Genomic DNA, 68,313 nt, shown 5'->3' on the forward strand with positions numbered 1-68,313 from the left:
GCACGTGTTGGTCACAAACCCTGGGATGGTTAAACAACGGTGGAAACAAACTGATAAGAAGTGAAAAAGTACTGGGGATGAGTTATGTGGGTGCCAGACAGAAAAGGAGTAACTAGTCACCCTTGAAAGAAAGAAATAACAAAGCAGGCTGTAAGGAATGAAAATAAGATGTGTGCAATAGGTTGCGCTTCGAGGCATAGGCTGCTTTTTACTGACAATGTTCATAAGTGTTCGTAAGTGTTTTTAAACCAATCAGCAAATAGTAAATGTAAAAATGGCTTCTGCACTCCAATGAAACTAAGGCACGTACAGGCTTTGCAAACTGTATAAACTTGTGAGTTGCTACAATAAATAGACATTTGCTTGTGTCAAGCTGCGTCCCGTCTTCCAATTGCAGCAAGCATGACAAAAGTTCCTGGAAGGATGCTGCAGACCCTTAATGGCTGGCCTGACTCAAGAGTCAATGCCTGCAAACATTTCATTGCAGTTAATAATTTTTAAAATCGATCTATTGCCTAGATGCTGGTGCTTGTTCACACAAAAACAAGAAGGGCAGGCACATTCGTTAATGACTGCAGTTGATAGGGGCACTATGGCTTTTCCTCTAGTGAAATGTTTCCCTGATGCCAGAAGGGGGGGTGGTTTGCAAGCCATGGAGCTCTCCTTCAGGAAGCCTCTGTCTACTTCTCCATGCTGGTCCACACCTTGCCCCCCAGGCCCCCAGCCCGCACTGCCCCGCCCCGCTGGTTTCAGGTGAGGTCTTCCGTCTTTGCCGCCATCCCGTGAACCTGCACTCGATAAATACAGGTGTACTCTGGGTTTCCCCAGTTGCTCTTCACAAGCAGTTTGATATATGAAAACGCTCTGGGAAACGGCGCGTCCTGTGAAGAGGGGGGAGAAGGAGAAGAAATGGGGGTGTTAAGAGCAGCAATGCAGTCAACCTATCTCCCCCTGCCAGCCCTGCTCCTGCTCCGGAAGGAGCTCCTGAAAGGTGGGGGAGGGGGGTCAGCTGTGGAAATCAGAGGCTCACTGCTGGAGAAGCTGGGGACATGGAAAGGGCATGGCACCTGGCATCCTCTGCATGCCATTCCTGCCGGGGTTCAGTCTCCCTTCCTCCTGCCCCTGCCCTCTGCTTCTCACCCTGTGCTGACTGAGAAGCGGCAGAGGGACATCTACACGTGGGGCAGCTGCTGTGCAGCCCCACCAAGCTCCCGCTGCCCGTGCTGCCTGCCTTCCTCCTGGCGCCACATGTGCAGCTGGCTCTGCGCAAGGCAGTGGGTGCAGCCAGGGGTCTCTCAGGACTCATGTTCCCAGCGGCCTGACTCTGTCCTTGCTATCCTTTTGCTACCACCGCTGTGTGCCACTCGGCCCTCCCAACCCTGCCACGGCTCCTCCTCTCTCAGCAGTGCCCCTCTGCCCAGGGAGAAAGCATTCACGCTGTTCCTGCCATGGACTTGCAGGCAAAAGCATTTTGCCCCCTAGCATCTTGCCCTTGCAGGAGGATCGTACCTTCAGAAGAAAGGTCTGACTGGCCTCTTTTGCCACATCGTATGTGAACATCCCAAGGAGAGTTTCCTCTTCTCCATCCGCATCCACTCCCTCAAGGGCAAAGCACAAGGAGAGCAGCTCAGACACACACCGACAAAGAGGGGAGGGCATGCCCTGGATCAGGCCTGTTAGCTGCCACCCTCTCCTGGGCTTCCAGCAGTAGTCTGGCACTGGTTAAGGTTGAGCACCCTGCGTGCCTTGAGTTTTGGTCAAGAAGCCTGAGGTGCTTGGCCAGAACTCGCCTTAAGAGGGATGAAACCTCTCGAGCCCTTGAAGTGTCCTGCTGGAGAGCTGTAGCACTCAGGAGAGAGCAGGGCATAAACCTTCGTGTTTCGGGTGCCCGAAAGCAAGCAAGACCCTCTCACAGCTTTCACCCAGGGCCAGATCCCCATCAGAAGGGCCCAGCAGAGACTTACAAAGACAGCCATGTCTCTGGGTGCGCTGATGACTGTCCCAGATGGAGAGGCTTCCTCAATAATGTGCTGCACGGTGATGCCAGTCAGATGGACTCGTGCTGGCAGCCTGATCACCACCTGGCCCTGATGCCCTTGTAAAGGCCAACAGTTTCCTGGGGACACATCCGGCTGCAAGCAGAACATGAGACCAGTGAGGGGTGCGTGTTGGGCCAAGACAGCTGCCTGTGTGGCAGGAAGCGCAGGCGCCGGTGTGTCTGTGGGGTCTATTCCAGCACCACAGTGAGCCACGTGGGAGGAAATGGAGAGAAGCAGGAGGCCTTCTTCCCTGCCCTGCAAAGGGAGCTTCCGTGGGGTGGAGCAGAGGAGAATATGGCCGATGAAACCATACTGGTCAGGGGCTGTCAGAAGCATGGCTCTGCAGGGCACTCCCGCCTCCTGCCCCCAAAAGGTCGCTGTTAGGGATGAGTGTGGAAAGGGGATCACTGGGGGGAAGGTCACTCAGCCAGCTGTGGCAGAGGCCTGTGTGCAGGACATGGCAGTTCAGGGTCGTTCAGATCCGTTCCCCTCCTGAGGGGAACCGCTGATTTCTAGCAAGCCCGGCCCCGCCTTAGAGCTTTGGCTTCAGCAACCTGACCCACACTGCCGGCTTGAGCAGTACCACTGGACTGAGGGGAGAGCCCCCAAGCTCGGTCCCCAGCTTCACAGGAAGGAAGGAAACCTTCCATGACGATTCTAGTACGATACCTGCAAAATCGTGTCAGGAGGTTGGAAAGAGAAAAGGAGCGCTAAAACCCTGCAGCCCCAATTCTCTTGGCAGTGGTAGGTCTTGGAAGTTCTCCGCATGTCGATGGTGGCACCTGTAAGGAGGGGAGAGCAGATGACTGCCAGAGGCCACCAACCAGGAGGCCCTGGTGCTCAGGCATTATTTCTGATGTCTCCAGCCCAGCCCACGTCGGTCAGTCCTGTCCCCATCCACAGGCTGTCAGGGGTGCCCAGCTGCGCAGGGCTAGGATGGCGTCCGTGTACCTGGCGACTTCCTCTCACAGCACCAAGAGGAGAAGGTCTGAGGGTTCTGGGAGACAGCAGGAGCCCCTGTGAATGGCAGCAGCCCAAAGCTGAGGGCCTGCTGCATGAGCAACAAAGGATGGACCAGCCACTCCCTTGCCAAATGCACCCGAGAGGAAGAGACCCTCTCCATCAGCGCAGGAACACGGCTGGGGCTAGCGCCAGAGGCACCCTTGCCGAGCCCGACAGCAAGGCTGTGAGGAACTCTCAGAGCCACCCTGCCACAGCCTTGCCCTTGGGACCCCATGGAACATCCAAGCTCCCTCACTTTGGAGAGCAGTGCCTGAAGCACAGGCTCCTTTGGGGAGCACTGCAGAGAAGCACAGGGCAAAGAGACTGCGCTGCTTGTGTCCATACCAGAGCTTTTCAGGGACCAGTCAGAAATCACAGTGGTCCAACGCTCCAAAGCTGTCTTGCGTGCTGCCTCCTGAACTTCCTGGGGATGCAGTAAACAAACACAGAAGGACCACATCAGCAGGCAGTTCAGCGTGGCTACCCGCACCCGCAGAGGCAAAGGCTCAGTGTCCGAAATGCAAGGCAAGCCTTGTCCACAGAGCTGCAAGACTCTGCTGCTGACATGAGCTGCGAGGACCAAGGAGCAGCACCTGTGGCCGCGGCCAGGGCCATGGCCCAAGGTGTGCTGACGAGGGTCCCCAGCCTCCACGCTCTTCAGGTCAGCCGGGAGACAGGCTCAGGCCCTGCCAGTGATGACTGGCCCTGTGAGCAAGCTTGGGCCTCACCACTGCCTCAGGGGCCCGGCCAGAGCAGCCAGAGGCACCGGCCTGCCAAGGGAATGCTATCAGCAGTACGCTGCTGCCACAAGCAGCCCGCTTAAACAACACGCCAAGGAGTGCAATCTCTGGGGTGTTCTGCCCTGCCAAGCCTCCTTCCCACAACAGCAGGATCACCTGTGAGCTCCTGAGCTCCTCCCTCAGTGAAGCCACCTCGTCCATCAGAGACTGCGTGTTTTGGGTTTGCTCTGCCAGCGCAGCATCCAAGGACCTGCAGGAACAGGAAAGCAGAGCTTGTCAGAGAGCCACCCCTCCCCTGCAAAGGCGGGAGGGAGGTTGGGAGCCCTGACTCTTAGGAAGATGAGTGCAGGTAGCACGAGGTCAGCTGACATGTCTGCACAGACCCAGTTCCAGCTCAGGCAGCGTGTCTTACCACAGGGTCTTCAGGCGTGCTGCAGACACACACGTCAGCTCCTGAAAGGGAAAAACCGCTCCGTTAGAGTGTCCACTAGGAGAGCTGCCATGGCTTCCCAGGAGAGGCTTCCCTAGGAAGGCACAGCACCAGTTGCTGCTTCTTTGGGTCCCTCCGCCTGGAAGCAGGAGAGCCCGTGATTTGGAGAGCCACGGTCAGCATCACTCCCTTGCAGGAGGCGCCTGTCCCGCACGAGTCACCGACCTCTATCAGTCCCTTTGCCTGCCTTGTCCATGCTGGCAGCAGGGTCGCGCAGTAAACACCAGCTGCAATTCACATCACCGAGAGACAGTTATTTTACTGGGGTTGCTAGTGATCCCTGCAGTCACCTTGTCTCCTCCCTCTTGCCATGGCGGTAGGCCAGCGGCTTGTCTGAGGAGGTGGGGAACGTGGGGTGCAGGGAGAGGGTGCTGCTCTTATGGGGCCCCATCAGCCCACGCAGGGGGGGACTGCACAGCCGTGACCTTCAGGTGTGCTCGGTGCCCCCAAGCTGTTCCCCATTTCCCCTCACTGCTTCAGTGAGCACCAAGACCAGGCTGCATGCGTGTTATCAGCATCATTCTCATCCTAACTCCCAAACACAGCCCCACACCGGCTACTAGACAGAAAACGAACTCTATCCCTGCTGAAACCGGGACCCTGTCCCAAAAGGAAAACAGGCCAGCTGAAAGCTGGCACCCAGCATGGCCAGGCTGTCCTGTTCAGATGTTTGCTCATGAAAACTCACCAAGAACCACTGGGAGCAAAAAGAGGACTTTCAAGAGCCTCTTCTTCTGTAGAGCCGTCTTTTGCCTGAAAAAGAGGGAGTCCTGTGGCTCTCAATGATCCAGGTCTTGGGCAAAGCCCTTCACAGGTGGATTTCCCTTCTTAGGCCAGAAAGCCACCGTTTTGGAAGCCTGCTGCAGACAGAGCGCTGACAAAGCAGCACCCAGGAGGAACACCTTTTCTGTGCGCACCATTTGATGCTGCCATCAGATCTTCCCCAGAGGAAAGGCTCCAAGGAGCTTGTCTCAGAGCCCTCCCAGGCTTGCACGCTCTCCTTGCAGAGCCAGGGAAAATCCTTCTGCTGGGGAAGCTTGGCTCTGCACACGAGTGCCTGGCTACACGGCAGTTTATGCTACCAAAGCCAAAGTTAGAGCTCTGGGAAATATGTGGGAGTGGGACTGCCAAGGGGCTTTGCTCTTGGCTCTATCCTGAGAACGACCACAGCATGAGCAGCACCTGAGCTTCGGCACCTGAGTGGGAGCCCCAGGCTGCTGGCTGAGGGACACCCTCTGCTCTCCTCCTGGCTTGCCTCCGCCCTTGGGCATCCCATTTCAACCCTTCCCATCCACAGCAGAAACATGTAGTACGTACACGAGGAAGATGCACGTGCTCAGCGTAAAACTCCACAGGGAAACAGGGGCAAACGACCAGTGGCTGAAGACCATCCCTGGGCAAAGAAACCAGAGAAGAGTTAGGCCTGTCTCCTGGGGTGTCTTCTCTCGGGTGTTTCAGCTCCCTGCGGAGAGGTGGGGGCCAAGCCCTAGCACTCCCTCCTGGAGCCAAAAGCAGGGCAGCCTGCACTTCTGATGCTTGGGGCCTTTGACCAGAGCTCTGGCACTGAGCAGCTCTCCAAGTTCCCCCCGGAGGACCTCACGGTTAACAGCAGTGCTGAGCTTACGTGCAAATTCCGTGGCCTTGATGAGCCACTGGGCAGCCCCTTGAGCAGCTGACCCAGCCGCTGACGCTGAGTTCAGCAGTGTTACATCCACGCACAGGTTCCTGTGGACAGGAAGAGACAAAAAGGCCAGTTGCCCGCTGTCCCCTTGCTGCCAGAGTCGAGGCAGTAGACAGAGTGGAGGCCCTTGCCAGATGACGGCCCTATCCCAGCACCAGCGAGAGAGGGCAGCACAGCTGGGCTGCTTCCAGGAGTGCCCCATTCCATTACAGGCCTGCGGTGGGAGAGGAGGAAGCAAGCTGGCAGCAGCAGTCCGCTGCCTCGGGAAGCCTGCGCCAGCAGTACAGCAGCAGTGCAGCCCAGTCCGCACTCTGTCACTCACAGGGCTGAGCTCTGAGCCCTGCCACACAAGGCTCTTGCTTCCCCAGAAGGCTGCACACTGGCTTTTGGCTGGGGGAACGAGCCAGGCTTTCAGCCGAGACCCATCCCCACAGAAGGGGGGTAGTTTGCAAGCCATGGGGCTCTCCTTGTCTACTTCTCCATGCTGCTCCACACCCCACTGGCCACGACAGGCCACATCCATGCTACCACCCTACCCTGATGCCCCGGGAAGGAGCAGCCCACTTCATACCTGTTCATCTGGCAGTGGGTTGGCTCTGCTGCCTGCGCTGCAGGCTGCTGGTCGGCCTCATCCCACCAAGACTGGTGGGAGGCCTTTCCAGGTTTTCTCTTGGGGGCCTTTCTCCTTGCCATCTCTGGGCAAAGGCAGGCTCCCCCTGGGCTCAGTTCTTCCCGCTCAGCCCCAGCAGTATGCCTACTCAGGCAAAAAGAGCTCTGGCAGCAGCCCCACGCTGACCGCAGCAGGAGCACGCCTGTCCAGGGCAAGAGTCACACGGCAACTGTGGGATCCTTGCCTGCGCACAGGCCTGTGTGCACAGCTAGCTCTGACCTCACAATGGCAGCTCTGACATCACACCGTGGCTCCCCAGGGCTGAGCAGGGTCAGGAGACACTGTGGGATCCTTGCCTGCGCTCAGGCCTGTGTGCACAGCTAGCTCTGACCTCACAATGGCAGCTTTGATATCACACCGTGGCTCCCCAGGGCTGAGCAGGGTCAGGAGACACTGTGGGCTCCCCTGGGTGGACACAGATGCTGCCCTCCTGGGCAGTGGGAACCCATGCCTTTGGGCCCCTGGAACCCTGCTGTGCTCCCCTACTGGGGAGCTGCTGGGCCTGCCCAGCTCTCCTGGGCATCGCTGGGAAGCCAGTATGGGTGCTGGAAAGGGGGCTTTGCTCTCACCCCATAGGACTGCTGCTTCCAGCAGTGGCTCTCCTCTCCCTAATGGGTCATACGCCAGAAAGAAAAACCCGGGAGGCCAGACGTGCTGTCAGGGGCCCAGCAGTACGTTTGGTTTACAAGGACCATTACTCTTCCTCGCCCTTGCTGCTTGTACCTTGACTTTGCTAGGGGTGGAGGGAGGTGCTTTAAGATCTGGTCGTGTTTCTCATCACCCCACTCTGGTGTCACTGGGGGTGCAGGGCAGGGCCGTGAACTAGAGAGTTTCCTTTCCTTTATTCTGCGAGTCTGTTTTGCCCATGCTGCTGATTGCGGAATGATCTCTCCCTGTCCTTATCTCAGTTCCTGAGCCTCTCAATATATATATACATTTTCTCCCAGGTTCTGCTGAAAAGGAGAGTGACAGAGCAGCTTCGGTGGGCGTCTGGCCTCCAGCCAGGCCTAACCCAGCACACTTTGCTAGTTTGAGAGAGAAGTGTGCTCCTTTTTTGTCTTGCAGTGGCGTGGAGGGCCAGGAGGGTCCCTGCACAGGGCCACAGGCAGCGCGGAGGGAAGCACGGCCTGTGCCAGTGTCCCAGCATGGCAGCAGGGTGACACAGGGTGTCTGGAGCAGAGCCCTGGCGTTTGTCACAGTGTGGGGCGCAGGGTTGTGGATAATGAGCCTGGGACCTTTGCCCCTTTTTGGGGCGGACTGTTTCCCCCTCCTTTACCAAAAACTAATGTGTGGGTTCCATTCCGTTAGCCAATTTGACAGGGCAAGATAGTTTATGTCTTTCTACTGCTTCTCCCAATAACCCTTTCTCTACATGCCTTGTTGGACTGCCACTAGATAGATGGCCGATACCTGAAAGCCTTGCAGAGGTTTTTCCTGCCCTGTCCCCAGATTTGACAGATGCCTGGGATACTTGGGTTCCCTTTCTCCCACAGGCTACCCTAGAACCACAAGAGATTGAGCCTCTCGGGTCAGCCAAAATGGATTTTTCTGTTCGGTTTAATTACACAGGAAAAAAGCAATCCAGGGCCTGGGATGTTTCTCTGGCCCACCCTGCCTTTCGAAATGCCAGTACCTGGTGTAACTCTACAGCAACAAATTTGTCGGGATCCAGCGAGGCTCCCTTTTTATTACCATCCAGGATATGTTTTATTTGTGGGGATAGGGCTTGGCCCAGTATCCCCTCACACATAAGAGGGGGGTCCGTGTAGCTTAGGTCAGCTTTCTGTTCTGACCCCTAACACCTCTGTGATTTTCCAACGTCACCTTTCCCACTGTGTGAGGCGTGGTGTACACGCTGACAGCCCCGACTGTGATGATCAAGTAGAATTTTGGTCCTTCAGTCAGCGCTTTGCGGCCTCTCTTTTGTTGCCAGGAGCTGGAAAAGCACTAGCTACTTTAGATAAGCTTGCTTGTTGGCTTGCAAAACAAAGCAATGCTACTAGCAGGGCACTGTCTGGCCTTTTATTAGACATGGATAGTGTTCGTCATGCTACAGTACAAAATAGAGCTGCTACAGATTGCTTGCTTTGAGCACAAGGCCGTGGTTGTGAGGATTTGGAGGGTATGTGTTGTATGAATCTCTCAGATCATTCTGAGTCTATTCACGCCAGCATTCAACAGCTTAAGGATGCAGCCTCGAAACTCCGGCAAGACGATGCATGGGATTGGTTGGACAACATTTTTGGAAGATGGGGATTATGCGGATGGTTGAGGAGTTTGGTAAAAACTTTTGTTTATGCCTTGGCTGTTTCTATTCCTCTGTTGCTCCTTTTACCTTGTCTGTCCCAATGTATGCAACGTTTGATAGATCGGTCTATGAAGAAGGTTCTTTTTGTGCACCAGGAAGGGGGACATGTGAGGAAGGGGTCACAGGACTCTGTCAGGACTTTAGACACTGTGCAGCTGTATCTAGAAGGAGACGTGCTGGCACGTGTTGGTCACAAACCCTGGGATGGTTAAACAACGGTGGAAACGAACTGATAAGAAGTGAAAAAGTACTGGGGATGAGTTTTGTGGGTGCCAGACAGAAAAGGAGTAACTAGTCACCCTTGAAAGAAAGAAAGAACAAAGCAGGCTGTAAGGAATGAAAATAAGATGTGTGCAATAGGTTGCGCTTCGAGGCATAGGCTGCTTTTTACTGACAATGTTCATAAGTGTTCGTAAGTGTTTTTAAACCAATCAGCAAATAGTAAATGTAAAAATGGCTTCTGCACTCCAATGAAACTAAGGCACGTACAGGCTTTGCAAACTGTATAAACTTGTGAGTTGCTACAATAAATAGACATTTGCTTGTGTCAAGCTGCGTCCCGTCTTCCAATTGCAGCAAGCATGACAAAAGTTCCTGGAAGGATGCTGCAGACCCTTAATGGCTGGCCTGACTCAAGAGTCAATGCCTGCAAACATTTCATTGCAGTTAATAATTTTTAAAATCGATCTATTGCCTAGATGCTGGTGCTTGTTCACACAAAAACAAGAAGGGCAAGCACATTCGTTAATGACTGCAGTTGATAGGGGCACTATGGCTTTTCCTCTAGTGAAATGTTTCCCTGATGCCAGAAGGGGGGGTGGTTTGCAAGCCATGGAGCTCTCCTTCAGGAAGCCTCTGTCTACTTCTCCATGCTGCTCCACACCTTGCCCCCCAGGCCCCCAGCCCGCACTGCCCCGCCCCGCTGGTTTCAGGTGAGGTCTTCCGTCTTTGCCGCCATCCCGTGAACCTGCACTCGATAAATACAGGTGTACTCTGGGTTTCCCCAGTTGCTCTTCACAAGCAGTTTGATATATGAAAACGCTCTGGGAAACGGCGCGTCCTGTGAAGAGGGGGGAGAAGGAGAAGAAATGGGGGTGTTAAGAGCAGCAATGCAGTCAACCTATCTCCCCCTGCCAGCCCTGCTCCTGCTCCGGAAGGAGCTCCTGAAAGGTGGGGGAGGGGGGTCAGCTGTGGAAATCAGAGGCTCACTGCTGGAGAAGCTGGGGACATGGAAAGGGCATGGCACCTGGCATCCTCTGCATGCCATTCCTGCCGGGGTTCAGTCTCCCTTCCTCCTGCCCCTGCCCTCTGCTTCTCACCCTGTGCTGACTGAGAAGCGGCAGAGGGACATCTACACGTGGGGCAGCTGCTGTGCAGCCCCACCAAGCTCCCGCTGCCCGTGCTGCCTGCCTTCCTCCTGGCGCCACATGTGCAGCTGGCTCTGCGCAAGGCAGTGGGTGCAGCCAGGGGTCTCTCAGGACTCATGTTCCCAGCGGCCTGACTCTGTCCTTGCTATCCTTTTGCTACCACCGCTGTGTGCCACTCGGCCCTCCCAACCCTGCCACGGCTCCTCCTCTCTCAGCAGTGCCCCTCTGCCCAGGGAGAAAGCATTCACGCTGTTCCTGCCATGGACTTGCAGGCAAAAGCATTTTGCCCCCTAGCATCTTGCCCTTGCAGGAGGATCGTACCTTCAGAAGAAAGGTCTGACTGGCCTCTTTTGCCACATCGTATGTGAACATCCCAAGGAGAGTTTCCTCTTCTCCATCCGCATCCACTCCCTCAAGGGCAAAGCACAAGGAGAGCAGCTCAGACACACACCGACAAAGAGGGGAGGGCATGCCCTGGATCAGGCCTGTTAGCTGCCACCCTCTCCTGGGCTTCCAGCAGTAGTCTGGCACTGGTTAAGGTTGAGCACCCTGCGTGCCTTGAGTTTTGGTCAAGAAGCCTGAGGTGCTTGGCCAGAACTCGCCTTAAGAGGGATGAAACCTCTCGAGCCCTTGAAGTGTCCTGCTGGAGAGCTGTAGCACTCAGGAGAGAGCAGGGCATAAACCTTCGTGTTTCGGGTGCCCGAAAGCAAGCAAGACCCTCTCACAGCTTTCACCCAGGGCCAGATCCCCATCAGAAGGGCCCAGCAGAGACTTACAAAGACAGCCATGTCTCTGGGTGCGCTGATGACTGTCCCAGATGGAGAGGCTTCCTCAATAATGTGCTGCACGGTGATGCCAGTCAGATGGACTCGTGCTGGCAGCCTGATCACCACCTGGCCCTGATGCCCTTGTAAAGGCCAACAGTTTCCTGGGGACACATCCGGCTGCAAGCAGAACATGAGACCAGTGAGGGGTGCGTGTTGGGCCAAGACAGCTGCCTGTGTGGCAGGAAGCGCAGGCGCCGGTGTGTCTGTGGGGTCTATTCCAGCACCACAGTGAGCCACGTGGGAGGAAATGGAGAGAAGCAGGAGGCCTTCTTCCCTGCCCTGCAAAGGGAGCTTCCGTGGGGTGGAGCAGAGGAGAATATGGCCGATGAAACCATACTGGTCAGGGGCTGTCAGAAGCATGGCTCTGCAGGGCACTCCCGCCTCCTGCCCCCAAAAGGTCGCTGTTAGGGATGAGTGTGGAAAGGGGATCACTGGGGAGAAGGTCACTCAGCCAGCTGTGGCAGAGGCCCGTGTGCAGGACATGGCAGTTCAGGGTCGTTCAGATCCGTTCCCCTCCTGAGGGGAACCGCTGATTTCTAGCAAGCCCGGCCCCGCCTTAGAGCTTTGGCTTCAGCAACCTGACCCACACTGCCGGCTTGAGCAGTACCACTGGACTGAGGGGAGAGCCCCCAAGCTCGGTCCCCAGCTTCACAGGAAGGAAGGAAACCTTCCATGACGATTCTAGTACGATACCTGCAAAATCGTGTCAGGAGGTTGGAAAGAGAAAAGGAGCGCTAAAACCCTGCAGCCCCAATTCTCTTGGCAGTGGTAGGTCTTGGAAGTTCTCCGCATGTCGATGGTGGCACCTGTAAGGAGGGGAGAGCAGATGACTGCCAGAGGCCACCAACCAGGAGGCCCTGGTGCTCAGGCATTATTTCTGATGTCTCCAGCCCAGCCCACGTCGGTCAGTCCTGTCCCCATCCACAGGCTGTCAGGGGTGCCCAGCTGCACAGGGCTAGGATGGCGTCCGTGTACCTGGCGACTTCCTCTCACAGCACCAAGAGGAGAAGGTCTGAGGGTTCTGGGAGACAGCAGGAGCCCCTGTGAATGGCAGCAGCCCAAAGCTGAGGGCCTGCTGCATGAGCAACAAAGGATGGACCAGCCACTCCCTTGCCAAATGCACCCGAGAGGAAGAGACCCTCTCCATCAGCGCAGGAACACGGCTGGGGCTAGCGCCAGAGGCACCCTTGCCGAGCCCGACAGCAAGGCTGTGAGGAACTCTCAGAGCCGCCCTGCCACAGCCTTGCCCTTGGGACCCCATGGAACATCCAAGCTCCCTCACTTTGGAGAGCAGTGCCTGAAGCACAGGCTCCTTTGGGGAGCACTGCAGAGAAGCACAGGGCAAAGAGACTGCGCTGCTTGTGTCCATACCAGAGCTTTTCAGGGACCAGTCAGAAATCACAGTGGTCCAACGCTCCAAAGCCATCTTGCGTGCTGCCTCCTGAACTTCCTGGGGATGCAGTAAACAAACACAGAAGGACCACATCAGCAGGCAGTTCAGCGTGGCTACCCGCACCCGCAGAGGCAAAGGCTCAGTGTCCGAAATGCAAGGCAAGCCTTGTCCACAGAGCTGCAAGACTCTGCTGCTGACATGAGCTGCGAGGACCAAGGAGCAGCACCTGTGGCCGTGGCCAGGGCCATGGCCCGAGGTGTGCTGACGAGGGTCCCCAGCCTCCACGCTCTTCAGGTCAGCCGGGAGACAGGCTCAGGCCCTGCCAGTGATGACTGGCCCTGTGAGCAAGCTTGGGCCTCACCACTGCCTCAGGGGCCCGGCCAGAGCAGCCAGAGGCACCGGCCTGCCAAGGGAATGCTATCAGCAGTACGCTGCTGCCACAAGCAGCCCGCTTAAACAACACGCCAAGGAGTGCAATCTCTGGGGTGTTCTGCCCTGCCAAGCCTCCTTCCCACAACAGCAGGATCACCTGTGAGCTCCTGAGCTCCTCCCTCAGTGAAGCCACCTCGTCCATTAGAGACTGCGTGTTTTGGGTTTGCTCTGCCAGCGCAGCATCCAAGGACCTGCAGGAACAGGAAAGCAGAGCTTGTCAGAGAGCCACCCCTCCCCTGCAAAGGCGGGAGGGAGGTTGGGAGCCCTGACTCTTAGGAAGATGAGTGCAGGTAGCACGAGGTCAGCTGACATGTCTGCACAGACCCAGTTCCAGCTCAGGCAGCGTGTCTTACCACAGGGTCTTCAGGCGTGCTGCAGACACACACGTCAGCTCCTGAAAGGGAAAAACCGCTCCGTTAGAGTGTCCACTAGGAGAGCTGCCGTGGCTTCCCAGGAGAGGCTTCCCTAGGAAGGCACAGCACCAGTTGCTGCTTCTTTGGGTCCCTCCGCCTGGAAGCAGGAGAGCCCGTGATTTGGAGAGCCACGGTCAGCATCACTCCCTTGCAGGAGGCGCCTGTCCCGCACGAGTCACCGACCTCTATCAGTCCCTTTGCCTGCCTTGTCCATGCTGGCAGCAGGGTCGCGCAGTAAACACCAGCTGCAATTCACATCACCGAGAGACAGTTATTTTACTGGGGTTGCTAGTGATCCCTGCAGTCACCTTGTCTCCTCCCTCTTGCCATGGCGGTAGGCCAGCGGCTTGTCTGAGGAGGTGGGGAACGTGGGGTGCAGGGAGAGGGTGCTGCTCTTATGGGGCCCCATCAGCCCACGCAGGGGGGGACTGCACAGCCGTGACCTTCAGGTGTGCTCGGTGCCCCCAAGCTGTTCCCCATTTCCCCTCACTGCTTCAGTGAGCACCAAGACCAGGCTGCATGCGTGTTATCAACATCATTCTCATCCTAACTCCCAAACACAGCCCCACACCGGCTACTAGACAGAAAACGAACTCTATCCCTGCTGAAACCGGGACCCTGTCCCAAAAGGAAAACAGGCCAGCTGAAAGCTGGCACCCAGCATGGCCAGGCTGTCCTGTTCAGATGTTTGCTCATGAAAACTCACCAAGAACCACTGGGAGCAAAAAGAGGACTTTCAAGAGCCTCTTCTTCTGTAGAGCCGTCTTTTGCCTGAAAAAGAGGGAGTCCTGTGGCTCTCAATGATCCAGGTCTTGGGCAAAGCCCTTCACAGGTGGATTTCCCTTCTTAGGCCAGAAAGCCACCGTTTTGGAAGCCTGCTGCAGACAGAGCGCTGACAAAGCAGCACCCAGGAGGAACACCTTTTCTGTGCGCACCATTTGATGCTGCCATCAGATCTTCCCCAGAGGAAAGGCTCCAAGGAGCTCGTCTCAGAGCCCTCCCAGGCTTGCACGCTCTCCTTGCAGAGCCAGGGAAAATCCTTCTGCTGGGGAAGCTTGGCTCTGCACACGAGTGCCTGGCTACACGGCAGTTTATGCTACCAAAGCCAAAGTTAGAGCTCTGGGAAATATGTGGGAGTGAGACTGCCAAGGGGCTTTGCTCTTGGCTCTATCCTGAGAACGACCACAGCATGAGCAGCACCTGAGCTTCGGCACCTGAGTGGGAGCCCCAGGCTGCTGGCTGAGGGACACCCTCTGCTCTCCTCCTGGCTTGCCTCCGCCCTTGGGCATCCCATTTCAACCCTTCCCATCCACAGCAGAAACATGTAGTACGTACACGAGGAAGATGCACGTGCTCAGCGTAAAACTCCACAGGGAAACAGGGGTAAACGACCAGTGGCTGAAGACCATCCCTGAGCAGAGAAACCAGAGAAGAGTTAGGCCTGTCTCCTGGGGTGTCTTCTCTCGGGTGTTTCAGCTCCCTGCGGAGAGGTGGGGGCCAAGCCCTAGCACTCCCTCCTGGAGCCAAAAGCAGGGCAGCCTGCACTTCTGATGCTTGGGGCCTTTGACCAGAGCTCTGGCACTGAGCAGCTCTCCAAGTTCCCCCCGGAGGACCTCACGGTTAACAGCAGTGCTGAGCTTACGTGCAGATTCCGTGGCCTTGATGAGCCACTGGGCAGCCCCTTGAGCAGCTGACCCAGCCGCTGACGCTGAGTTCAGCAGTGTTACATCCACGCACAGGTTCCTGTGGACAGGAAGAGACAAAAAGGCCAGTTGCCCGCTGTCCCCTTGCTGCCAGAGTCGAGGCAGTAGACAGAGTGGAGGCCCTTGCCAGATGACGGCCCTATCCCAGCACCAGCGAGAGAGGGCAGCACAGCTGGGCTGCTTCCAGGAGTGCCCCATTCCATTACAGGCCTGCGGTGGGAGAGGAGGAAGCAAGCTGGCAGCAGCAGTCCGCTGCCTCAGGAAGCCTGCGCCAGCAGTACAGCAGCAGTGCAGCCCAGTCCGCACTCTGTCGCTCACAGGGCTGAGCTCTGAGCCCTGCCACACAAGGCTCTTGCTTCCCCAGAAGGCTGCACACTGGCTTTTGGCTGGGGGAACGAGCCAGGCTTTCAGCCGAGACCCATCCCCACAGAAGGGGGGTAGTTTGCAAGCCATGGGGCTCTCCTTGTCTACTTCTCCATGCTGCTCCACACCCCACTGGCCACGACAGGCCACATCCATGCTACCACCCTACCCTGATGCCCCGGGAAGGAGCAGCCCACTTCATACCTGTTCATCTGGCAGTGGGTTGGCTCTGCTGCCTGCGCTGCAGGCTGCTGGTCGGCCTCATCCCACCAAGACTGGTGGGAGGCCTTTCCAGGTTTTCTCTTGGGGGCCTTTCTCCTTGCCATCTCTGGGCAAAGGCAGGCTCCCCCTGGGCTCAGTTCTTCCCGCTCAGCCCCAGCAGTATGCCTACTCAGGCAAAAAGAGCTCTGGCAGCAGCCCCACGCTGACCGCAGCAGGAGCACGCCTGTCCAGGGCAAGAGTCACACGGCAACTGTGGGATCCTTGCCTGCGCACAGGCCTGTGTGCACAGCTAGCTCTGACCTCACAATGGCAGCTCTGACATCACACCGTGGCTCCCCAGGGCTGAGCAGGGTCAGGAGACACTGTGGGATCCTTGCCTGCGCTCAGGCCTGTGTGCACAGCTAGCTCTGACCTCACAATGGCAGCTTTGATATCACACCGTGGCTCCCCAGGGCTGAGCAGGGTCAGGAGACACTGTGGGCTCCCCTGGGTGGACACAGATGCTGCCCTCCTGGGCAGTGGGAACCCATGCCTTTGGGCCCCTGGAACCCTGCTGTGCTCCCCTACTGGGGAGCTGCTGGGCCTGCCCAGCTCTCCTGGGCATCGCTGGGAAGCCAGAATGGGTGCTGGAAAGGGGGCTTTGCTCTCACCCCATAGGACTGCTGCTTCCAGCAGTGGCTCTCCTCTCCCTAATGGGTCATACGCCAGAAAGAAAAACCCGGGAGGCCAGACGTGCTGTCAGGGGCCCAGCAGTACGTTTGGTTTACAAGGACCATTACTCTTCCTCGCCCTTGCTGCTTGTACCTTGACTTTGCTAGGGGTGGAGGGAGGTGCTTTAAGATCTGGTCGTGTTTCTCATCACCCCACTCTGGTGTCACTGGGGGTGCAGGGCAGGGCCGTGAACTAGAGAGTTTCCTTTCCTTTATTCTGCGAGTCTGTTTTGCCCATGCTGCTGATTGCGGAATGATCTCTCCCTGTCCTTATCTCAGTTCCTGAGCCTCTCAATATATATATACATTTTCTCCCAGGTTCTGCTGAAAAGGAGAGTGACAGAGCAGCTTCGGTGGGCGTCTGGCCTCCAGCCAGGCCTAACCCAGCACACTTTGCTAGTTTGAGAGAGAAGTGTGCTCCTTTTTTGTCTTGCAGTGGCGTGGAGGGCCAGGAGGGTCCCTGCACAGGGCCACAGGCAGCGCGGAGGGAAGCACGGCCTGTGCCAGTGTCCCAGCATGGCAGCAGGGTGACACAGGGTGTCTGGAGCAGAGCCCTGGCGTTTGTCACAGTGTGGGGCGCAGGGTTGTGGATAATGAGCCTGGGACCTTTGCCCCTTTTTGGGGCGGACTGTTTCCCCCTCCTTTACCAAAAACTAATGTGTGGGTTCCATTCCGTTAGCCAATTTGACAGGGCAAGATAGTTTATGTCTTTCTACTGCTTCTCCCAATAACCCTTTCTCTACATGCCTTGTTGGACTGCCACTAGATAGATGGCCGATACCTGAAAGCCTTGCAGAGGTTTTTCCTGCCCTGTCCCCAGATTTGACAGATGCCTGGGATACTTGGGTTCCCTTTCTCCCACAGGCTACCCTAGAACCACAAGAGATTGAGCCTCTCGGGTCAGCCAAAATGGATTTTTCTGTTCGGTTTAATTACACAGGAAAAAAGCAATCCAGGGCCTGGGATGTTTCTCTGGCCCACCCTGCCTTTCGAAATGCCAGTACCTGGTGTAACTCTACAGCAACAAATTTGTCGGGATCCAGCGAGGCTCCCTTTTTATTACCATCCAGGATATGTTTTATTTGTGGGGATAGGGCTTGGCCCAGTATCCCCTCACACATAAGAGGGGGGTCCGTGTAGCTTAGGTCAGCTTTCTGTTCTGACCCCTAACACCTCTGTGATTTTCCAACGTCACCTTTCCCACTGTGTGAGGCGTGGTGTACACGCCGACAGCCCCGACTGTGATGATCAAGTAGAATTTTGGTCCTTCAGTCAGCGCTTTGCGGCCTCTCTTTTGTTGCCAGGAGCTGGAAAAGCACTAGCTACTTTAGATAAGCTTGCTTGTTGGCTTGCAAAACAAAGCAATGCTACTAGCAGGGCACTGTCTGGCCTTTTATTAGACATGGATAGTGTTCGTCATGCTACAGTACAAAATAGAGCTGCTACAGATTGCTTGCTTTGAGCACAAGGCCGTGGTTGTGAGGATTTGGAGGGTATGTGTTGTATGAATCTCTCAGATCATTCTGAGTCTATTCACGCCAGCATTCAACAGCTTAAGGATGCAGCCTCGAAACTCCGGCAAGACGATGCATGGGATTGGTTGGACAACATTTTTGGAAGATGGGGATTATGCGGATGGTTGAGGAGTTTGGTAAAAACTTTTGTTTATGCCTTGGCTGTTTCTATTCCTCTGTTGCTCCTTTTACCTTGTCTGTCCCAATGTATGCAACGTTTGATAGATCGGTCTATGAAGAAGGTTCTTTTTGTGCAACAGGAAGGGGGACATGTGAAGAAGGGGTCACAGGACTCTGTCAGGACTTTAGACACTGTGCAGCTGTATCTAGAAGGAGACGTGCTGGCACGTGTTGGTCACAAACCCTGGGATGGTTAAACAACGGTGGAAACGAACTGATAAGAAGTGAAAAAGTACTGGGGATGAGTTATGTGGGTGCCAGACAGAAAAGGAGTAACTAGTCACCCTTGAAAGAAAGAAAGAACAAAGCAGGCTGTAAGGAATGAAAATAAGATGTGTGCAATAGGTTGCGCTTCGAGGCATAGGCTGCTTTTTACTGACAATGTTCATAAGTGTTCGTAAGTGTTTTTAAACCAATCAGCAAATAGTAAATGTAAAAATGGCTTCTGCACTCCAATGAAACTAAGGCACGTACAGGCTTTGCAAACTGTATAAACTTGTGAGTTGCTACAATAAATAGACATTTGCTTGTGTCAAGCTGCGTCCCGTCTTCCAATTGCAGCAAGCATGACAAAAGTTCCTGGAAGGATGCTGCAGACCCTTAATGGCTGGCCTGACTCAAGAGTCAATGCCTGCAAACATTTCATTGCAGTTAATAATTTTTAAAATCGATCTATTGCCTAGATGCTGGTGCTTGTTCACACAAAAACAAGAAGGGCAGGCACATTCGTTAATGACTGCAGTTGATAGGGGCACTATGGCTTTTCCTCTAGTGAAATGTTTCCCTGATGCCACAAGGGGGGGTGGTTTGCAAGCCATGGAGCTCTCCTTCAGGAAGCCTCTGTCTACTTCTCCATGCTGGTCCACACCTTGCCCCCCAGGCCCCCAGCCCGCACTGCCCCGCCCCGCTGGTTTCAGGTGAGGTCTTCCGTCTTTGCCGCCATCCCGTGAACCTGCACTCGATAAATACAGGTGTACTCTGGGTTTCCCCAGTTGCTCTTCACAAGCAGTTTGATATATGAAAACGCTCTGGGAAACGGCGCGTCCTGTGAAGAGGGGGGAGAAGGAGAAGAAATGGGGGTGTTAAGAGCAGCAATGCAGTCAACCTATCTCCCCCTGCCAGCCCTGCTCCTGCTCCGGAAGGAGCTCCTGAAAGGTGGGGGAGGGGGGTCAGCTGTGGAAATCAGAGGCTCACTGCTGGAGAAGCTGGGGACATGGAAAGGGCATGGCACCTGGCATCCTCTGCATGCCATTCCTGCCGGGGTTCAGTCTCCCTTCCTCCTGCCCCTGCCCTCTGCTTCTCACCCTGTGCTGACTGAGAAGCGGCAGAGGGACATCTACACGTGGGGCAGCTGCTGTGCAGCCCCACCAAGCTCCCGCTGCCCGTGCTGCCTGCCTTCCTCCTGGCGCCACATGTGCAGCTGGCTCTGCGCAAGGCAGTGGGTGCAGCCAGGGGTCTCTCAGGACTCATGTTCCCAGCGGCCTGACTCTGTCCTTGCTATCCTTTTGCTACCACCGCTGTGTGCCACTCGGCCCTCCCAACCCTGCCACGGCTCCTCCTCTCTCAGCAGTGCCCCTCTGCCCAGGGAGAAAGCATTCACGCTGTTCCTGCCATGGACTTGCAGGCAAAAGCATTTTGCCCCCTAGCATCTTGCCCTTGCAGGAGGATCGTACCTTCAGAAGAAAGGTCTGACTGGCCTCTTTTGCCACATCGTATGTGAACATCCCAAGGAGAGTTTCCTCTTCTCCATCCGCATCCACTCCCTCAAGGGCAAAGCACAAGGAGAGCAGCTCAGACACACACCGACAAAGAGGGGAGGGCATGCCCTGGATCAGGCCTGTTAGCTGCCACCCTCTCCTGGGCTTCCAGCAGTAGTCTGGCACTGGTTAAGGTTGAGCACCCTGCGTGCCTTGAGTTTTGGTCAAGAAGCCTGAGGTGCTTGGCCAGAACTCGCCTTAAGAGGGATGAAACCTCTCGAGCCCTTGAAGTGTCCTGCTGGAGAGCTGTAGCACTCAGGAGAGAGCAGGGCATAAACCTTCGTGTTTCGGGTGCCCGAAAGCAAGCAAGACCCTCTCACAGCTTTCACCCAGGGCCAGATCCCCATCAGAAGGGCCCAGCAGAGACTTACAAAGACAGCCATGTCTCTGGGTGCGCTGATGACTGTCCCAGATGGAGAGGCTTCCTCAATAATGTGCTGCACGGTGATGCCAGTCAGATGGACTCGTGCTGGCAGCCTGATCACCACCTGGCCCTGATGCCCTTGTAAAGGCCAACAGTTTCCTGGGGACACATCCGGCTGCAAGCAGAACATGAGACCAGTGAGGGGTGCGTGTTGGGCCAAGACAGCTGCCTGTGTGGCAGGAAGCGCAGGCGCCGGTGTGTCTGTGGGGTCTATTCCAGCACCACAGTGAGCCACGTGGGAGGAAATGGAGAGAAGCAGGAGGCCTTCTTCCCTGCCCTGCAAAGGGAGCTTCCGTGGGGTGGAGCAGAGGAGAATATGGCCGATGAAACCATACTGGTCAGGGGCTGTCAGAAGCATGGCTCTGCAGGGCACTCCCGCCTCCTGCCCCCAAAAGGTCGCTGTTAGGGATGAGTGTGGAAAGGGGATCACTGGGGAGAAGGTCACTCAGCCAGCTGTGGCAGAGGCCCGTGTGCAGGACATGGCAGTTCAGGGTCGTTCAGATCCGTTCCCCTCCTGAGGGGAACCGCTGATTTCTAGCAAGCCCGGCCCCGCCTTAGAGCTTTGGCTTCAGCAACCTGACCCACACTGCCGGCTTGAGCAGTACCACTGGACTGAGGGGAGAGCCCCCAAGCTCGGTCCCCAGCTTCACAGGAAGGAAGGAAACCTTCCATGACGATTCTAGTACGATACCTGCAAAATCGTGTCAGGAGGTTGGAAAGAGAAAAGGAGCGCTAAAACCCTGCAGCCCCAATTCTCTTGGCAGTGGTAGGTCTTGGAAGTTCTCCGCATGTCGATGGTGGCACCTGTAAGGAGGGGAGAGCAGATGACTGCCAGAGGCCACCAACCAGGAGGCCCTGGTGCTCAGGCATTATTTCTGATGTCTCCAGCCCAGCCCACGTCGGTCAGTCCTGTCCCCATCCACAGGCTGTCAGGGGTGCCCAGCTGCACAGGGCTAGGATGGCGTCCGTGTACCTGGCGACTTCCTCTCACAGCACCAAGAGGAGAAGGTCTGAGGGTTCTGGGAGACAGCAGGAGCCCCTGTGAATGGCAGCAGCCCAAAGCTGAGGGCCTGCTGCATGAGCAACAAAGGATGGACCAGCCACTCCCTTGCCAAATGCACCCGAGAGGAAGAGACCCTCTCCATCAGCGCAGGAACACGGCTGGGGCTAGCGCCAGAGGCACCCTTGCCGAGCCCGACAGCAAGGCTGTGAGGAACTCTCAGAGCCGCCCTGCCACAGCCTTGCCCTTGGGACCCCATGGAACATCCAAGCTCCCTCACTTTGGAGAGCAGTGCCTGAAGCACAGGCTCCTTTGGGGAGCACTGCAGAGAAGCACAGGGCAAAGAGACTGCGCTGCTTGTGTCCATACCAGAGCTTTTCAGGGACCAGTCAGAAATCACAGTGGTCCAACGCTCCAAAGCCATCTTGCGTGCTGCCTCCTGAACTTCCTGGGGATGCAGTAAACAAACACAGAAGGACCACATCAGCAGGCAGTTCAGCGTGGCTACCCGCACCCGCAGAGGCAAAGGCTCAGTGTCCGAAATGCAAGGCAAGCCTTGTCCACAGAGCTGCAAGACTCTGCTGCTGACATGAGCTGCGAGGACCAAGGAGCAGCACCTGTGGCCGTGGCCAGGGCCATGGCCCGAGGTGTGCTGACGAGGGTCCCCAGCCTCCACGCTCTTCAGGTCAGCCGGGAGACAGGCTCAGGCCCTGCCAGTGATGACTGGCCCTGTGAGCAAGCTTGGGCCTCACCACTGCCTCAGGGGCCCGGCCAGAGCAGCCAGAGGCACCGGCCTGCCAAGGGAATGCTATCAGCAGTACGCTGCTGCCACAAGCAGCCCGCTTAAACAACACGCCAAGGAGTGCAATCTCTGGGGTGTTCTGCCCTGCCAAGCCTCCTTCCCACAACAGCAGGATCACCTGTGAGCTCCTGAGCTCCTCCCTCAGTGAAGCCACCTCGTCCATTAGAGACTGCGTGTTTTGGGTTTGCTCTGCCAGCGCAGCATCCAAGGACCTGCAGGAACAGGAAAGCAGAGCTTGTCAGAGAGCCACCCCTCCCCTGCAAAGGCGGGAGGGAGGTTGGGAGCCCTGACTCTTAGGAAGATGAGTGCAGGTAGCACGAGGTCAGCTGACATGTCTGCACAGACCCAGTTCCAGCTCAGGCAGCGTGTCTTACCACAGGGTCTTCAGGCGTGCTGCAGACACACACGTCAGCTCCTGAAAGGGAAAAACCGCTCCGTTAGAGTGTCCACTAGGAGAGCTGCCGTGGCTTCCCAGGAGAGGCTTCCCTAGGAAGGCACAGCACCAGTTGCTGCTTCTTTGGGTCCCTCCGCCTGGAAGCAGGAGAGCCCGTGATTTGGAGAGCCACGGTCAGCATCACTCCCTTGCAGGAGGCGCCTGTCCCGCACGAGTCACCGACCTCTATCAGTCCCTTTGCCTGCCTTGTCCATGCTGGCAGCAGGGTCGCGCAGTAAACACCAGCTGCAATTCACATCACCGAGAGACAGTTATTTTACTGGGGTTGCTAGTGATCCCTGCAGTCACCTTGTCTCCTCCCTCTTGCCATGGCGGTAGGCCAGCGGCTTGTCTGAGGAGGTGGGGAACGTGGGGTGCAGGGAGAGGGTGCTGCTCTTATGGGGCCCCATCAGCCCACGCAGGGAGGGACTGCACAGCCGTGACCTTCAGGTGTGCTCGGTGCCCCCAAGCTGTTCCCCATTTCCCCTCACTGCTTCAGTGAGCACCAAGACCAGGCTGCATGCGTGTTATCAACATCATTCTCATCCTAACTCCCAAACACAGCCCCACACCGGCTACTAGACAGAAAACGAACTCTATCCCTGCTGAAACCGGGACCCTGTCCCAAAAGGAAAACAGGCCAGCTGAAAGCTGGCACCCAGCATGGCCAGGCTGTCCTGTTCAGATGTTTGCTCATGAAAACTCACCAAGAACCACTGGGAGCAAAAAGAGGACTTTCAAGAGCCTCTTCTTCTGTAGAGCCGTCTTTTGCCTGAAAAAGAGGGAGTCCTGTGGCTCTCAATGATCCAGGTCTTGGGCAAAGCCCTTCACAGGTGGATTTCCCTTCTTAGGCCAGAAAGCCACCGTTTTGGAAGCCTGCTGCAGACAGAGCGCTGACAAAGCAGCACCCAGGAGGAACACCTTTTCTGTGCGCACCATTTGATGCTGCCATCAGATCTTCCCCAGAGGAAAGGCTCCAAGGAGCTCGTCTCAGAGCCCTCCCAGGCTTGCACGCTCTCCTTGCAGAGCCAGGGAAAATCCTTCTGCTGGGGAAGCTTGGCTCTGCACACGAGTGCCTGGCTACACGGCAGTTTATGCTACCAAAGCCAAAGTTAGAGCTCTGGGAAATATGTGGGAGTGAGACTGCCAAGGGGCTTTGCTCTTGGCTCTATCCTGAGAACGACCACAGCATGAGCAGCACCTGAGCTTCGGCACCTGAGTGGGAGCCCCAGGCTGCTGGCTGAGGGACACCCTCTGCTCTCCTCCTGGCTTGCCTCCGCCCTTGGGCATCCCATTTCAACCCTTCCCATCCACAGCAGAAACATGTAGTACGTACACGAGGAAGATGCACGTGCTCAGCGTAAAACTCCACAGGGAAACAGGGGTAAACGACCAGTGGCTGAAGACCATCCCTGAGCAGAGAAACCAGAGAAGAGTTAGGCCTGTCTCCTGGGGTGTCTTCTCTCGGGTGTTTCAGCTCCCTGCGGAGAGGTGGGGGCCAAGCCCTAGCACTCCCTCCTGGAGCCAAAAGCAGGGCAGCCTGCACTTCTGATGCTTGGGGCCTTTGACCAGAGCTCTGGCACTGAGCAGCTCTCCAAGTTCCCCCGGAGGACCTCACGGTTAACAGCAGTGCTGAGCTTACGTGCAGATTCCGTGGCCTTGATGAGCCACTGGGCAGCCCCTTGAGCAGCTGACCCAGCCGCTGACGCTGAGTTCAGCAGTGTTACATCCACGCACAGGTTCCTGTGGACAGGAAGAGACAAAAAGGCCAGTTGCCCGCTGTCCCCTTGCTGCCAGAGTCGAGGCAGTAGACAGAGTGGAGGCCCTTGCCAGATGACGGCCCTATCCCAGCACCAGCGAGAGAGGGCAGCACAGCTGGGCTGCTTCCAGGAGTGCCCCATTCCATTACAGGCCTGCGGTGGGAGAGGAGGAAGCAAGCTGGCAGCAGCAGTCCGCTGCCTCGGGAAGCCTGCGCCAGCAGTACAGCAGCAGTGCAGCCCAGTCCGCACTCTGTCGCTCACAGGGCTGAGCTCTGAGCCCTGCCACACAAGGCTCTTGCTTCCCCAGAAGGCTGCACACTGGCTTTTGGCTGGGGGAACGAGCCAGGCTTTCAGCCGAGACCCATCCCCACAGAAGGGGGGTAGTTTGCAAGCCATGGGGCTCTCCTTGTCTACTTCTCCATGCTGCTCCACACCCCACTGGCCACGACAGGCCACATCCATGCTACCACCCTACCCTGATGCCCCGGGAAGGAGCAGCCCACTTCATACCTGTTCATCTGGCAGTGGGTTGGCTCTGCTGCCTGCGCTGCAGGCTGCTGGTCGGCCTCATCCCACCAAGACTGGTGGGAGGCCTTTCCAGGTTTTCTCTTGGGGGCCTTTCTCCTTGCCATCTCTGGGCAAAGGCAGGCTCCCCCTGGGCTCAGTTCTTCCCGCTCAGCCCCAGCAGTATGCCTACTCAGGCAAAAAGAGCTCTGGCAGCAGCCCCACGCTGACCGCAGCAGGAGCACGCCTGTCCAGGGCAAGAGTCACACGGCAACTGTGGGATCCTTGCCTGCGCACAGGCCTGTGTGCACAGCTAGCTCTGACCTCACAATGGCAGCTCTGACATCACACCGTGGCTCCCCAGGGCTGAGCAGGGTCAGGAGACACTGTGGGATCCTTGCCTGCGCTCAGGCCTGTGTGCACAGCTAGCTCTGACCTCACAATGGCAGCTTTGATATCACACCGTGGCTCCCCAGGGCTGAGCAGGGTCAGGAGACACTGTGGGCTCCCCTGGGTGGACACAGATGCTGCCCTCCTGGGCAGTGGGAACCCATGCCTTTGGGCCCCTGGAACCCTGCTGTGCTCCCCTACTGGGGAGCTGCTGGGCCTGCCCAGCTCTCCTGGGCATCGCTGGGAAGCCAGAATGGGTGCTGGAAAGGGGGCTTTGCTCTCACCCCATAGGACTGCTGCTTCCAGCAGTGGCTCTCCTCTCCCTAATGGGTCATACGCCAGAAAGAAAAACCCGGGAGGCCAGACGTGCTGTCAGGGGCCCAGCAGTACGTTTGGTTTACAAGGACCATTACTCTTCCTCGCCCTTGCTGCTTGTACCTTGACTTTGCTAGGGGTGGAGGGAGGTGCTTTAAGATCTGGTCGTGTTTCTCATCACCCCACTCTGGTGTCACTGGGGGTGCAGGGCAGGGCCGTGAACTAGAGAGTTTCCTTTCCTTTATTCTGCGAGTCTGTTTTGCCCATGCTGCTGATTGCGGAATGATCTCTCCCTGTCCTTATCTCAGTTCCTGAGCCTCTCAATATATATATACATTTTCTCCCAGGTTCTGCTGAAAAGGAGAGTGACAGAGCAGCTTCGGTGGGCGTCTGGCCTCCAGCCAGGCCTAACCCAGCACACTTTGCTAGTTTGAGAGAGAAGTGTGCTCCTTTTTTGTCTTGCAGTGGCGTGGAGGGCCAGGAGGGTCCCTGCACAGGGCCACAGGCAGCGCGGAGGGAAGCACGGCCTGTGCCAGTGTCCCAGCATGGCAGCAGGGTGACACAGGGTGTCTGGAGCAGAGCCCTGGCGTTTGTCACAGTGTGGGGCGCAGGGTTGTGGATAATGAGCCTGGGACCTTTGCCCCTTTTTGGGGCGGACTGTTTCCCCCTCCTTTACCAAAAACTAATGTGTGGGTTCCATTCCGTTAGCCAATTTGACAGGGCAAGATAGTTTATGTCTTTCTACTGCTTCTCCCAATAACCCTTTCTCTACATGCCTTGTTGGACTGCCACTAGATAGATGGCCGATACCTGAAAGCCTTGCAGAGGTTTTTCCTGCCCTGTCCCCAGATTTGACAGATGCCTGGGATACTTGGGTTCCCTTTCTCCCACAGGCTACCCTAGAACCACAAGAGATTGAGCCTCTCGGGTCAGCCAAAATGGATTTTTCTGTTCGGTTTAATTACACAGGAAAAAAGCAATCCAGGGCCTGGGATGTTTCTCTGGCCCACCCTGCCTTTCGAAATGCCAGTACCTGGTGTAACTCTACAGCAACAAATTTGTCGGGATCCAGCGAGGCTCCCTTTTTATTACCATCCAGGATATGTTTTATTTGTGGGGATAGGGCTTGGCCCAGTATCCCCTCACACATAAGAGGGGGGTCCGTGTAGCTTAGGTCAGCTTTCTGTTCTGACCCCTAACACCTCTGTGATTTTCCAACGTCACCTTTCCCACTGTGTGAGGCGTGGTGTACACGCCGACAGCCCCGACTGTGATGATCAAGTAGAATTTTGGTCCTTCAGTCAGCGCTTTGCGGCCTCTCTTTTGTTGCCAGGAGCTGGAAAAGCACTAGCTACTTTAGATAAGCTTGCTTGTTGGCTTGCAAAACAAAGCAATGCTACTAGCAGGGCACTGTCTGGCCTTTTATTAGACATGGATAGTGTTCGTCATGCTACAGTACAAAATAGAGCTGCTACAGATTGCTTGCTTTGAGCACAAGGCCGTGGTTGTGAGGATTTGGAGGGTATGTGTTGTATGAATCTCTCAGATCATTCTGAGTCTATTCACGCCAGCATTCAACAGCTTAAGGATGCAGCCTCGAAACTCCGGCAAGACGATGCATGGGATTGGTTGGACAACATTTTTGGAAGATGGGGATTATGCGGATGGTTGAGGAGTTTGGTAAAAACTTTTGTTTATGCCTTGGCTGTTTCTATTCCTCTGTTGCTCCTTTTACCTTGTCTGTCCCAATGTATGCAACGTTTGATAGATCGGTCTATGAAGAAGGTTCTTTTTGTGCACCAGGAAGGGGGACATGTGAGGAAGGGGTCACAGGACTCTGTCAGGACTTTAGACACTGTGCAGCTGTATCTAGAAGGAGACGTGCTGGCACGTGTTGGTCACAAACCCTGGGATGGTTAAACAACGGTGGAAACGAACTGATAAGAAGTGAAAAAGTACTGGGGATGAGTTATGTGGGTGCCAGACAGAAAAGGAGTAACTAGTCACCCTTGAAAGAAAGAAAGAACAAAGCAGGCTGTAAGGAATGAAAATAAGATGTGTGCAATAGGTTGCGCTTCGAGGCATAGGCTGCTTTTTACTGACAATGTTCATAAGTGTTCGTAAGTGTTTTTAAACCAATCAGCAAATAGTAAATGTAAAAATGGCTTCTGCACTCCAATGAAACTAAGGCACGTACAGGCTTTGCAAACTGTATAAACTTGTGAGTTGCTACAATAAATAGACATTTGCTTGTGTCAAGCTGCGTCCCGTCTTCCAATTGCAGCAAGCATGACAAAAGTTCCTGGAAGGATGCTGCAGACCCTTAATGGCTGGCCTGACTCAAGAGTCAATGCCTGCAAACATTTCATTGCAGTTAATAATTTTTAAAATCGATCTATTGCCTAGATGCTGGTGCTTGTTCACACAAAAACAAGAAGGGCAGGCACATTCGTTAATGACTGCAGTTGATAGGGGCACTATGGCTTTTCCTCTAGTGAAATGTTTCCCTGATGCCACAAGGGGGGGTGGTTTGCAAGCCATGGAGCTCTCCTTCAGGAAGCCTCTGTCTACTTCTCCATGCTGGTCCACACCTTGCCCCCCAGGCCCCCAGCCCGCACTGCCCCGCCCCGCTGGTTTCAGGTGAGGTCTTCCGTCTTTGCCGCCATCCCGTGAACCTGCACTCGATAAATACAGGTGTACTCTGGGTTTCCCCAGTTGCTCTTCACAAGCAGTTTGATATATGAAAACGCTCTGGGAAACGGCGCGTCCTGTGAAGAGGGGGGAGAAGGAGAAGAAATGGGGGTGTTAAGAGCAGCAATGCAGTCAACCTATCTCCCCCTGCCAGCCCTGCTCCTGCTCCGGAAGGAGCTCCTGAAAGGTGGGGGAGGGGGGTCAGCTGTGGAAATCAGAGGCTCACTGCTGGAGAAGCTGGGGACATGGAAAGGGCATGGCACCTGGCATCCTCTGCATGCCATTCCTGCCGGGGTTCAGTCTCCCTTCCTCCTGCCCCTGCCCTCTGCTTCTCACCCTGTGCTGACTGAGAAGCGGCAGAGGGACATCTACACGTGGGGCAGCTGCTGTGCAGCCCCACCAAGCTCCCGCTGCCCGTGCTGCCTGCCTTCCTCCTGGCGCCACATGTGCAGCTGGCTCTGCGCAAGGCAGTGGGTGCAGCCAGGGGTCTCTCAGGACTCATGTTCCCAGCGGCCTGACTCTGTCCTTGCTATCCTTTTGCTACCACCGCTGTGTGCCACTCGGCCCTCCCAACCCTGCCACGGCTCCTCCTCTCTCAGCAGTGCCCCTCTGCCCAGGGAGAAAGCATTCACGCTGTTCCTGCCATGGACTTGCAGGCAAAAGCATTTTGCCCCCTAGCATCTTGCCCTTGCAGGAGGATCGTACCTTCAGAAGAAAGGTCTGACTGGCCTCTTTTGCCACATCGTATGTGAACATCCCAAGGAGAGTTTCCTCTTCTCCATCTGCATCCACTCCCTCAAGGGCAAAGCACAAGGAGAGCAGCTCAGACACACACCGACAAAGAGGGGAGGGCATGCCCTGGATCAGGCCTGTTAGCTGCCACCCTCTCCTGGGCTTCCAGCAGTAGTCTGGCACTGGTTAAGGTTGAGCACCCTGCGTGCCTTGAGTTTTGGTCAAGAAGCCTGAGGTGCTTGGCCAGAACTCGCCTTAAGAGGGATGAAACCTCTCGAGCCCTTGAAGTGTCCTGCTGGAGAGCTGTAGCACTCAGGAGAGAGCAGGGCATAAACCTTCGTGTTTCGGGTGCCCGAAAGCAAGCAAGACCCTCTCACAGCTTTCACCCAGGGCCAGATCCCCATCAGAAGGGCCCAGCAGAGACTTACAAAGACAGCCATGTCTCTGGGTGCGCTGATGACTGTCCCAGATGGAGAGGCTTCCTCAATAATGTGCTGCACGGTGATGCCAGTCAGATGGACTCGTGCTGGCAGCCTGATCACCACCTGGCCCTGATGCCCTTGTAAAGGCCAACAGTTTCCTGGGGACACATCCGGCTGCAAGCAGAACATGAGACCAGTGAGGGGTGCGTGTTGGGCCAAGACAGCTGCCTGTGTGGCAGGAAGCGCAGGCGCCGGTGTGTCTGTGGGGTCTATTCCAGCACCACAGTGAGCCACGTGGGAGGAAATGGAGAGAAGCAGGAGGCCTTCTTCCCTGCCCTGCAAAGGGAGCTTCCGTGGGGTGGAGCAGAGGAGAATATGGCCGATGAAACCATACTGGTCAGGGGCTGTCAGAAGCATGGCTCTGCAGGGCACTCCCGCCTCCTGCCCCCAAAAGGTCGCTGTTAGGGATGAGTGTGGAAAGGGGATCACTGGGGAGAAGGTCACTCAGCCAGCTGTGGCAGAGGCCTGTGTGCAGGACATGGCAGTTCAGGGTCGTTCAGATCCGTTCCCCTCCTGAGGGGAACCGCTGATTTCTAGCAAGTCCGGCCCCGCCTTAGAGCTTTGGCTTCAGCAAAGCAAAGAAGAGGAAGCAAGCTGGCAGCAGCAGTCCGCTGCCTCGGGAAGCCTGCGCCAGCAGTACAGCAGCAGTGCAGCCCAGTCCGCACTCTGTCGCTCACAGGGCTGAGCTCTGAGCCCTGCCACACAAGGCTCTTGCTTCCCCAGAAGGCTGCACACTGGCTTTTGGCTGGGGGAACGAGCCAGGCTTTCAGCCAAGACCCATCCCCACAGAAGGGGGGTAGTTTGCAAGCCATGGGGCTCTCCTTGTTGGCTTGCAAAACAAAGCAATGCTACTAGCAGGGCACTGTCTGGCCTTTTATTAGACATGGATAGTGTTCGTCATGCTACAGTACAAAATAGAGCTGCTACAGATTGCTTGCTTTGAGCACAAGGCCGTGGTTGTGAGGATTTGGAGGGTATGTGTTGTATGAATCTCTCAGATCATTCTGAGTCTATTCACGCCAGCATTCAACAGCTTAAGGATGCAGCCTCGAAACTCCGGCAAGACGATGCATGGGATTGGTTGGACAACATTTTTGGAAGATGGGGATTATGCGGATGGTTTAGGAGGCTTCCCAGAGGCACCTGTCTGGGGGCAGCTTTCCTTGGGGAGGGGATTGTCCCAGCACTTGCCCTGCTACTGGCTAGCATCAGCAGTTCATGCTTCCTTTTAGTTCTGCCTTGCAGTTACAAGCATCCACCATGTGCATTCTGTTTTCTCCTATTCTCAGAGCCAATATCCTCGTGTTCTGCCTGTTCAAGGACAGTTCAAAGATTATCCTGCCAGCTCTTCACTTGATTGATTACAGCTTCTAGGCCTAGGTTGTGCAGCCCTTTCAGGGGCCCGTGTCCTCGGGCCGCCAACCAGCCCCCCACAATTCCCCCGTTTTTCTTTTGCACAACCCAAACTTGAGTCGTGGCTTGATGCACCACTCGTCTTATGCACAATAATATACAGCTTAAGCAACAAAGCCCTACTACAATAGCAATAGGTAACAGTATGCCACTTTTCAATAAGCTTCTTAGCCATCCTGCTATCCCAAGCCAGTTTGCCAGTCCATCTAGGCCAAAAATTCCTGCGTCCTGTTTTATGGGCTGAGTATGTTGCATGAGCTGCTGCATCTCTTGTGGATGGACTCGGAATGGTCATTCATGCCCTCAAAATCTTCACAACTGTGGCCATGTGCAAGCAAGAAAAACCAGCAGCAGCTCTGTTTTGCAAAGTAGCATGTCTCACACTATCCACACCACTAAGCAGGCCACTGAGAGCAGGAGATGTAGCACTGGTTTGTTGGCTCAGCCAACAGCCTAAGTTTGTTAGTTTCTTTGCGGCAGCAGCAGCTGCTACCCCAGGGGCCAGTGCTGATTTGCTGGAGTCGAAGTTTTGTGGAGTCAACTCGGATCAATGTGATCAAGTGAGCTCTTTCATTGAAACACACACAGAGCTTATGTAAGTTTCTATAACAGCATATGAGTTACACTACATTGCTATTGGTTAGATGCTCTGTTCATGTGTCTCACTGTTGGCAATAATTTGTGAAGGCTACACAGTCCCTTTGTTCCTCTTTAAGGCAGTTGCTAATGTTCTTGCAGTTGTTATCTCGTGGAGTTTCTGACAAGCTCCTGTTCTCAGACATCTGCTCTCCTGTTGACATGTCTCTGTTAGCTTCCCCAGGTCTGATTATATGGGGGTGAGAAATAAATCTGGATGGGCCAAAACCACCATTTCTCTCAAACTGCATTAGTACAATTCCCCCTTTTTGTTTATGGACTGGCCAGATTTTTGCGAAGAGCATTATCCATCCTGCCAGGGAAATAGTGTGACATACATGGCAAAAATAACGTTAAGGCAAAAATAACCGACAAAAATATAAGTCCTTATTTAACTGAATCTAAAAACCATCCTATAAACAGAAAACTATACTGTAAAGTGTGGCAAGCTAAAAACTGTTACATGGCTACACATACTGCTCACACCAAAGTGATTCATTAGTACTTATAACGAGGTTTGAGAAGTATGTTTTATAGTTAATCATAATTAGTTTACTTTTGATGTCTAAAAGTTATCTGCACACCTGTTGTGTTTTGTCCATCTTATTATGGCTGGTTGACGAGAAGGAAAATAAAACGGACACCAGGAATCCAATATGAATCATAACAGGGTGCCAACTTTACTGCGCAGCTTGTAGCTTTATATATGTTCCAGCGCTGGATACATCTCAAATACAGCCTGCCTATAGGTTAAGCCCGAAAAGGTCGCATTTGCATAACACGCCCACTTGTTGTTTCTTGTTCACGGTGGAATTCCCCTTCTACCGGTTCCAGCCGGTTATGCCTCGGTTGTTTTCCCCCTTCAAGGACGCGGCGACCCTGCCGAGCCTCCCCCCCCCCAGCTGTGCCGGAGGCCTAGTTTGGCCTAGTCATGTCAAGGCCATTCGCAGTAGTTCCCTCCAGGCGAGTGTCATTCTGTTGGCCCACCAGCTGCATATAATCCGAATGGCCCCGTTCTGCGAGCCATTCCCCAACAGCTGGTTAACGACATGTTCCCTTGTTCTCAAATATTTTCCTACAACTTTTTCTTGGGTTGAGGCAGTGTGTACCTCTGTTTTCCAAGTCATTGTATTTGAGAATATAATTACCAAATACCTCTCAGCATGAGTAATTTTCTTGTCTTATGGGAATTCAAGGATATTGTCTTTTGTGAGGAGAGCCAGGCCACCGGCAGGCCCACTGTCCTCCTTGCCAATTTTTTCCTTTTTAGAATCTGTGTTACAAAAACTGCTTTTTGAGGTCTCTGCAAGGGCCCTTTGCAGAAGGCTCAGTGAACATGACAGTAAATGTAAGACAAGTACTATAATTACCAAATCCAATAATCCAAATTTGACCATTGACAATATCCATCCTGAAATTCCCCAGTCACGAAACCAACTCTAAGTGCCTTGATACCTTTGCTGTTGCATTTGTTTGTTTTGCCAGTCAGGAGTGTCAGAAGTGCAGATAACATCAGCCCCACGTTTTCCTGCAGGCACTGATTGCAGTCTGTGACCTTAGGCTGTGCAGAAATCACTATTTCCCTAATTTTCATTTAGCACAAACACATGCATTTTTCAAAGACTTGTCCTGGTTCATGCAAGCTTGAGTTCTGAATCCACAGCTTTATCCACTTGGCTCTCATATCTGTAATGACACAGGCAGATCTCCTTCCCAAGTTAGCACCTGTAACTTCATTCTTAATAACACTTGACATTGACTTTTCTTTCTCTTCCCCCCCCCCCCTTTTTTTTTCTCAAACCTTCTTTTAAACCTACTGCATGTTTCACCATTAGAGGTACCAAATGTGGCAGACACAAACAGTTCAAAACGTAAAGAGCTTTGTGAGAGTTTGGTTCATACATTCTACCATGGCTTTGCCTGTAGGCAAATGTGGTGTCCCTGTAACACAGGCAATGTTTGTGCTGTATATTCTGAGCTGTTGTCCAGTTTGAGTTAACGGGGTAGTCTAATGCTGCTATAACAGAGCACATTTACTGGATTCCCCCATTTGTGCAGTAGCTCACACTGCCAGAAAACACAGGAATCTCTAATCCCTTGTGCTGGTAACTCATGAATCAAACTTTCAATGTCCAAGTTTTTTCTGTAATCAAATTCTTATCCATGTAATGATAAAGGATTAGATCAGGATGCACTTTTCATACTGAAACAAGTGCCCAGGCCTATATAAGTCTGGCACAGAGGTGGTGAATTTTTTATGCCTTGTGGGAGCACACGTTTGTTTCTAGTAGGGCCTGAAAAAGCAAATTTTTCCTAATCATTGGAGTGTAAACGCATAATGGAAAATAAAACCCAATCCTTGGAAATCTTTGCATGTTCCACAAACTTGCGGAAGGCTTTATATGCCCCTTAGTCAGTTGCTCCTGTATTAAATGTTGCAAATGGGCAATTTTGTATGGGGATTTTCTGTTTTCCAGGTTAAATTTTTAAAGTAAGCTGCCCAGTTTCAATGATGGCTATCAAAAATCCTTTTGCTAAGTAAGGAGCCTTGCTGTCAGTGGATAAATGCATCTCTGAACCCCCAGCACATACAAACAAACGCTGCCAAGCAAGTCATCAAACAAACAACATTGCAAGACGCGAGTTGACACATCCAGTCCACATGGGGTGGGGGGGGGAGTTCTCCCACTTCTATGGCAATTCTGCCAAGGCACCGGGCTGCGCAGCATGCTCTCACTGGTCTCGGCTGCTGCCCGCAGCACCCTCCTCTCCGTGCTGTGAACCACAGCGCGACCCCGACGGTCACCGGGGCCGAGCCCTGGGTGAGCACTAGGACCTGGTGGAACACCAGGACCTGCCACACGGTCTCCCTTTTCCGTCCACCTCCCACCTCCCCACTATTCACTCTCTCCACCACCCGCTCAGTCCCACGTAAACTTTTCCCCAGTAAGTTCCGCAACTGAGTAGGAATCCAAATACCCTGATGTAACCCTTTATCCCATTCTGACGGCATCTTACGTGCCCAGGCTGGGACGAGCAGCCTCTGCAGAGTGTCTCGGGCGTCAGGAGACAGTGATGGATTGATGAGTTCGTCGGGAGGTGTGGGTGATGTGTCCATCTCTGTAGGATTCTTGTCCCTGTGCTGGGGTTCCTTGTCCATGGGGGCAACACTGCTCTGTGCCTTAGTTGGTGATTCTTCGTGTAGGTAGATTCTATCTCAGTAGGTTTCGGGTGGCTGGGTGGGCAGTTCTGCAAACCCTTTCCCAGCAGGAGATGCCATCGCCCGCTCAGCTTTTTTCCAGCTTTTCAAGGACAGGCTGAAGTTGTTGATGCCAGTTAACATTTTGGACTGCATCATGGGGTGTTTTAGGCTCAGTAAAAGTTAGAGGTAAGCAGATATTAAAGGCAGTCGGTTGTATGTTTGTTTCCACATTTTTCCTTCCAAAGGTGTAGGGGGGGGGGGGAGGGGGGGGGGGTGCAGGCCGTGGTGGCAGATTTACGCGCACTACTCGCTCCCCTTCCCGGTCAGTTCTGACAGATTTATCACTTTGCTCTGATAACACGGCATTATTACTTGGCATAGTAACTGGGGTAGGCGAAAGAGCACGCAGAAACAAAAACACCTTCTCCATAGTAGGTTTTTTCCCTTTTTAAATCGGTTCTGTAGAATCCAGAACTGGTGTTAAAGCTGCAAAGGCTGAAGCAGCAGCTACGCGTTCCGCCTCCATTTTGGTTAAAGTCCTTTTACTTAATTTCCAGAGAGTTATTAATGACTTAGTTTCTTTCGCCCAAACTGAGGGTTCGTCAAGGATTTGAGCTCCAATAGCTTCCCAAGTAGGTAAATCAAATGCACTGTCAAGGCTTGTTATCAGTTTTCTTTCTTCGCTCCACAAAAAGGAGGGGTTTTAAAGACCTTTCGTCATTTTTAATCACTCTCTTAGAGAGCATAGCGTGGAGGAGTTTCAGTACCGCCTCGCCTTTTTTATCAAGTGTGTATTCCCCATTCCTCAGCCAGTGGTGGGGCAGAGGGTACTGGTGCCTCACAAGCCCCTATGTTTTAAGGGGTTCAGCTGTTACGGATGGTCCAGTTGGGGGGGGGGGGGGTAGGTACATAATCACTTTCCAAGACTAACTTTCCAGGCTTATCCCCTTGATTTTCTAATTGAGCAGATGCTACGGCTGCTATGTGTTTACCTGCTTGATATTGTTTGACGCAGTTGATAACTGCTCGCCACAGCTTCATGAACTTCTTAGTAGCTTTTTCCTCAGTAATGACTTCCTCAGATAATCTATCCCCAAATTTCCGCCACTCTGAGTATTCAAAAACAGTATCTGCATTTGCAAAGCGACCCTTTGCCACCCCATATGCTAGAAATCATCAATGGGCATTGTTATAAATTTGAGACATACCCCAGTTGATAAAGCCAAACAACAATTTATTAATTAAGCAAGTCGGCAAGATATAGGCAAATATCAGCGCTGGGCGTCCGGAGGAGACCCTTGCTCCTGCAAACGGCACGCACCTCACCCCTCTGGAGTCCCCTTTTTATAGTCCCGTAGTTCCGGGTACACGTGGCATATCCCGGTGTTTTTCTGTAGCTGTGTAAGCTGGTAGTGGGGGTCGTCCTGGTCCCCCGTAGTCCTCCTCTACGTTGTGTTCAGTGTCTTATTTGGTTAACTCATTTAATCCTATCAGGATGTTGCTAGTGATAAAACAATGGTTCCCCTTTGACCTGGTTACCTATTCACAGCCATAGTCTACCACAGGCACCAACTCAGCAAGACCTGAAGTTCTTTCAGGGTGTTACTAGTGATGGAACAATGGTTCCCCTTTGCCCTAGTTGCTTATTTACAGTCGTAGAAGGTTTGAGAACAATTCCTAGTTAGTCTACTTATTACAATCGGGGTCATTGACCAGCCGGTTGATATTCTCCATCCTGAGGTGTGGGCTAAATGTACTAAAGTTTTAGCTGAGGAAACTATGTCCTCCGGCAGTGGGAAAAATCTGAAATCGTGGGGGAGGGTCGTGCAGGCACTCCGGAAAGCGATACAAGAGCAGGACACTTGGAGGGAGGTGAAAGAATGTTTGTCGGTCATCCCAAAATTGGGAATCGGGGCCGCCACACAAACTTTGCAGCCCCCAGACAGTGATAAGCCTGCTGAGCCCAAAGATCGAGAGGGCAATATGCCTTATAAAAGTTCATGTAAAGTATCATTGTTTTGTTTTCCTCCAGCCCCTGAACTACAAGGGACAGCAATAGGACGTGATTTGGATTTTCGCAATTGGACAAATTCAAATTGTTAATTAATGTCTATCTAATGTTAACAGTTCTTACTGACTATTGCAAATGCAATTTGAAAATTGTTAATTGTTTGAATGTTTTGATTGTAGCTATTGAGCTATTGTGCACACACTTTTCTTTTCCTTCCTCCTTACTTTATCCTCTAGCTATCACAGAGCACCATCTGTAAGATGGTCATGTTGAGCCACGGGGTGGTGTGACGTACTGTATCCCTCAACAAATGCCTGTACCAGTGGACTTATGTCTCAACATTGCTGAAATGTTGCATTAAGATGCTTGTAAAGGGTTAAGGAAGGCTTGCTAACAGGATAGCTTGAAGTGCCAGAGCGGTGACCTCCCATAAACAATGCCTGGCTTGAACGCCTCTGCCTCACTGATAAAGAAGAAACATCAAAAGGGCCATAAGTTTGGGTCTAACACCATATTTTAAGTAAATGACACACTCAAGGACTATGTGCTCTGTGGAAATAAAGTGACTTCTTTGATGAGTTCCAGTCCCCCCCTCCTCCTTATCTGTTCATGAATTCCTTGCCTGTCTCTAATTGGCCACAAATGCAGGCAAAGCATTTCACTGTAACTAGTTCAAGCTCCCCCTTGTCCTTGAAGGCATACAAAACCTGCTAAATCCAAACTTGCAGTTTGGATCAGAGTCAAGGGGTAACTGAGTCTGTGCAAGACAGAAGGTTACTTGAGGTGATGAAGAGGAGCCATCCGACTTCATCCCCACAACCCTAAACAACCACCACCAAACAGCAGTAACAGGTGCAATTGGGAGGAGTTGATGGAAGTCACTTCTTGGGGCACATTTTAAGATGAAGCAGGACAAGTTAGGAATATGTACAGGGGTATGAGGTCACCTAATGAATAAGCATCATTGAACTGTATGTAACCAAGAAGAACTGTCACGTTAGTGTGCACATCCGCAGTGGAGCAACCCCCCTGCACCCAGCGCTGAACCATGACAACCGGCAACTAATGGAACTCCACACACACACACACACACACACACACACACACACACACACACACACTCCTTCTCCTGCACGCTTGTTGCAGGCTAAATAAAGTAACTTAAACCTGGGCTCCGTTTTGAGTCTTAATTCTGTTCCTGAGACTTGTGCAGACCTCCTCACGATAAAGCACCTGACTGGACATCACTCAGGGGTTAAGTCCAGCCGCCCCCAGCCCCCCAGAGCAATCTGAGGTCGGTTGGAATGCAGGGGGTTTAACCTCTGCCAAAGCCGTTTATCTGGGTGCGGATCGTGACATTTTAATGGCGTAGTCGGCAGGATTGTCAGAGAACAGAAAGGTGTGAGGTCCTGAGACTGAATAGGGGGAACTTGGATACTTAAGTGTGGCCCTCTCAGGATGTGCTGCCCCTTTGAGTTGTACAGAATGGCTGCCCCTGTGGCAGTCGGTAGAAGTAAACAAACAGTTGCTGCTAAGCGAGAGAACTCCTGCCTGTCACACAGGAGACCGGGGTTCCATTCCCCACAGGGAGTCCCTTCCTGGTGACACTGATTTATTGGTCTTGACTTCAGATATTGCTAAAAGGGACTGAGTTTTGAAAATTGATTTAAATTTGATGAACTGTTTGTGTGAGTGAAATGAGCTAACTGGTGTGAGTGGTGAGTGACTGAGCTGCAGCGTATCTGAGAGAGAGAAAAAAACCTTTTCATAACCATTGTCATGCTTTGCATATGCAAGAAATCTTTGTGCCCGGTACCGTGTGTCGTTGGAATGATTCCAGTGTTTGTCTGAGATGCAGTCTGACTGCGAAGTGAGTTCTGATCTGTGGTTCTGCGTCTCCGCAAGGAGAGCAGCTGGAGACAGACCAAGCGAGTGGCAAATTCAAGTCAGAGTATGTGTTGAGAGTGTCCCTGTCAGGAGGAGATGGAATTTTGTTATCAGAAAGAGAAGCAAAAGGGAAATAATTACGGAAGGTATAGAAAACAAACATAATAGTCTGTGGACCACGGGATGGAGAAAAGGCATTCCCTGAGAACACATGAATGGGGTGCCGACAGATAAATTGGAAAAGTTAGTACTAAGATGACCCAAAAATCCACAAATCAAGGTCGAAAATCCTGTTACTAGTGCTCTTTTATTGCATTTAACCGTGTCCCCCAAGCTGCCGGGAGGCTAGCTCCTTCATCCCCTTGTAAGTGAGTGGGGGGCGAAGGGTGTATATATATATATCAGAAAACTCACTGGAAACCACTGAGGCAATTTATTGATTACTTGTTTTGTAGAACCTAAGTTAATACCAGTAACATTTTTGGTAGACACTACAGTCCAGATCTCCACACTTAGAACAGAAGATGCTATCTGCATAGTTTTATAAGGAATTGCCTTGTTGCTGCCTTTAACGTTAAGGGCTCACTGTTCCCCACCCCTTTTCCCCACCTTGCTGTTTTTTCCTCTTCTCACCGAGAAGCGAATTTGTTTATTATCTTTCCAGGGGGAAGAAAGAAGTCACAGTGAGGATGCCTGCCTTGTCAGCTGTGTTTATCCCTGCCCTCATTTATGGGGGTAGAGGGAAGCCAATGGAATGTAGCAACTCGCATCTTGCAGTGTCGCTTGTCTGCTGGGTCGGTTTGCAGCGTTCACGAATTAGCTAATTGAGAGCAAGGCTGGTTACGTAGCAAAGAAAATGGAAAATAACAGGAATTGGTATTAGAGGAAATACAAGCCTCAACTCCGCAGCTGCAGTTACAGGCAGCTGTAAAAGTGTTTGCAAAGTGAAAAGCCATAGTATGTGAACAGGGGCATGGGAACCAATTTACAACCTGAACTGCATAATTCGCATGCAAGCAGTTTTGGAAATCATTTCCAACAGAACTGCCAGTGCTACAGATCTCCTGAATCAACAACCTCGAGAGACGTGTGCTGCTGTTCTGCAACGCTGGCTGGTTTGGGATGATGTATTGGCCAAAGAGGGAGGAGTATGTGGCAAATTAAGTATTTCCACCGTGTCTGATCCTATGGATCCAACACGTGGTGAACCGCATGCAAGCAGTTACCGTGACAGAATAAAACATCTGGTTTCTAAAACCCACAAAACAAGTAACTGTTAGGATCATATAACCCTATCCCTTCCATGCTTGCTATAAAGTTATTAGTCACGTGGTGTAGCAACTTTCTCCCCCTTTCCCGTTTTGTCTAATAGAATTTATATATAGAAACTCTTGGTTAACTGAACAAAACTGAACTTTATTGGTGCACATAACTGTATAACTGAACAAAAACTAAACTTTTTTGCTGTGCACAACTATAACAACAATAGAAACCAGCCACAATAAGAAAAATAAACAAAATAATAATAAGTCCTGACAATACATAACATTCAATTTTAAAGCGCCGCTCCCAAATATCCACATCATCGTCACCAGAAGCCTGGGTCCTCTGCCTAGAATTAAAACAATTAACAGAAAAGGAAAATCTTGATTCTTTCTAAATTATCTGAGCTTGAAGAGACCTTTTAGTCTCAGTAATACCCACCTGTCTGGTTGCTCCGGTGGGTAGAACCGCACTCATTCCGAAGGCGACAACCTGAAAGTCTAATGGCAAGGGAACAATACACTACTATAGCCGTAGCAAGGACATTGCCCCTACTGCCTGGTTATAGTGCTGGAGAAAGGAAAATTCACCACTCGTGGAGTTGTAGACGCGTCCCGTGATTCAGGCAAGGGATTTGGGGTCTCATCCTCACCAACGCCGGCCATTTTCTGCTGCTCCAGTGCTTGTTCACCTAACTGGGTGCTTTTGGAAATGCACATGTGCAGTTCTCCCTCAGCACCTCCCCACAGAAAGTACTAGAAAAGGAAGCTCACGCATGCGTGAACCCAGTATTTCTGCCATGATGATGGCGCATGACAAAAAAGAAGAGTCCAGCCGGTTTTGACCAGGCCTGGAGACCCACCTAAAGCTTAATTTGCTAAGTAATGGGTGATGGGGTGGGAAAGCTGTGGACTGGCCACATTGCATATTCCAAAACTGATCAGTTTTGCATTTCCAAAATCACAACAAACAAGGAAAAGACAACTTGCCAATTTCTACTTCTGTCCCAACCAGTCCCCTACCAGCTAAATGAAAGGTTCCCTTAGGCAATTCGATCACAGACTCTCACCTTTCGGCTGGCAAATCATTCTTAGGTGTGTTAGATGCTACTTTCCTATCACTGAATCAATCCAACCCCAATCTTACTAATGCATGTTGGCTATGTTATGATGCTTATCCCCCTTACTATGAGGGTATTGCCCTCAACACTCCTTTTAGCTATTCATGGAAAGATAACCCGACTCAGTGCAAGTGGGATACACCACAGAGAGGAATCACTTTGGACCAGGTTAAAGGCCAAGGCATGTGTTTTGGCAATGCCACCTTAGTGAGCTGGAACAGCGTGGTCTGTGCAGAAACCATTGCGATCGATAGAACCCATAAATGGGCAATTCCATCCGCATCTGGGATGTGGATCTGTCATCAGACAGGGCTAACCCCCTGTGTGTCCATTAAGCGTTTTAACTCATCAACTGACTTTTGTGTACAAGTTTTGATTATTCCCAGGGTCCTAGATCATTCGGATGAAGAAATGAGCCGTTACTGGGGAGATGCAGACGACAGGATCCAAAAGAGAGAAATACTGACAGCACTGACAACAGCAACACTGCTCGGCCTGGGAGTAGCTGGTACAGCCACGGGAGTGACCTCTCCGGTGAACCATCAGCGAGACCTGTCTCAACTACAAACTGCCATCGATGAAGATCTGCAAAGACTTGAGGAATCTATGACCCTTCTAGAACAATCTGTCTCTTCACTCTCAGAGGTTGTCTTGCAGAACAGACGAGGATTAGACCTCCTGTTAATGCAACAAGGAGGCCTTTGTGCCGCCTTGGAAGAGGAATGCTGCTTTTATGCTGACCACACTGGATTAGCCAGGGATTCGATGGCTCAACTGAGAGAAAGGTTAACTCAGAGGAAAAAGGAAAGAGAGGCCCAACGAGGATGGCTGGAATCATGGTTTAGTTATTCGCCATGGCTAACCACCTTGTTGGGACCAGTTGTAATGATCATCATAGCACTGATTTTCAGACCCTGTGTACTGAACAAGCTCGCAGCATTCGTCAGGAGTCGTCTGGAGAGGGTTAACATTCTCTTTGTAGAAATCAGGCAAATGCTTTAAGAAAGTAACCACTGAGCACTACCTCTACTGTTCTGTGGTTGTCCCTAGTACACCCTACTGTCTAGGCTACCTCTGACTATCATTCACTTAATGTGCCTTATGCTATCAACATTATAAGCTATCACTATTATAAGCTATCAATATTATAACTTGCCACTATTATATATTATCACTGACATATTATCAGTATTATTATCACTATGACATACGGAAATAGACTCTGTAACTCGACAGTTACACAGTAGGTGTGTTTATTGCGCGCAGATGCACGGGGCATCGCTCCACCACAGACGTGCACACCTGGAGTAACAAAACCCTCCCATATTTATACAATAAAACAATGAATATTCAATTAACGCCTATACATACTCATTACCTAACCCCGCCTACTCTCGCTTCTGATGCTAATCAGCTTATCAGTCCTTTGCCATTGCGCAGTTTCTTCCAAAAATTGTGGGCAAGGGTCTCTGGTGGTCCTTGGGAGGAAGGCCCCGAGTCCTCCTCACCATGTACTCTTCACCTCTCGCCTGGAATGTGCTGATCTTGCCAGCTTGCAGTGTTCTTATCACTCTGAACTAATTTATGGCCTTGTTAACTATCCGCTTTCCTCCAGTAACGAGGCCTACGAACACAATTCGTGTCCTTTATCAGCCACCTGTTTTCTTTAATAAGGAGGTAACGGGATGGACATTATTCCATCCTGAGTTCTCACTCTTTTATCTTCTCCTCGAGATAGTACAAGGCCTTCAGGAGTAATCCCTTTGCTAAGGAAGAACAAAAACACTCCCCTTCTTCTTCACAAGCCGTTCCACATAATTATCTAGCTGAGCAAGGGCTGCTCTCCATCATTACACCACACTACATATGTATGATCGTGACTCTACACCCTGAGATCAGCTGTTATGTGCTGTCACCGCTGCAGTCCAACACTGCTGTGAGCTGTCCCCTTCTCGTATCCCAGTCCTGTGTGTCACTTTTGCACCGTCAGTAGCTGTGGTGAGCACGGGGAGGGGGAACTGTGGGCAGGTGGGGCCTGGCGGCCGGGAGATTCGGGCTGTACGGACAGGCAGGACCCCCGCTCTGCTCAGGCACCCGGCGGCAGGGAGCCAACGCGGCGCGCAGACGGCAGGGACATGGCAAGTCTGGGCTACAAAGCCCCGCGCCCCCTGCAGGAACCGCCCTCTGCCGCCCGCCACACTGGTGTGCGCGCTGACGGACCTGCGCCAGCCCGCCGCGCCTCAGCAGCAGCGGCTGAGTCCCCAGCGCTGGGCGTGTTGAACAGGGGGAGAGGAGGTGCGCAGGGCTCTGCTTCAGCTCAGGAGGGGAACGGCTGGACCCCCGGAGCGTAAGGCGCTTTTCCAGCCCGGTGACGCTGTCAGGACGGAGCGGGCAGCAGCCCCGGCGCAGCCCGGCCCGCGCATGCGCACAGCGGCGCCCGCAGCGCCCGCGCGCCACCGGGCCGTGGGGGAACCCGCGGTGTCTCTCTGCATTTCCGGCCGAAGACGGGCCGGGCCGGGCGCGGCGCGCTTGCGGCAGGGCTGCTGCGGGGAGCGGGGGAGCGAGGGAGGGAGGGGGCGAGGGAGGCTGCGAGGCTGCGGCGGGGCCGGCACGGGGCTGGCGGGCGGAGCGGGGCGGGGAGCGCTGCGCTCGGGGCGCCGGAGGTTCCGGGGCTCCGACACGTGACCCTCCCGCGTGACCGCCGTTCCTCTTCCGGCGCTGGCAAGATGGCGGCGGCGGCGGCGGCGGTGCGGGGCCGGCGGTTCAAGTGGTCGCTGGAGCTGGCGGCGGCGCCGGGGGGGCGGTGAGGCCTGGGCGATGGGAGGGGAGATGGGGGGGGGGGGGGGTGGTCTGGGGGGTCTCCGCCGCCTCACCTGCCCGGCTCTGTCCCTCCGCAGGCCCCGCGGAGCCGCCGAGGGCCGCGGGCCGCTGGGGTTCGCCGAGCGGCAGCTGGGGGAGGGCGGCGTCCACGAGAGCGACAAAATCCTCATGGAGAAGGTGGGCGGGGGCCCGGGCGGGGGGGAGGGAGGGCAGGACATCCCGTGGGGCGCGGGGGCCCTTGTCCCGGGTGCCGGAACCCACCACCCCGCCGCCTGCCTGGGTCTGCTCTTCCCTTGCAGCGCTGCTGGGACGTGGCACTGGCGCCTCTGAAGCAAATCCCCATGAATCTCTTCATCATGTACATGGCCGGCAACACCATCTCCATCTTCCCTGCCATGATGGTCTGCATGATGGGCTGGCGTCCGCTGCAGGCCCTCATGTCCCTCTCTGCCAGTGAGTACAACCCCGTGCAGGTGACAGCTCCCAAGGTATCCGCCCCCCCCCCAGGCCACCCGTGCCACACAGCTGTTGACCCCCTTACCTGACGTGGTCCCCTGCCCTGAAGCAGTCATTTCCACATGCTCCCCAGCAGTCATCCCTATAGCAGCCCGGGCTACGCATGTCCTCAGTCGTGTGCACACAGTCACTCCCACGTTGCCCAGTATGTCCCTGAACAGTTGCCCGCGTGTCCACTGTTCACATGCATCCCCCTACAATTCTCCTTATGACAGTTGCCCCTATGTCAGTCACTCCCACGTGTTACCCAACAGTTGCCCAGCACCCACCCTGTGCCATCCCCTCTCCACCTTCCTCACCGCTCTCTCCCATGGTGCTCCCCTGCCACTCCCCAACCATCACTGCCCTGGTCCCCTGTGGTGCCAGATACGCAGCACGTAGGTGACAATGACAGTACCCCCTGCCCCACCTTGTGTTGTGCCCCCCACACACCCTGCAGCACTGAAGGCACTGGAGAGCTCGAGCCGACGGGCGCTGCAGGGACTGGTGTTCCTCGTGGGCAATGGGCTGGGGCTGGCACTGGCCCTCTACAAGTGCCAGGCCATGGGACTGCTGCCCACCCGCCCCTCCGACTGGCTGGCCTTCGTTGCACCCCCACAGGTGCGCCCGGGCCCTGGGTCCCCTTGCCCTGCTCACCCAGGCAGCGGGTTCCCCCCGGCCTGGGCAGCCCGGCCCCTCTGCTCACCCCTGTCTCTCTCTTCCCTCGGCAGCGGATGGAGTTCACTGGCGGGGGCCTGATCCTGTGACCCAGTGTGCCCACACACCAATAAAAGTGATGGCAGTCTGGTAGTGTTGGTTTTGGGGGGAAATTTCAAGGGTTTGGGGGCTCAGCTTAAGGAGGCGCTGGGGAGGGTCAGGGTAAAAACTGTTAGTGGTGCGTGCTGGGAGTAGTGGGGCTTGTACTGGGGGTGTTGAGGCCTGTATTGGCAGCATTGGGAGTGCACTAGAGAAGCACTGAAGCCCATGCTGGGAAAACTGGGAGTGCTCTGGGAGGCTTAAGGCCTGGGCTGGGAGCCTTGGGGTGCACTGGAGCTGCACGTAAGATTTCAAGGCCCATACTGGGAGCCTTAGGGTACATACTGGGAGTACAGTGGGACCCTTGGGACCCATGCTGGGATCATACTTGGAGAGCTGGCATTGTATTGGGTACACTGGGTCCATACTGGGAACACTGAGGCTGATTCTAGGATCTTAATTTGAGTGCTGAGCCTATACCAGGAGCCTTGCAGCTATACTGGAATGGAGTAGCTGTGACCCAGACTGGCATTGTACTGGGAGCATTGGTGCTATACTGGAAGCACTGGACCTGTACTGGGAATGTGGTGGCCCATATTGGTATTGTGCCTGAAGACATGTGGCTTAGGCTGGCATCATACTGTGAGAACTGGTGCTATACTGGGATCATGTTCTGAGAGGTGTGATCCAGACTGGCATTGTATTGAGAGTATTGGAGCTCATACTGGAATGTTGGGACCTTACTGGGATCATACCTGAATACCTATAGCTCTGGCTGGTACCATACTGGGAGGGTGATGCACATGCAGTACTGGAAGGTACTGGGCCATACTGGTGTGTTCAAGGTCCCTGTTGCTCGTACCACCAGGCCCAGCCACGCTGGTCTGACTCATGTCAAAGGGGTGACCCATGCCTGCCACCCACTGCCCCTCCCATCCCACAACTGCCCCCTGCCCCATAACCACCCCCACATTTCCCTCACAGCCCCATTCCCCCCCCCCTTGTTTTGGCCCAGTTTTCCCTGGGATTTTCCCCATTTTTGCACACTTTGCCTCGTTTTTGCTCTTCTACCATATTTCCTCCTGTTTCTTGGTGTTGCTCCACTTTTTCCTGTTTTTCTCCCATTTTCCCTCTTGTACCATTTCCCTCACTTTGTTCCACCCCCCATTACTGCTGTGATTTTACCCCATGTTGCCTTGTTTTTGCCTTTCCCCCCTCATTTTGACCTGTTTTGTCTCATTTGTACCCTGTTTCCTTCTTCCTATTCCCTGAGTTTCTCCTGATTCTCTCCTCCACTTTCCAGGACTTCTCTCTTTTTCTCACTGTTTCATCCATTTTCCCCTGGTTTTGTTCCGTTTCCACTGTTTATCCCCCTTCTCCACCTTCCTGACCATTTCCCTAAATTCTTCCTCATTTCCACAGAATTTCTCCCTAAGTTTTCTCCTCCCCCATCTCCCATTGAGTTTTGCATGTTTCTGCCCCATTCCATCCTGGTTTTTTCCATGCAGTTTCCCTGATTTTCTCCCGGTTGTCATCCTACCTTTTGGCCATTTGTGCCCCATTTCCCACCAGTTTTTATTTTCCCTTGTTTTTTTCCCCCCGTCTCCCCCATTTTTGCTCATTTTGGCTGCTATTCCCCGTTTTCTTCCAGTTCCCTATTCACCTGTTCCCTCGTTTGCTCCCAGTTCCCTTGTATTTCCTCCCATTTCTTCCCCCAGTTTCCCCAACTGCCCTTTTCCCTCATTTTTTCCATGTTTTTCCACAATTTCCCCCTATTCCCCAATTTTTCCCTACTTGTTTTTGCGCTGCTTCTTCCCCCCTTCACCCCGTCTTCCACTTTCCCCTGGTTCCCTGTCTTTCCTCCCCATACTCTCCGTTTTTGCCCATTTCCCCTGTTTCTCTGCCGGGCCCCTGCTGGCTCAGCTGCTCTCTCGGTGTGTACGCAGCGCCCGTTGTCCTTCCCCAGCGCCCACCAGAACACACTGGTGCCCGCCCCAGTATTCTCCCCCATCTCCCACATTTGTCCAGAGCCTCCCCCTGCCTCTCAGCCCCAGAATCTCCCTCCCCAGCATCCACAATCGCTGCCCAGTACCTCCCCAGTACGGCCCAGAACCTGCACACGGCTGCCGGCTGCCCCAGAGCCTCGGGTCCTTGCCTCCCAATCTGGACTCAGCCTTTCAGTGAGTCTCAGTATGATCCAGGGCCCCACAGTGATTCCCGGTGTGTCCCAGGTCCCATCCCAGTATATCCCACTGCCTCCCAGTACACCCCTCTGCCATCCCAGCGCTTCCCAGTACAGACCCGTGGCACTCAGGCTGTGGCCCTGGCAGGGAGGTGCTCTGCTCCCTCTGGCTGGAGCTTTGCGGTGGGGCAGAGCCTTCCTCTGCCATCATCATCACACTCACGTGCGATGCCACAGCTCATTACAAGCCCCTGCGGTGGCACCTCGCGGTGGTGTAATGCCCCTGGGTTAGAGGCGTGTGGACCCCTCCCCGGGCTGGTGTCCTGGGTACCACATGGCTGTGTCAGGGAGAAGCGGGGAGTGCAGGCGGCGTCCGGCGCTGCGCGAAAGGGCCCCCGACGCGGGCACTCACCGGGGGGCAGCCCCTCTGCCAGGCTGCGGCCTCCAGCAGCGCTGCCCTGCAGCCCCCGGCCCCTGTCCAGCGAGCAGGGCTGCGGCTCAGGGCTGCCTGCCCCGGTGACGGGCAGGGACAGAGCCCGGGCTGCCCCGGTAACGGGCAGGGGGAGAGCCCGGGCTGCCCCGGTAACGGGCGGGGGGAGCCCTGATCTCTCCCGGCCGCGGGGCGGGTCCGCGCCCCTTCCCGGTACCTGTCTCCTTCCCTCCCCGCCTGACCCGCGCGGGGGGTGAGGCCGTTCCCGGGAGCAGCTGCCGGCTGCCGGGGCGGTGCTGGCTGAGGGAGCCCTGTCCTCAGCCTCGCCACGGCACAGCGACTGCCCCAGCATCCCCGGCTGAGGCGCCTCGCCCCCTCCCGCAGGGACCCTCCTCTCGCATCAGCCCTCGCTCGCCCCGCTCCCCGAGCAGCCCCTCCCCAGGGGTCTCGCCCTCCTTGGTCTCCCTCGTCAGCTCCACCCTGCCCGTGGCCTCTCCCATCCCCGTAGCCGCGTCCCCGCTTCCAGCTTTTCCCTGTCCCCACGGGGGTCTCCGGGCCGCTGCCCATCCCCGTGCCCTCCGCAGCAGGCCCTGCCCTCTGAGCCCAGACACTCCAGGGGCCCGAACGAGCCTCGGGACTGCAGCAGGCGCACAGATGATGCTGGGGAAGATGTACCAGGGCCCAGAGCTCCTGACGGCAGTCCCGGGTGGCAGCACCCTGTGACACCCGCCCACGGTATCAGCAGGGAGTTGATCCCCCCAGCTGTCCCTGCACTCACCGTGGCCAAGGCCTCTCATCATGGCACTCAGTGACGGGATGCTCAGCACGGCCTGGAGAAGGAGGATGTGACCTCTGATCCCCCTGCGACTCTCGACTGCCACTGACCCCTCGTTTGTACCAGTGTAACCCTATCACGATAGCTGAGCCTGACCTGTGACACCCCCTCCCCCATGGTCCTTAAGCTGGGTCAATGCAAGTTACAACAAATAAAGTCGTAATGGGATCAGTCTTGAGAGGTGACACAATGTGTGTTCCTGTGACATGTCACTGGCAATGGAAAAGTGCGACAGACACTGGTGCTTGAGGCAGTGGGGTGGTTTCACCCTGGCTGGAGGCCAGACGCCCACCAAAGCTGCTCTATGGCTCCCCTTTTCAGCTGGAAAGGGGAGAAAATAGATATTGAGAGGCTGAGGGGTAAAGGTAAGGGCAGGGATATTCTACTGTATAATGTCATGCACCAGATACACCTGAGGCAGCTGGCCAGGAGGCAGGATTGCTGCTGGGAAACAGAGTGGTGGGGGAATTTGTGCAGTAACAACAATAATCATTATAGTATTGTCTTCATTATCCTATTAAACTGCTTTATCTCAACCCCCCCATTTTTATTTTATTCTTCTCCCCATCACACTGTTGGGGGGAGTGAGCAGCTGCTCAGCTGCAGTCTGGGGTTCAATCCCAACCAAGTGTGACGTTGGAAGGCATCCTGATCAGATGAGCCACTGAAAGCAGCTCCACAGCTGGAGAGATCACAGACTCATCATAGAATCATGGGGGTTGGAAGGGACCTCGAGAGGTCATCAGGTCCAGCCGATGAGGCTACTCTCCTCCACAGCTGCTTGGCCTGTATCTGCCTGTACAGGACAAGGGAAGGCGATCAGTTTATTGATCAGGTAACAGACCTATGGAACAGATGACAGGACTGCTTCATTTTCATAGGATAGCAGCATGTGGGCTGGAAGACCCCTTCGGAAGTCTATGGCCCACCCTCCTGCTCAAAGCAGGGACAGCTCAGAGCCAGACCAGGTTATTCAGGGTTTTATCCTACCTGGTCTTTAAAACCTAGGAGGATGGGGACTTGCCAGTACAGGGACAAGTTCTTCCAGACCTACTGTCCTCACGTGGAAGAAGGGTTTCCTTACAACCAGTCAAAATCTGCCCTTTCAATTTTTGCTTGCTGTCTGTCATCCTCCTGCCACACGCCACTGTGAGAAGCATCACTCTTACCTTCTTGATAACCTCCTTGTAGTTACTAGTGCTATTAGGCACATCAAACATGACAGGACCAAGAGGCTGGTGCAGAGGAGTAACAGCTTTTGCCATCTGGAGACACCCCAGAACACGCAGCCCTTCATCCCAGGATTTCAAATGGTCTGTGGGGCAGAAGCTACTGGTTTTAACCAGCACTTCCTTGGGATTGTGCCTAGTAATGCAGTTATGAGGTTTTCCTTGCCACAGTTTCTCTGGGCACCCTGTGCCAGGGCCTCCCCACCATCACAGGGAAGAATTTTTTCCTTCTATGTGATCTAAGTCTACCTGCTTTTAGTTGAAAGCCATTACCCCTTGTCCTGTCACCACGTGTCCTTGTAAATAGGCCCTCTTCAGCTTCCCTCTGGGCCCCTTCAGACATTGGAAGGCTGCAATAATGTGCCCCTGGAGCCTTCTCTCCTCCAGACTGAACAAGCCCAACTCTCTCAGATTGTCTCCATAGCAGAGATCCTCCAGCCCTCAGATCATCTCTGTAGTCTCCTCTGGACCTGCTCCAACAATTCCATGTCCTTCTTGTCCTGTGGACCCCTGACCTGGGCACAGGACTGCAGGGGGGTCTCTCCAGATCAGAATCCTCTCCCTCAACCTGCTGGCAACAAAGCCTGGGACATGGTTAGCAAGTACAAGTCTCAGAGACATTGAAGTCTCACTGGAGATCTGGTGTGCAGCTGATCATATGAGGAGCGGCTGAGGGAGCTGGGGGTGTTGAGCCTGGAGAAGAGGAGGCTGAGGGGAGACCTTCTCCCCACCTCCCCTGCCCTGCCAGGAGGGTGCAGAGAGGTGGGCGATGGTCTCTGCAGCCAGGGCACAGGAGATGGGACAAGGGGCAATGGGCTCAAGCTGCCCCAGGGCAGGGTCAGCTCAGCTGGGAGGGCAAAGTTCTTCCCTGGCAGAGCTGTCAGGGCCTGGCCCAGGCTGCCCAGGGAGGGGCTGAGTCCCCAGCCCTGGGGGTGTTTAACAGGGGGGAGATGAGGTGCTCAGGGATCTGGTTTAGCTCAGGATGGGAATGGCTGGACTCGATGATCTTCAAAGGTCTTTTCCAACCTTGTGATTCTGTGATGTGAGGACATCAAGTCACATCCTAAATAGATCTTTTAAGACTCAGGCACACAGAGAAGTGACATGAAATGGCTCCAAACACATTTCCCACTTCAGCAGCTCTGAAACTGATGCACACTAGTGAGCAGCAGCCCCAAAGTTTACACAGTCCCTCTCAGAGAGGACAATCACAACCCTCCTCACAAAGCAAGCTGCTTCCCCAAGGAAACACCCCCTATTTAGACATCAGCATAAGCAGTACAAGGTAAGAACACTCCAGGCAGCCTCTTAGTGAAGTCACACTCCTAAACTACTAATATACAGCAACTTCTCAGGCTAAAGAGCTCAATTCAAGGTACGACAAAACTCTACAACTACTGGCATGAGGCAGTAACAGGCACTGTAAAGAGCTTCCTGGGACTAAGATTTAGTTGCTCACAGTGCAAATGTGGTGGTATTCCTGCTTTACTTTGCATCAATTCAAACCCAATGGGCTCTAATTGAAGAGGAACTGGCCACAGGCCTGCTGGATAGAGGTGAACTACCTTGACCCTTCCACTTCTGAGCCTCAGCCACATGCTCATGTTTCACAGACTTGCTACTCCCTCATTTAGCAACCCGAAAAACATCACTGCCTTGTCTTTTCCACTCTCCTTCACTTTTCCTCTACACAAGTTGTTGTAAAGGTGGAGAAGAGACAAGATTAAGACAAAAGCAAGGGAAATAATACCCAGTGATCTCTAGTTTAACAGGATTATTCAATCACCACCAGAGTAAAGCGACACAACTGCTCTTCCATTTATTTCAGATCAAGCTGCTTGTCAACTGGATTCACTGAAGACTTAATTTTTCATACAGACAGGTTCAGTACGGTGGATAGCCATAGCATGTGGTGGTTTAGAGGTAGAAGCATAACAAAGCAACTTGCTAGCACTTAACACTTCATACAAAATGGAGATGGACCTTTTTGAAACAGCATTAAGACATGTTCCATCAGAGGTCATTGGCTGACAAGACTAGGGAGCATCCTGTGACCAGGACTGACGCGTCTTCCTCACCCTCCCAAGCAGGCCACCATCTTCAGGTCAGATATACTGGAGAGAAACATTTCAGAACCCTGTCAGCCTCCGGGGCAACGCTTAATTAACAGACGGGGAAAAGCAGCTACAGTCCACTTCATGTTTTCACAGACCGAGTCTTCTTCAGTGCTCATATACTGTCCAGCTTCTTCAAGACGAAAGGAGCTGAGAAAAGAGAACAAAGCAGCATGAACTTCACTCAGCTGACAACGTGTTTGCAGGGAGCCTGTGGCGAGACTTCAGCACATTTACGGGGCATCTAAAATACTCAGATTCAGGGCAACATACCACCCTCCAGCTCCCACACAGCCCTTTCTCTGCCTCCATGAGTGTGGTCCGGGGGGGTGGATCAGGATGCTCTGCGGCAGGTCGCAGCCCTCAGCCCCTTCTCACGGCCTCTGGCAGGAAGGAATGGCTTCACCGCCACTTCCAGCTGGAAGATGCGGGCGACAGGCTCAAGCACCACCTGAAGGCAGGTGTGGGAAGAGCTGGGAAATGTTGCTTTTTGCAAACTGACATGAGTTGTTGCGGGGGTTTATGCTGACTTGGGAAGCAGAGGACTCAGACTGCTTCATCAGAAATCTTTCATAGGGAATTTAGGCTGGCACATAAAATAAGGGGGGATACTTCCTGCACGTGGGACAAACAAGCCCAGGCAGCGCTCCAGGCTGGGGGAGACTGTCTGGAGAGCTGTCAGGCAGAGAAGGCCCTGGGGGTGTTGGGGGACTGTGACTGACCACGAGCCAGCAGTGTGCCCGGGGGGCCAGGAAGGCCAAGGGCAGCCTGGCTTGTGCCAGGCCCAGCGTGGCCAGCAGGTCTGGGGAGGGGATTGTGCCCCTGGGCTGGGCACTGGGGAGGCCGCAGCTGGAGTGCTGGGCCCAGTGCTGGGCCCCTCACTGCCAGAAGGACATGGAGGGCCTGGAGCGAGTGCAGAGAAGGGCAACCAGGCTGGGGAAGGGGCTGGAGGGCAAATCCTCTGAGGAGCGGCTGAGGGAGCTGGGGGTGTTGAGCCTGGAGAAGAGGAGGCTGAGGGGAGACCTTCTCCCCACCTCCCCTGCCCTGCCAGGAGGGTGCAGAGAGGTGGGCGATGGTCTCTGCAGCCAGGGCACAGGAGATGGGACAAGGGGCAATGGGCTCAAGCTGCCCCAGGGCAGGGTCAGCTCAGCTGGGAGGGAAAAGTTCTTCCCTGGCAGAGCTGTCAGGGCCTGGCCCAGGCTGCCCAGGGAGGGGCTGAGTCCCCAGCCCTGGGGGTGTTTAACAGGGGGGAGATGAGGTGCTCAGGGAGCTGGTTTAGCTCAGGATGGGAATGGCTGGACTCGATGATCTTCAAAGGTCTTTTCCAACCTTGTGATTCTGTTAATATAGTTTTGCTATTGGTTGTGTTAAAAGAATTATGGCAAAATCTCTCTCTCAAATAAGGGTTCAATTTGAACACATAGCTCTGCTAAAAAATGCAGATGATCTTGGACAATGAGATAAGGGGTTAAATCATGACTGAGGTCGTGGGTTGGAACCTAAGGCAATTAGGCTCAATAAACAGCCTTCACTACTGATTCATACTGGGGCACGAATTGCAACATCAAGGCAAACAGGAAAAACGATGTGGGGTCTTGATACCATCTAAGAAATGTGATGATTTTGGGCAGGGGTGGAATCGCCCATTAGTAAAAATACCAAACCTTTTCAGGGGCTACAAAAGTAGCCCTCAAACTGAGACCTGCATCAAGCTCTGACTACCCTCAGCCCCAGGCCCACGTCCCACCAACTCAGTTGCTGGGAAAGTAAAGATAAAGGCAAGCATCTGCAAGCTGACATTTACCTTCAAAGGGGCACAGACAAAAGGGACAAGATAACTTAGGACCCTGACAGGCATGAAGGCGCTTTGGTTGAGCCTGTAAATTTTGGAAAAAACCTCAATTCATTGAGAAACAGGAAGGAGGGGGAAAGTTCAACCTGAGGAAGACTTGGAGCTTTCACTGCTGGGACCCTCCACGACCACCACCATGGGACAGCACACAGGGGCAGTGGGGAGGAGCTGATGGAAATGACAGAATCATAGAATCACAGGGGCTGGAAGGGCCCCCCAGAGCCCATGGGGTCCCACCCCTGCCCAAGCAGGGTCCCCAGGACAGGTCAGGGCTGGAATCTCCCCAGAGAAGGAGACTCCACACCCCCTGGGCAGCCTGTCCCAGGGCTCCCTCACCCTCACCGCCAAGAAGTTCTTCCCACATTGGGGGGGAACTCCCTGGGCTCCAACTTGAGCCCATCGCCCCTTGTCCTGTCCCCACAGACACTGAGCAGGGGCTGGCTGGTTCCCCCTGCTTCAGATCATGATAAACACTGGTCATGTCCCCCCTTAGTCTAACTCAAGCTGATAATCGCCCCTCGGGACTCGCGCTAACCCGAGGCGGGACAGGCGAGGCGGGTGGGGCCGCGGAGCAGCCTGTGCGCAGAGCGGTGCCGCCTCTGCCGGGTCACCCGCCGCCGCCAGGACTGAACCGCGCTCCCGCCTGGCCGGCGTGCCTGGCCGAGGCCTGTCCCGGGCCCCGGGCGCTCCCAACGCGCGGCCGAGCTCCGCGGCGCTGCCGCTCGCTCGGGCCCGGCGCGGGGTTCCGAGTCCCGCCGGCGGCGGCCGCGCCAGGGGCCCCGGAGCCGCCTCCCCCCCCCCCCGCCCGCCCGCGGACAGGCGGCCGCGCCGGGCCCCCCCGCCCCGCTGCGGCCCGCGCCGCCCCCGCACTCACTGATCCGCAGCAGCGCCACGTAGATGAGGAAGTTGCGGACGGAGGTGAGGACGTCGCGGCGCATCTTGCGCCTCAGCTCCTCGGGGTCCATCTTGGGGCCCAGGCCCTCGATGCGGAACATGCCAGCGCCGCGATACGGACCGGCCGCCCCACGTGACGGGGCCCCACAGGCGCGGGGGGCGGGCGGGGGGCGGGCGGGGGGCGGGCGCACCGGCGGGAGGGGCGGCGCGCGGCGGGGCTGCCTCCCAGTAACGCGGCCGCGCTGTGGGCCGCGGGCGGCCTCGCGGCGCCGGCCTCCATCCCGAGGCGGGGGCGCCGCCGTGGCCTTGCCCGCCGGTGCCAGGGCCGGTCGCGCCTGGCCCAGAGTCGCAGAACCACAGGGCTGGAAAAGCCCTTTAAGCTCCTGGAGTCCACCCGTCCCTGTCCTGGGCTAAACCAGAGCCCTGAGCACCTCATCTCCCCTCTGTTAAACACCCCCAGGGCTGGGGACTCAGCCCCTCCCTGGGCAGCCTGGGCCAGGCCCTGACAGCTCTGCCAGGGAAGAACTTTTCCCTCCCAGCTGAGCTGACCCTGTGTCAGGCTGAGCTACACACACAGGTCTCAGTAGTGCCCAGGCAGAGCAGGCGGCCTACGGGGAGTTGTAATACACAACTCAGTCCTGGGCTGCTTTGAAGCTCTTTGTCTGCGGAGACACCCCATGGGGAGCTGTGTAGATGGCTCCGGCTTGAGTTGTGTGTAAACAGACTGAAGGGGCACTTCACAGAACCTGAAAAACCTGCATGGAGCCTGGCTAAGCCTTGGCTTCCTTCCACAAACATATGTCCTGAGTCCCAGTCAAACCACTACTCAAACTGTTTGACAAGCCCTAAGGATCCGCATTTGGTTTCGATGGGCCAAGACAATGGGAATATGCAAGAGATAGGGCCGGAGGTGTCAGGCCCAGCCCTGCATCCTGTCACACACATCAGCAAAATGAACCAAATGAAAGCCCTGGCACTCGAGCTCGTATCGGGAGCCGTTCCTCCAACCTTAGGAGGAGACCCTTCCCCCTTAGCCGGGCGGCTGGCTGAGGTAACGTGTTGGGAGCCCTTACCTGAGAGACGGGGTACGTGACTATGTGATATGTTTGAAGTGTGTCGCTCTGAGTGACTAACGTATGGGTAATATTTTGTGTGCTTGTGAGCTGTGATCCTGTGTTTTAGGGAAGCCACATGGTTGTAATAAGAGTATTTTGTGGATCTTTGTAATATTTTGTGTGCTTGTGAGCTGTGATCCTGTGTTTTAGGGAAGCCACAGTGGTTGTAATAAGAGTATTTTGTGGATCTTTGTGATTGTAATCAGTGTGGTCATACTTCCAAACTGCAGTAGTGAACTCCCCATTGTATCCAACAATAACCTGCAAGTGACGTACTGAATCTGTATTCTGGGTTTTTTAGAATAAATTACTATTAATTCTATTTTAAAAACCTGTGGTTCAGTGTCTTTCCATCACACCCTGCCCTGGGGCAGCTTGAGCCCATTGCTCCTTGTCCCATCTCCTGTCCCCTGGCTGCAGAGACCATCGCCCACCTCTCTGCACCCTCCTCCTGGCAGGGTGCCCTTGGCATTGTTAAACCTCATCCCCTGGTCTCAGCATGATCTCTCCCTGTCCTTATCTCAACTCCTAAGCCTCTCAATATCTATTTTCTCCCCTGTCCAGCTGAAAAGGAGAGTGACCTAGCAGCTTTGGTGGATGGATGTCTGGCCTCCAGCCAGGGTCAAACCCCCACAGAGAGCATGCACGCATATGCTCGCAGTACACAGATACACAAATATACTTGGCTGGCTACACACATCAATGCAGACATCCTCTTAAGCACTCACATACAAACGGAACAAGCACCCTCAACCTGCTCCACTTACCGGCCTGAGACCACCATGACAACACATACACACTGTAGAAAGTCCCTCAAGAAAAGTGGAAAAAATTGAGGGTGAGCTGCCCTGGAGTGGGAGGATCTACACAGGGGCTCATGGTTCTGAGGGTGCTAACAGGGATCTCCTGTGGCTCGGAGCTCTTCTTGGGTAAGCAGATGAGCTTTTCATCACCCAAGTTAGCATTCTCAAGCTGTGATCTTCCTTTTTTCCAGTTTTAAAAACAGGGGGTGTATTTCCCCTTTCCAGTCAGTGGGAACTTCACTGGACTGCTAGAACTTCTCAAAAGTGAAGACGAGTGGCATAGTCACTTCACCCACCAGTTCCCTCAGGACCCATGGATGCATCTTGTCAGGTCCCATGGACTTTTGTACCTTCAGGTTCCTTAGTTGTTCATGAACTTGATCTTCTCCTACAGTGGGCAGTTATTCGTTGTGCTGCCCCCTGACCTGGTCTTCTGTGACTTGGGCAGTATGACCAGAGCTCTTGCTGGTCAAGACTGAGGCAAAAAAAATGTGGAGTACTTCAGCCTTCTCTATATCCTGGGTAATCAGGTCACCTATTTGATTCCAGAGGAGTCCCACAGTCTTAGTTCTTCTTCAGCAGACAGAGCTTTCTGGATCCTTAAGCCCAGGCTATGAGATTCTTGTATTCTTCATAGAAACAGTTTGCCAGGCAAGCAGCAATGAGTTGGAAGCTTCCACATTTTTTAAGTGTTTTCTCAGGCAGAAGGCTTTCATCGGTCAGCTGTGTCATGATCAAAACATGGGCAATGAAGAATGCTATTTAGAGACATAATTTCTTTCTCTACGAAGTCTCATAACTTTGTAAAGAAATATTCCTCAGGCTTTTGAAACTTAGAAATATCAGAGGAAAACACATGCAGAGTTCCATCACACAGAGGTACAAAGCGAATACATGGCTTGGCATGAAGTTCTGATTTCTCCTGTTAGTGCACACCAGTCTTCATCCTCAGGAAAGAGAACTATGGCTTAATTTCTTTTTTAATTAAGCTTCTGCTTCCTGAGTGAATTGCTTTGTAAACACCATCCAGGGGCACTGGTAGGAAGGGAAATGTGATGCAGATTGTCCAGGAAGGCCGCATGAATCAGCAGTTGATGCAAAACCTTTTCTTGGGCACCTTCTAATGCTATATTAGAGTTTTCAGGCCCCAACCTAATTTTATTAAGTTCAGTGATCATGAAAGGTGTGAGACAAACTCAGCTTTTACATCAGCAAAAAAAAAAACCCAACAGCCAAAACCCTCAAAACTCCCACAGTTCTTGTAGGTGACTTTATTCCAGAGAAGAGCAGAAAAAGCAGCAAAGGTAAAGGCAGAGTGACCTGCAGTGCAGAAATACTCTGGCTAATTAGGGAATATGAAAGAGCAAAAGCAGAAAGGAACAAACCAGAAAAAAAAAATCAATACAATTCAGTAGGTGAGTCTTTGTTTCCTGACCAGGCCTGTGCTAAATAAAGAGCTGCAGATGGTTGCAGAGGAGTTTAAGCACAGGGCAGGGCATTTTTGCAGCAAAGCTTGGTGTCAGAGAAGGAAAGGAAGAGCTGACACAGTGGATACTGGTTCCAGTGTCCCCATTTGCACAGGCCTAATGAAAGTCACACCATGCCAGGCAATCTCCAAACTGCCTTGCACCCACTTTCTTTGTCCTTAGCACCAGCAAGCACTTAATGCCACGAGTTCTAGGAGCAAGAGCACTATACACTGTGGTATATGAAAAAGGTGGCTCTGCACACCCACAGAAGAGCACGGCAGGGTGGAAAACCCAAATAACTCCCTGCCCTGTCTACGCCCCGGCCCATACAGGAGTTACTAGCCCATCAGAGGCTTACCTCTGCAAGCCCAGAGGAGCACAAAGGGAGTTGGGACCACAAACAAAGAGCTCAGAGGAAGGGACATCCTGTCCAGGGCCATCCCAGGGCTGTCCCAGGAAAGGTTCAGCCCTGCAGTCCAGGCATGAAACGTATCAACAGGAGTCAACATCTGAACGTCCTTGGGACTGAGCAAGGGCCCTGCCACCAGCATAGGACATGCCATGAGGTGCAGGGGGAGAGCAGTCTGGGATTGCACAAGGTTTATTGCAGGATGCCCATGGGAGGAACCAAACATAGGGAAACACATGGTTTGGGGGGAACAATTATTAAACGTTTATTAAAAGTCCATGGTTTTCTGGTCCTGATGCTTGTCTGATGCCCTGTGCTGAATCAGCACAGTCTGTCCAGTAGCCTTATTCAACTCCACATCTCAGAGTTATCCTGAAAGAGCAATTTGCTACCCTGTGTTTGTGTCACAACAGCTCATATGTCCAGGCACAGCACCTGGAGCAGTGTGGGTGTGCAAGCAAATACGCAAGTGCTGCTGCTGATCCCACCAGATCAGCAGCAAGGAGGTGATGTGGCCAGGGAGTCAGGGGGTGTGGGTCTCTATGGGCAAGACCACTTGAGAAGCTGGTTATTGAGGTGACCAGGGCAGCCCTGTGTGTCTGTGTGTCTGCTCTGCTGTGCGCAAGCTGGGGTGGGGCCATGGCCTCGGGGACTTGTATGTGCTTGTCGGTGTCAGCAGCCAGGGAGACTGGGACCCAGGACGGCTGCTAGACTGACAGGTGGGAGCCTAGCTGCTGTGCTGTGCACACACAGGTTTAACTAGCTCCTTCCCACTGAGGGACCTTTATGCTGATCGACCAGAGAGGAGAAGCAGCTGTGACTGCTGGTGATGCTTGTGTGGTCCGAGTCCAGCTGCGCTGTGTCACAGCCACGCGGGGACACACGGTACCTGTGGCTCTGTTCGCCTCGGGGAGCACATTCTGCTGCACTGCTGGGGGGACCCGGGGGCAAGGAAGGGCTGGAGCTTTGCCGCTATCCGGCTGACAGTTTCGGCCTCTCCAAAAATATTCCAGAAGCTGGGAAAACGCGGGACTTCCTTGGAAATGCGGTGCGGAGTCAGGCGGAGCTGCTCAGAACCGGTGCAGGCGCATCGGGTGGTCTGAGGTGCCCTGCGGGGCAGGAGGGGGCAGGGCGGCTGCAGCCGTCCAGCTTCCCCCCGCGAACGGCACCGCCTTAACCGTCTTTGCCGAGGGGTCGTGGCGCCTCCAGATGAGGGTTCTCCCCGGGGCCGCCGCGGGGGCGGCGAGGGGAGCGCGGGGCGGGGCGGGGCGGCCCGCGGAGGCGGAGCGCTGTGCCCTGCTGCCCCGGCCCCGCCTTGCCGGGGACAGGCTGCACCTGCCCCGCCGGTGGCACCGCGCTTTGCTCCCGACAGCAGGTAACGGGCAGTTCCTTCCTCCGCGGCGGCTGGGCTGGGCTGGGGCTCCTGTTTCGGGAGCATCGGAGTTGCGGGGTCCCCGGCCGCGGCTGGAGGGCGGCCCAGGGAGCCCCCGACGGCGCGGCGGCTTTCGGCCCCGGCGCTCCGGGCAGGGTGGGCAGCCGCCCGCCGGCAGCAGCGCGGGTGGCGCCGGGCTCGGGCTCGGGCTCGGCACCGGCCGGGTCCATCTCGCAGGGGCCGCGCCCGCTGCTGCCCCTCGGGCCTCCCTGGGTGGGTCGCCGTGCGCTCGCGGACCTGCCCAGCCGCCCGGCTGGAGCCCCCGCCGAGGGGAGGGATGGCGGGGAGGGGAGGGGAGGGGGGGTCTCCCCGCGAGGCGCGGGGCAGCGCGTCCCAGCCGAGACGGTGCAGACCGGCGGCTGTGTCGGGAAGGCTCGGTGCGGCCGGGCGCACGGCGGGTCCCGTCTCCATCCGGCCTCTCTGGGCAGGCACGTGGGAAGCCGCGTCGCTTCTGGAGTTCGTAGCGAGGTGCGGGTGTGTCGGCCTGAGAGCGGCTGTCAGCGGGGGAGCCGGCGTGGCTGCGGCGGCTTGGGCAGCGGTGGCCGGGCTGAGGCAGTGGGAGCCGCTGGCTGGCTGCACTAACCCAGGGGCCTCGCAGGCAGCGGCCATGGCAGGGGTCTGGTCCGCTGGCTGTTACCCAGAAATACCCACCTCTGCTCTGTCTGTGTGGATGAAATTTCATGACCTTGAACTCTGTGTGCTGCTTCTTTCACGTAGGCGACTTGTCTTGGGGCCTGTTCTCACACCAGATGCGAAGAGCTGGTTGTCTTTGTCATGGGGCAGGGGGTTGGAGCTCTGTGATCCGCGGGGTCCCTTCCAACCCGTGCCATTCCATGATCCCATGGTAAGAACCTGTATGTGTACACACACACACACACACACACACACACACACACACCAACAACAAATCAGCATCTCTGTGCTGTGGAATTCACAGACAATGGCTTTGGCTTTTTAACCTCAGTGGGAGAATGCTGTGAGAGAAGCTTCACCCGAGCCTGGGAGAGCAGAGTCCCGAGTGGCTTTGTTGTGCGAGTGTCGGGTGCAGCACCGAGCGCAGAGCTTCCTCGGGAGCCAGGGCGGTGGAGCAGCTGGAGCGCAGCGGTCTCGGCTCTGTGGAGGGCAGCTGGTCAGATCAGGGCGGCAGTGTGTGTTGGTCTGGTAGGTGGTACAGGGTTGTGTTGCTTGGTGAAAGCAGCTGGATCTGTTGTGTTTGTATGTACTCTGAAAACACGCTTCAGAAGCTGGGGCTTCTGCCTTGGCACTGCTTTTTGCTAATTCTGTGGCAGCTTGTCTGTGTCTTCCCTGCTGAATGTGGGTTTACTGTAGTAGTAGGGAGCTATCTGAAGTTTCTCCTTCCTGGCGGGTTTGGCTGATTTAACTCACCAGAGAGGTGTGGGAGATGAGACTGAACGGTCTAGAGGGGCTATGAGACAAGAAATGTGAGGATGGCAGCCAGTCATGAGGATCTTGTTCTACAGGAGCAGACCTGCTCACCCAGAAGAATGCAGAATTTGAGATGGAAATCCTGCTGTTAGATAGGAAGCTTTCAGTGAACCGTTTCATCTGGGTTATCCCTTTCTGTGGTGCTGTTCCCCTGCACATGTGGGGTTCTCTCTAGAAAGGCAGAGAGAGAAGTGTTCCGAGGGCTGTCATGCAGCCTCATAAAAATCCAAGCTGGAAAAGAAAAAAACAATTCTGGTAGTCCATGGGACATCATTTTGTTCTCCCTGCGTAAATCCCAGCTGACAAACTAGAGGCACCTAACTCTGGCTCCAGTGCTCTGTTTGTGAATCAGCCTGTGCAGCTCTGGCGAGGCTGATGGATGAGCTCTGGGACCAAGCTGGGTGGCAAGGCCAAAAGCAAGGGTGAGCTGGACTGATTGCAAGAACACAGCACAACTGAAAGGAAGATACTGGCCCTTTGTCCAGTGCCACAGACGCTAAAAGAGATTACAGAGACAGTCATGTGGAGATGGGTCTTTACTATGCAGAAGTAAAGGGATAGGAAGGCTCTAGGTGGGCAGAGAGCTTGGAAAAAGCCAGTGAAGCCTTCCAGGAAGTCTCAGGTTCTTTCTGCCCAAGGTTTCTCGGTACAACTGCAACGGCAAAGAGTGGCTGAGCAGCAGAAATGGCAGAGTTTGGGAGCTGTGGGGCTCACAGCCGAGTGTGGAGCTTGCTTTAATTCAGCCATGGGTAGCAGGTGAATGTTTCCAAGTGCAGTGCTATCTATCCTGGGTTTTGTTCCGCTGAGTTTCAGTAAATTACCCTCTCAATTCTTGCGAAGCAAGCTGCTAGCAAATAGGGCAGCGTGTTTAAGGCTGTTTAGTTATCTGGGCCCTAATGGTTGTAAAGAGCCTGGCATTTTTAAAGCTGAAGAGAAGCTCTTAGGTTTTTGTGAAATGGCATGAAATTCACAAATCAATATTTTTCAAGTGCATATATTTTCCCCATTATGCTTTCTTGGCATTTGCCAAAAGCTGTGCAGAAGTTGTTTCTCAGAGCATAGTCCTCATGCTTGGTGAAATCCAAGGCATATGAAAAGATCATCTTTACTGACAGGCATAGAGGAGTCTGTTGGTAATCCCAGGAAGACAATGGAAGTATTCTAGAATGCCAGACTTCACCAGCATGTTTGTTGGTTCAAGCTTTGCAGGGAGGTTGCTGCCAGTATATGGAATTTTGCACAGAATCTGTTTGTTGTTTGTTTGCTTTGCTCCCTGTTGTGCAAATTGCAAGTGACATTAAAGTATTTCTAATGGGGTGAGTGGCTTGATTTTGTGGTATTGTACATACAGAGCCTGGGGAAGAGGATCAAACTCCACGCTCAGAGGCAGTTCTTGCCATGAAAGAAGTTACTCTTAGAAAGCTAAGTCAGGAAATTAGGGGGGAGCATGTCTACTGTGCTGACAGTTCTTGTCCAGAAAGGTAAGCTGAAGGGATGAAAGTCTTCACACGCTTCAACACAAATCTATTTTTAGAAGTGATGGCTGTGCAGGAGAGGAAGTATTGATTTTTCTCCTTTCCACCTTGAACATTGTGTTTATTATTTTCCTCAGTTTGTGTGTAATGGACCATACACAAAGCTATTCTTACTTGTCCCCGTCTCTAAATATATGAGCAAGGCAAGAATGCAGGCCTTTGCTAAAATGACTTCTCTTCAGTGACTCAAGCCTTTGCATGCTACGTCCAGAACCTCCTATTTTGTAACTAATTCAGATGTGCAGCTCTGTGTGTCTGCAGGAAACCAGAGCATTAATGGGAGTGTAATGGTGCGGGCCAGACCTGCAAGTGACTTCAGAGAGACAGCTGACAGCTGGCACTGACCTGCAGATGTGCTGGGGAGAGCAGCAGTGAGCAGCTGATATGTGCTCATGGGCACTAATGGTTTCTGACCACCAGTAGTTTGTCTGGCCAAGCTAAAGGATACTGTCCTCTAGAGTCTGTGGCAGCAGCAGGTGTGATCTCACAGTGACAGTCACCCTTCTCCTTCGCCCTCCCCAGCTGGAGTCCTGTGTCCAGAGCTGGGGTCCCCAATACAAGAAGGACGTGGAACTGTTGGAGAGGGTTCAGAGGAGCCACAAGGATGATTAGAGGGCTGGAGCAGCTCCCCTACGCAGAGAGGCTGAGGGAGCTGGGCTGGGTCAGCCTGGAGAAGAGAAGGCTGTGGGGGGACCTCACTGCAGCCTCCCCGTCCCTGAAGGGACCCCAGGAACAGGAGGGGAATGGGCTTGTTAAAGGGCAGAGACTGGCAGGACAAGGGGGCTGGAGTGAAGCTGGAGGAGGGAAGGGGGAGAGGAGAGACTGGGGGGAAGTTCTCTGCAGAGAGAGTGGTGAGGGGCTGGAAGGGGCTGCCCAGAGAGGGGGTGGGTGCCCCGTCCCTGGGGGTGTTCAAGGCCAGGTTGGCTGGGGCCCTGGGCAGCCTTGTGTAGCTCCAGGCCTGGAGGTTGGTGTCCCTGCCTGTGGCAGGGGGTTGGAGCTCTGGGACCCTTGGGGTCCCTCCCAACCCAGACCAGGCTGGGATTCTGTGATTCTAATGTTTGTGTCTGCTCTCAGGCGAACTGCAAGATGTGCTCCTAGCTACCCGGGTCTGGACAGGTGTCACTTGGCTTTTGCTTAAGGATGCCACCTTGATGGATTTCTCTGGGCCTCTTGAAAGATGGCAGTGTGAAGGGATTGCTGTGAAGAGTATAGCTCATTCTGAGCTTCAGGCTCATCCTTCAGCTGGCTAGTGGCCACCAGTCTCTTCTGTTCTGCTGCAGCAAGGCCCTGCTCTGGAGCTGGGTGCGGAGCCCCCTTGCCAGCAGTGCTGGCACCAGGTCCCAGCAGTGACATATCTGTTCCCCCACCAGTAGACTGTGTGTGCAGGGTACACAGGGTCTCGTGCCGCTCCGCTCCTCCGCGGGCACCTTGACACCAGGCCGTGTGGGTCCCGGGAGCGGCACTGCAGGTTCCCCTGTGAAGAGCAGGGTGCTGGGGCTCTGAGAGTCCCGGATGAAGCTCCTGTGAAGACGCTGTGTCCTTTCGTAGCCAGAGTGTGTATGTAAAATCTGACCAGTGCTGTGAGAGAGGAAGGTCAGAGGTGCAAGTACAGGTGCTGTCTCGGAAAGTCTTCCTGCTGGGCCTAGGAAGCCTTTTCTGTGTGCAGCAGTTGCTGCTGCTGTTTCATGGCCTGAAACAGAATCTCTTCTATCTTCCCTGGGTTGCCAACTGCTCAAAATCTTTCTGCTGACTGTTACTGTTTTATGGCAGGTCCCCACCCCCCTTCCTGGCAGCATCTGTTTGTGAGTGAAAAACTGGGGTTTCCAGTACCATTAAAAAGGAGCAATAGTGGGTTGGGGGGTTGTTTAGTTGGTTTTTATGTGGGTTTTGTTGTTGTTGTTGTTTGTGGTTTGGTTTGGGGTTTTTTTGTGGGTGATGATAATTTTTTCCTTGAGACTATAAAGAAGTGCTCAACATCAAAGTTTCCTTCCTTCTGGGTGAGAAAGAAAGAATGCTGTGACTTGGGAGTGCTTTGTGTGAACTGCAGCTTGGGCAGGTGGCGTTTCTGACAGAGGCTTCACCTCCTGAAACACTTCATGTCTGGCTTCATACATGACATGCTACTGTCAGTAGCACAGTGCAGGCTGGGGGATGACCTGCTGGAGAAGAGCTCTCTGGAGAAGGACCTGGGGTCCTGGTGGTGTTAGAAATGCCAGTGGTCCTAAGAAAGGGCTCTAGGTAGACACGTTGGTGAAGCAGTGATGTATTACACCTTCCTGCAAGAGCAGGTGACCCAACAAAGGCGGCACACCTTTGGTCAGAGTTTGTAGCCTTTTCATACCATATCCTCATCTGAAATCATTAGGGTACCTCTCACACCTGTACATATGCATCACCTGTCCTGCTTTGGATTAACATGAGTCCCAAGAGGTGATTTCCATCAACTCCTCCCCACTGCCCCTGCACACTGTCCCGTGGTGGTGGGCGTGGAGGGTGGTGGGGATGAAGTCGGATGGCTCCTCTTCCTCACCACAAGTACCCTTCTGTCTTGCACAGGCTCAGTTGCCCCTTGACTCTGATCCAAACTACAAGTTGGCTTTCAGGAGGTTTTCTGTGCCTTCAAGGACAAGGGGGAGGTTGAACTAGCTACAGTGAAATGCCTTGCCTGAGTTCATGACCAATTAGAGACAGGCAAGGAATCCATGGACAGATAAGGGGCTCGTTAGAGCAACGGGGGCTGCAACTTGCCAAAGAAGTCTTTTTATTTCCACACAGCACATAGTCCTTGAGTGTGTCATTTACTTCAAATACGGTGTTAGACCCAAACTTATGGCCCTTTTGATGTTTCTTCTTTATCAGTGAGGCAGAGGCGTTCAAGCCAGGCATTGTTTATGGGAGGTCACCGCTCTGGCACTTCAAACCATCCTGTTAGCAAGTCTTCCTTAACCCTTTACAAGCGTCTTAATACAACATTTCAGCAATGTTGAGACATAAGTCCACTGGTACAGGCACTGGCTGAGGGACACAGTCCTTCACTCCACCCCGTGGCTCAACATGGCCATCTTACAGATGGTGCTCTGTGATGGATAGAGGAGAGGGGTAAAGCAAGAAGAAAGGAAAAGTGTGTGCACAACTGTCCAATAGCTACCATCAAAACATTCAAACAATTGACATTTACAATAATCAATAATAACTGTAACATTTGATGAACATTAATTAAACACCATATGTATCACAAGAACACATGAAGTCAAAGTTTCCCTATGGGCTAAGTTTTTCAAAGTTTACAAGCTCAACTTAGGTGCTGTCATGTCTGTCAGGGCACTAAGTTATAGATATTCCTTTTGTCTGGGGCAAAGGTTTGTTGTCTGAATAGAGGGGCGTATTTTAGGACCTAAAGTTGGTTGAAGGAATCCAGAGCCACCATCCAGGCTTCAGTTTTAATTAAGCAGCAGCACCTTTCCTGTGAGCTGCCTCTGCTGGGATGGGGCCCCAAAGCAACTCAAAATTGAGTCAAACCACAACCCCCCCATAAATCACCTGAACGTTGCAGAAGCCTTTTTGTGGTGCCAGGTAACTCTTACATTCCACCTCATTACCTGAGTCACAATTCAACCACTTCTATAATTGCCCAATGTATGGATATCAGTTTCACCTGCACCCGCTGACAGGGCTGTGGGTTCTAATTGGGAGCAGGTTGTGCCATAATTCCTTGAACACAATTCACAGCAAAACTTCCTTATCTTCCTGAATTCCTCTACAAAGGATTTATGATGAGGCAGCCTGAGTCCTTCACCTTTCAAGTCATCAACACAACAACCCTTTTCAGTTTGCAAAAGCAACATTTCCCAGCCTTTTCTACAGTGGGTGACAGGGTGGCCATGAGCCAGCAGTGTGCCCTGGGGCTGAGAGAGACAATGGGATCCTGGGGGCATCAGGAGGAGTGTGGGCAGCAGGTGACAGGAGGGGATCCTCCCCTCTGCTCTGCCCTGCTCAGGCCCCACTGGAGTGGTGTGTCCAGTGCTGGGCTCCCTGGGATCAACCAGCCAGGGATCTCCTGGAGAGAGTCCAGAGGAGGCTGCGAAGGGGATGAAGGGCCTGGAGCATCTCCCCTGGGAGGAAAGGCTGAGGGAGCTGGGGCTGTTCAGCCTGCAGAGGAGAAGCCTGAGAGGGGATCTGATCAGTGGGGATCAATAGCTGAAGGGTGGGACCCAGGGGCCATGGGCAGCCTCTGCTCAGTGTCTGTGGGGACAGGACAAGGGGCGATGGGCTCAAGTTGGAGCCCAGGGAGTTTCCCCCAATGTGGGGAAGAACTTCTTGCCGGTGAGGGACCCTGGGACAGGCTGCCCAGGGGGTGTGGAGTCTCCTTCTCTGGAGAGATTCCAGCCCTGACCTGTCCTAGGGACCCTGCTTGGGCAGGGGTGGGACCCCATGGGCTCTGGGGGTCCCTTCCCGCCCCTGTGATCCTGTGATTCTGTGGTTTCCACTTTTAGGTCTGGAGGATATAGCAGGAAGAGTCCAGTCAAGGACTGTGACCTTTTTAGGTGGCTTCAGGAGGCATCAGACATGACTCTTAGATTGCTGGAGTCTGTCCTGTGGTGCTGGTCCCTTTTCCCGGGGTCAGAAGCTGCCCTGTCTCTGAAGATGGGCTGGTCAGTGGTGGCAGTCACCTTGTTGCATGAGCTGTGATTAGCCATTAAAGTACAAAGTACTTTGATTCTGTAGAAAGAAAAGCCTAAAACCCCAAGTATTCTCTACCGTACCCCTTGCTGCTCAGTTTAGAAGAGGGGGCTGGGTGAGGAGGAGGGTCTGCTGCTCTTGGGCTGTTCACTGGAGTCAGTAAATCACGTTGTGTGTCACCAGGTTGGTATATGCTGTGATAGATCCCAGCACGATCAGCAACCTCTGTAGCAGCTATGAGGGAGACAATTCCTTTTGGAAATGGGCTTAGAAGTTCCAAATACATGTTTCCCTGAAGTCAGTGACCATTTGTGGCGTGGAAAATTCAATGGCAGCAAGTGCTGTGCCTGAAGTGTAAGTGGAGGTCTGTGTGCTGGTTTTTTTAGGTTTTAGGGTGCTTGATTATGTATGTCTCCCATAATCCGACAACCTCATTCCACATGGTGAAGCTTCCTGTGAGGGCTGCATACGATTATCTGGAGTTTAGTGGCTGATTATTTCTGCCTTGGGCATTACTGCAGCGTGCCTGGGGGGCTAACTTGAAGATGGGAGGTGGAAGAAGCCTTAAAAGCCCTTTACTGCCCTAGTGAAATCACTTGTGAGATAGGAGTACTGTATTCATCTTTGTGTAGCTGCACAGGCTGCTGATACATGCGCCTTAAACCCCCGCAGAGAGCAAATTACAGTAATTGGCTACCTGCTGCCAAGTCTGGCTTCATCTTCCACTGACACTGTCAGCAGGGCTGGCAGCAGCAGTGGTAAGGCAAATGCTCAGCATCTGCTTTTCAGGTGGAAAAGTGGTTTTTGTGAAGGAGCAAATGTAGTTTTTCTGCTTTAAATGAGCGTATTAAAACCAAATCAGCCCCCATTTCAGGAAATGTAAAACAGGCAAAAAGCTTGACTTCCTCTCCATTAACCTCACAAGGTACTTGGGCACGTGT

At 53.9% G+C, this 68,313-nt stretch overlaps 6 protein-coding genes across 6 annotated transcripts; 1 reads left to right on the top strand and 5 right to left on the bottom strand.

The window, feature by feature from the left end:
• Nucleotides 1-749: 749 nt before the first annotated feature.
• LOC311203259 (uncharacterized protein) lies at nt 750-6,645 on the bottom strand (the record flags this gene model as incomplete). Its single annotated transcript, XM_084277913.1, has 11 exons — nt 750-881; nt 1,510-1,599; nt 1,965-2,132; nt 2,709-2,821; nt 3,387-3,465; nt 3,938-4,031; nt 4,562-4,604; nt 4,960-5,024; nt 5,589-5,664; nt 5,896-5,996; nt 6,524-6,645. The coding sequence occupies 11 exons, from the start codon at nt 6,643-6,645 to the stop codon at nt 750-752; spliced, it is 1,083 nt and encodes a 360-aa protein (XP_084134039.1).
• Nucleotides 6,646-9,858: 3,213 nt separating this feature from the next.
• On the bottom strand, nt 9,859-15,754 carry LOC311203260 (uncharacterized protein; the record flags this gene model as incomplete). The annotated part of the gene is made up of 11 exons (XM_084277914.1): nt 9,859-9,990; nt 10,619-10,708; nt 11,074-11,241; nt 11,818-11,930; nt 12,496-12,574; nt 13,047-13,140; nt 13,671-13,713; nt 14,069-14,133; nt 14,698-14,773; nt 15,005-15,105; nt 15,633-15,754. The coding sequence occupies 11 exons, from the start codon at nt 15,752-15,754 to the stop codon at nt 9,859-9,861; spliced, it is 1,083 nt and encodes a 360-aa protein (XP_084134040.1).
• A 3,213-nt stretch (nt 15,755-18,967) lies between these two features.
• Nucleotides 18,968-24,862, bottom strand: LOC311203261 (uncharacterized protein; the record flags this gene model as incomplete). Its single annotated transcript, XM_084277915.1, has 11 exons — nt 18,968-19,099; nt 19,728-19,817; nt 20,183-20,350; nt 20,927-21,039; nt 21,605-21,683; nt 22,156-22,249; nt 22,780-22,822; nt 23,178-23,242; nt 23,807-23,882; nt 24,113-24,213; nt 24,741-24,862. The coding sequence occupies 11 exons, from the start codon at nt 24,860-24,862 to the stop codon at nt 18,968-18,970; spliced, it is 1,083 nt and encodes a 360-aa protein (XP_084134041.1).
• Nucleotides 24,863-28,075: 3,213 nt separating this feature from the next.
• LOC311203262 (sperm-associated antigen 4 protein-like) lies at nt 28,076-30,245 on the bottom strand (the record flags this gene model as incomplete). Its single annotated transcript, XM_084277916.1, has 4 exons — nt 28,076-28,207; nt 28,836-28,925; nt 29,291-29,458; nt 30,228-30,245. 4 exons carry the CDS (start codon nt 30,243-30,245, stop codon nt 28,076-28,078), a joined length of 408 nt encoding a protein of 135 aa, XP_084134042.1.
• Nucleotides 30,246-43,536: 13,291 nt separating this feature from the next.
• On the top strand, nt 43,537-44,996 carry EMC4 (ER membrane protein complex subunit 4). Its single transcript, XM_084278708.1, has 5 exons — nt 43,537-43,679; nt 43,774-43,873; nt 43,996-44,149; nt 44,652-44,812; nt 44,923-44,996. The coding sequence occupies exons 1-5, from the start codon at nt 43,603-43,605 to the stop codon at nt 44,956-44,958; spliced, it is 528 nt and encodes a 175-aa protein (XP_084134834.1). The 5' UTR covers nt 43,537-43,602; the 3' UTR covers nt 44,959-44,996.
• Nucleotides 44,997-51,417: 6,421 nt separating this feature from the next.
• On the bottom strand, nt 51,418-54,621 carry TOMM5 (translocase of outer mitochondrial membrane 5). Its single transcript, XM_084278709.1, has 2 exons — nt 54,464-54,621; nt 51,418-51,887 (listed from the first exon to the last, which is right to left on the bottom strand). Exons 1-2 carry the CDS (start codon nt 54,582-54,584, stop codon nt 51,853-51,855), a joined length of 156 nt encoding a protein of 51 aa, XP_084134835.1. The 5' UTR covers nt 54,585-54,621; the 3' UTR covers nt 51,418-51,852.
• Nucleotides 54,622-68,313: the final 13,692 nt, after the last annotated feature.

Source organism: Gallinula chloropus (genome assembly GCF_964237585.1).
Source record: "Gallinula chloropus genome assembly, chromosome: Z".
Classification (NCBI taxonomy): domain Eukaryota; kingdom Metazoa; phylum Chordata; class Aves; order Gruiformes; family Rallidae; genus Gallinula; species Gallinula chloropus.

What these genes read in the sequence shown, in the direction of transcription:
- EMC4 (XM_084278708.1), top strand. Translation starts at nt 43,603, where the DNA reads ATGGCGGCGGCGGCGGCGGCGGTGCGGGGCCGGCGGTTCAAGTGGTCG. An exon ending in GCGGCGGCGCCGGGGGGGCG is followed by an intron (nt 43,680 to 43,773) that starts GTGAGGCCTGGG and finishes GTCCCTCCGCAG; the next exon opens with GCCCCGCGGAGCCGCCGAGG. An exon ending in CCTTCGTTGCACCCCCACAG is followed by an intron (nt 44,813 to 44,922) that starts GTGCGCCCGGGC and finishes TTCCCTCGGCAG; the next exon opens with CGGATGGAGTTCACTGGCGG.
- TOMM5 (XM_084278709.1), bottom strand. Translation starts at nt 54,584, where the DNA reads ATGTTCCGCATCGAGGGCCTGGGCCCCAAGATGGACCCCGAGGAGCTG. An exon ending in CGTGGCGCTGCTGCGGATCA is followed by an intron (nt 51,888 to 54,463) that starts GTGAGTGCGGGG and finishes CTCTTTTCTCAG; the next exon opens with CTCCTTTCGTCTTGAAGAAG.